This window comes from Conger conger, chromosome 8 (assembly GCF_963514075.1).
Source record: "Conger conger chromosome 8, fConCon1.1, whole genome shotgun sequence".
NCBI lineage: Eukaryota > Metazoa > Chordata > Actinopteri > Anguilliformes > Congridae > Conger > Conger conger.
Genome location: NC_083767.1, coordinates 42,847,949 through 42,908,896, shown reverse-complemented (window position 1 = coordinate 42,908,896; position 60,948 = coordinate 42,847,949). Strand labels below are relative to the sequence as shown.

The window sequence follows — 60,948 nt, the reverse complement described above, 5'->3', positions numbered from 1 at the left end:
TTAGATATAAATATAATCCATTAATCAAATTAATCAAATAGGCCCTAGTCCTGACCTTTGTTGTACTGTTAGCACTTGAAATTGTAGGGTCTTTCAGTGCACTTATCCCTGGTTACGGGTATGCACTTTGCACTTTGTTGTATGTCGCTCTGGATAAGAGCATCTGCCAAATGCCAATAATGTAATGTAATGAGAAGTAATAACAATCAATCAGGTGCTGGTCTTGGTTCACGGGTGCTTGCTTCATTAATTTTTACACGCACCTCATTATCTGTCCACTGTCACTTAAGCAAATAACGTGCTTCAGCTTTTCATTGATTTTCAATATATCTTGCAATTACCTAGCTACTACATCTGGAAAAAAGATCTCTTCTACTCATGCTGAATAACTCTGCTTGATTACCAGAGAACACTGTACCAAATGCTTGAGTAATGTTGTAAACTCAAATCTCATTTCTTTCCTCTTCACTGAAAAATTGAATACTTCATTGGTCAAAGCTTTAACTAAAGTAGAGTAAAAATCCAGGGTTCTGCTTTTCTAGTGAACGGGCAAAGAATCTTCTTCACCTGCTCTGCTCTGGAAGGATGCACTAAAACAGGCTACTTCACGATAATACAGTTTGACATTTGAAGCCTTAGAGACATGGGCCTGCTGAATTATTTTCTTATCACCTGTAAATCACTGGAGTCTAACCTCTCGTCATGAACACATGAATGGCAGAGTGTAGGCACTTGGATCCTCAAGCCTATCTAACAAAACCCAAGTGTTGGAATTTAAGGGTTCATTGGCCATTAAATGCTGCTACCTGTGCCTTCTCGACTTGGATTGTTCATGTCAAATTGGGTTATGCTGTAGTGTGGCAATGTGGCACATTAGGCCATGACAGGCCTATAGGACTTTCAATACTGATTTCAGCCAATGGAGGGAGCCAGTGATCCCTCCCAGGTAAGTTGAATGAATGATTGCCGTTGCATTTGTGCCATACCTGTTGAGTCAGGACTTCCCCTTCACTTCTACTGAGCTGTATCATGATTGATGTTGTTTTTTTGGTCTGACAAACCTTATGATCATTGTTCAGTTTCAAATTAAATGTGCTGTGCCACTGTCCTACTTACAAATTGCAATGTATTTGCAATTTTAATATATTCTTGGGAAATGTTTATGTTATAAGTAACATTATCTCACAACCATTGGAATAAAACTGGAATGTTCTCCAATATTCCTTCAACATTCTGTCTTAGCTTTCCCACACTGGCATACCATAGACAGCTATAAATAAATGACTAAGAAATTAAAATTTTTGAGTTTAATAACCCAGGATCTGTGTGAGAGCAGGATGTGAGATGTTTGATTCTTTGGGAAACTGGGTGTTATACAACCGCTCCGGATGGACACGGGGCCTGAAACGGGGTCAGGCCTGTGAGGCGGGAGAAGACATTCCGGACATAGCGTGTTCCCATCCCACTCCGAGGAGCGCAGCGCTCTTCCCGTCCCTAACCTAGATAACGTTCCCGTCTTCCACCCTGGGGGGGGGCTGGAATTACACCCTGGGGTGGAAGATTGAGCGTGTTGGGGGGTTGCGATTGAGAGTGTATGTGTGTGTATGAGTGTGAGTGTGTGTATGTGTATATGAGTGTGTGTGTATGTGTGTGTGTGTGTGTATGAGTGTGTGTGTGTGTGTGTATGTGTGTGTGTGTATGAGTGTGTGTGTGTGTGTGTGTGTGCGTGTGCAGAAGAGCGGGTGGGTGGCAGGGGAACCCGACCCATCATACATACCCAGGTTATTTTTTGATTGAGCTAAATCAAGTCTCTGTGGCAGGCCAGAGAGAGACATGTCCACTTCCTCACCATGATACATCCTCCAGATGAACGCTCTTGTGGTTTGCAGATGATTTGTTGAATTTGGGACCTCTTTTCTCTTCTGTTAAACATGTTCCCTACTTTCCCAGGGACACATTCCTGTACAGATTCTTCACTAATAGCACCGTGAATTGCAGCGGCAAAGTAAAACATCTTTTGAAGGAGTGAATAATTTGAATAGCAGATAATTCCTGACATGCCTTTTACATTGTCTGAGGGCAGTTTCTGTTCTTCGTGATAGCAGGCTGCTTCACGTATTGACAGCAGGTATGGATGGAAATTACAGAGAAAATTACATATTTTCAAAACTATTTTCGAAGCAGGCCCTTCCTTCCATTCACATATTTCTCTTGTAAACCGTATCTCTTATCTGTTCACCCATTCACACCAGGAAACATCTAGAACAGGCCGTAGGGTTTCATTGTGCCCTAAACTAAAATGTTGTTGTGACCCCAAAGTGCTCCAACATAAATCACACAGTAGCCAGTGGCCAGCTCGGGCAACATCAATAACATACTCTGGGATTGTAGTCTGTCCGAAGGTTTGAACTTTAAACCGTTGCCTGGGTTACAGGGTGCAGTGGTTGTGATGTTTTGGGCTGTGAACGTGGCTCATGAAGGCAGGAGAGTGGCCTCTCTCCTCTGAGCAGTGCCCTGCCCTGGCTTCCCCACCAGTTTCTGTAGCCTTACCCACCAGATCTTTTTTATTTTTTGGGGGGTGCGTATTCCCACAGCACCCCACTGCTTCCCATCTGAGCCCCTCCGTCAGCCCCCCACTGTCCTGGGAATGCCATCCGCCCGCACCCCCTCCCCCCTCCCTCTCCCTGACAGCCTGAATAATACCCCGCCCCAAGACTAATGACAGCACTGCTCCATCAGGCCGAGAAGGAGACCGGTGTCCTCGTCCCTTTACGCATCACTCTTCTCTGGATCTGACTCTCTCTCTCTCTGTCTCTCTCTCTCAGTTCAGTTCAGCTGGCTTTATCCACATGAGAAGCATACATATACTGTATATTGCAAACAATAATTAACTTTGTATAGATTAATGCATGTATGAATGAATGAATAAATACATTAAATACAGCAAAAGGCCAAAGCTGTGACAGGCTAGCAGAGCCATTTTCCAAAGCGCAAACAGCCAAAAATGTTCTCACAATGTTGCTGCCATGTAGTGTGAATGTTGTAGAGTGTGAATGTTCCAGCAACATTGTGAGAGAATTTTGTGTTACCTGGGCAAAGCTCAGCAGCACTGCGTGTCATTGCACCGGACAACTGTCTGTACAGCGGCCGCAAACGGTGAACGCACCTGATCGATCAAAGTCGTAATGGAAAACACCCTACTGATTCAATCCACCTGGTGTCGATAACACGTTATGAAACACGATAATTACGAAACGCATCGGTATTCCCGGCACATTTCCTGTCTTATGTAATTCTGCTATGGGAGTAACATGTGAATCACTGCAGTCACGAAAGAATTTGGCTGCAGGCAAACACTGGTTTGGGAGCCATGTAAGTCCTATTGTCACATAATCACTGTAGCTCCTGTATACCACAGCATTTAGCATTGCGCTGTTTTATAGTGTTGTGTGTAATTTGACTGTTTACTGTCAATACGCACCGTAATAGCGATAATAGCTAACTGTTCAACTTAAACAGAGATGAATCCCCTCTATTTTGTTGTTAAATTGTTTTGATGGGATTGGATGCATTGTTTTCAATGCTAAGCTTTTCAGTGCTTTTCTGAGTTTTGAAGAGTTGATACATATTTGTGGTATCTGTGATTGTGAATGTGTGTACAGTATACAGTATAAACACATTACAGTACAGTATACGAGAGAGAGAGAGAGAGAGAGAGAGAGACAGAGAGAGAGATTTGCCTGAGTCTGAGGTAGGATTTGAAGCCCCGGCCTCTCACTTTTTGGTAGACAAACACGTTACCAATCGGCTAAAGACGAAATCGCCTCAAGCTTTCCCAGCCAAATAGCCAATCTAACCCTGCTACACATATTCCTGTTTTCTGTGAATGTGAAATGTGTGCATACTGTATTGTGAGGCAGAAAGTTATTAAGCAGCATAGAAAGAAGGTACATAGAAGGTGAATGAATGATAAGTTTTCTGTAGTCCCTTCACACACACACACACACATACACACAAACAGGCACACAAACACACACACACACTCACACACACACACACACACACACACAAATGTGCACACATACACACACACACACACACACACACACACACACACACCTCGTCTTGCTTGTTTGCTGATACATTTCCAGTGGCTGACCCCTGGGGTGTTGAGCCTTCAGCACTTTGTCAGTGCGCTGGGAGAGATCTGGGATGTGCTACATGCTGGCCGGGGGTCATGCCGAGGGCCAGGGGAAACTGACCCCGGCTCACGGGCAACAACGGCTGACCATCCATCAGCGCCCATCTGTCCGACCCCCAATCAATTACCCCCACACCCCCAAGGTGGGGCAGCTCACCCGGGCCTGCCCGCTAGGGCCAGCGGAAGAGAGGAACCGCTGAGACAAAAGGTGTTGTTTGTCACCGCCACACTGGATTCAGCGACACCCCGTTCCCCCGACACACAGCGAGGTCCTCCACCTCCTGCGCAAAACAGTGAGAGGAAAGACGAAGGCAGACTGGCGAAATGGCCAAGGAGAAAACATACGGATGAAGCTGAAACTACAGTTCTTGAATCGTGTCATGTGTTTTGAGTCAATATACTGTATGTGTATTTTATTTTCACTGCCTACGATGGAAATTCCTGAAAATTTTCATCACTTAAAATGAGTCACAAAAAGAGTTTGACTCAAACTAAATACGTGTAAAAATGTAACCCATCTGAGCCAGGTTCTACTCCAACGAAGCAGTATCAGAATAAAATAAAATATGTGAGCCTTTAATGAGACTTTATTACTTATTTTATTTTTAATTATGTTACATGTGTTGTTTTTAAACTTTTGGTGTTTTTCTATTTCCAAGCACGTTTTCACCTATTGTCATAGAAAAAGGCATTGATGCCTGTCACGTTCGTGAGCTTCATAAGGCATCATATAATAATGTTGCATCATGTATTATATGATGTGTTACATGATGACACTGATCCTTGTTGCCTACCTCCCTGGACTCTCTGGCGTGTTCTCAGGAATGGCGAAAGTGGGACAGATCACTGAGCCTGGCTTATGAACACATGGAAGTCCTTACAAAACCTCCCTGTCTCCAGTGCCCCTCCTCCTGATTTATACTGGGCTGAACTCGGCTAAACGTGTGTAAATCTCCGTGCGTAACGAGGGAAGACGTCACCGGGATGATACCGAGAGCCAACTTCTCCAGAAATACAGGGGTTGACGGGCAGAGGTGGAGGCTCCCTGTGAGAAAATTTAGGACAGATTCAGGTTCAGGTTCTAAATATGGCAGTTTCTCACGTAAACTGATTAGTTGTGCATTTTATTTATCACTTGGTTTCAGAGGTGAATTAGTCAGTTGAATGCCAAATCTCAATCATTATCCACCCTGCTGGAAAAATAGCTCAAGCTAGGTTTTTAAACAGCTGGTAGCTGGTTTACCAGTTCAGACTAGGTCCATACTCAACATGGTTTGACCAGCTCAAGCTATGTTTTGAAACAGCTGGTAGCTGGTCATTGCAAACTCGTCATAGCTGGGTTTTACACCAGGGCAGTAATCATCAGATCTTTAAGATACTTGTAATAGACATGAATTTAAAGAACTGAACTTGAAATCTGTGAGACCCATCTGTGCTGATATTTATTGGTAGCACCTTCACCTCTACTGGGTTATAGGGGAAAGGGGGAGGGGGGAGAGAGGAGGAGAAGAAGGGGGAGAACTTTCCATCCTGTCAGCTCTTGGTGACCACAAATAACTCTGGCCTTTACAACCTTCTTTTGAGCTTGCCTTTTTTTTCCTTCTGAGAAACGAGGCAGTCTTTCCAAGGACTTCTCCACTTCAATAAACATGAGGATCTAAGCCACGCTAATTACAAAAGGGTAGAGGGTTTCTTCACAGCAAGAGAGCAAAGTGTGCTGGTGGAGGTGCATGCCCTCCTTCTGTTGTTCAATTAACAGCAGCAGCCATTTTGCCTCACAGCGTGGCTGGAATAGAGAAAGGCTGGAATAGGAAAAGTCACCGGAAATGCATGGAAAATGGAAGCCATCTGTGACTAGAAAACCAGCTGAAAAATAATCTCCCTTGTGCTGGACATAGTGGGTTTGCACTGGTGGGAGGGTATTTATGTACAGTACCTCTGGGTGTGTCCCATGTTTCTGTTTTTGACATTGAAATGTCAGTCTCACCTATACATTAAACAGAGTGCATTTCTATGAGTGTTCCCAGTGTGCGCTACCGTCTCTTATTTCTGGCTAGTCACTGTGAAGTTGTATGGGTAAGGAGTTGCACGTTGTGGGTCTGCACCAGGTCATCATGGTTGAATTAGAGGCACAGAGGTCAGGATTTCTATGTAAGATGGAAGCTATGGGGCATTTTTCTCCACACCGCTCAGCCTGCTGGGACAGAACATGTGATCTTCCCTTGACCAATTCATCTTTTGTTCCTTGTTCCTTCAGCCAATCAGAGGTCAGTGCCCATTCACCTGTGCAGTGTGGCCACATAAAGCACATACCTTTCTGGCTTTCCACTTAATGGCTGTAGGCGATGCCTGCGTGTCTGTATCGTCTGTGTGCAATATGCTATACTGTACAGGGTTTTCCGTTGGCTGCGTAAAGTAGTTGACTGACACACCCTGCAAGATCTGTAATGATATACCAACCCCCCCCCCCCCCCCCCCCGCTTTTTTTAAATGAATGGTATCTCCAAGGCAATTGGGTCAAGAGATCGACGCCATCGAGCCTGTTCAGTTCATTTGAATGATAAATGGTAATTTATTGGCATTTATATACCGCCTTTATCCAAAACGCTGTCCAATTGATGCTTCTCATTGACCCATTCATACACACACTCACACACCAACGGCGATTGGCTGCCATGCAAGGCACCAACCAGCTCGTCAGGAGCATTTAGGTGTTAGGTGTCTTGCTCAGGGACACTTCGACACACCCTCCGACTACCAGACGACTGCTTTTACCGTCTGAGCCAATGTCGCCCCAAGTTCTGTCCCATTTGAATTTAACTAAAGGAAGCATTCCATCAAGCAGTGGCTATGTTTTATATGGCCAAGTAAAAAAGTCTTCTTTGTGTGTCTAGCTGCGGAGCTCAGTGGCCAGAGTTAATGTTTTACACCAGTGATGACTGATGCCTATAAAGACACATTAGAGGGTGTAGGCCTGGTGGAACAGGAGGGGGGTGGGGAGGGCTGTAGTTGGGGCAGGTGGTGAAGGCAGCTTGGCAGAGTAGGAGCCTCTCGTTCTAAAAAATACAGCTGCTAAACTGGTCATTCCACTGAGTTCTGAGCAGAGGATGCATTGGGGGAAAAAAATCCAACAATACATTATCCCTTTGAAGAGTAGGTTTAAAATTTTTTTTTTTTTTTGGTGTTTATTCCAAGTCCGTGTTGTAGAACTCCAGCACTTTCAGTTACCGGTGATGATTGTTACATCAGCATTAGAATGTTCAGTTAAGATGTTTTGAACATTCTAATCTTTTTACCTTGACAGGACTTATCATTATTTGTGTTTAGCCCTCATTTAAAAAATGTGTTATATTCCAGCTTAACAGTAAATCTCCTACATAAATCACCGCATCGTGTGACAGTAAACATGCTGATTACTATTGATGCTGAATTCTTGCTCGTGATCGCGGGGCATCAGTCATGGAGGTGGAATGTTATTGTGTAAGTTTTGGCTGTGCGCTCTTGCAGGTTAACAGCACAGTGGGATGATTTTAGTTCTTGTGAACTGTGGCCATACCTCTCAGGAGACTCAGCGACTCCCTCCGGCTTGCACAATACAGGACACATGGAAGAAAACGATAGCCTGGAGGCATTGTACATTATGTCTCAAGGCCTCTAAGGCTAGATCCCTACTGACCGTCACACGCATCAATTTCAGTGTCACCTCTCCATGTGGTTTGGAATAACATTTTGGGGGTTAGCAGTAGCAGACTGACACATTATGATTAAGATGAGTGAAAGTCATTGACTATATTGCAGAAGGTAGTGGGAGGTCCACTATCAAATACAGTACAAGAAGAAATACATCCCAGTCAAAACGTGCAACATTGCAACAGTACACAGATGATCTGTTTCCCTCAAGCGTTCTCTTAGCTGGTGTAGCTCATTGGGATCTGAAGCCATGACTGTGTAGGCCAGGTGCAGATGGAAGTTCAGCCATTTGCAATTTTGAGAGTTAAATATATCTGTGCATCTTTTCTACTGGACATATTTAAGAAAAACTCCCCTCCGTTTTCTTTCACATACCTCACACTGATTGAAATCTGAGATCTGCTACAAAAGCTTTTTAAAAGCGCGCTTTTTAAAAAAAAGAAAAGAAAACTGCTTCCACCTCACATGTTATTTATTAAAAATGAGCTGCAGTTGAATGAGAATGGACTTGACAAGGGAGATGGTGTTTCTGACATGCGTCTGGTGATCTAGCCCATCGCAGCCCCCTAGATCCAGGCATGTACACGCTATCTTTGATACTTATCCATTACCAGCATGGTGTTGAGTTAATCAGTCTGTTCAATCTGTTGAACATTATCATTTCTACAAACAAGTGTGTTAGATGTGTTGTTGCTACTTTGTGGGTAGGGCATCGCCACTCCTCGACACAATGCTAACCTACAGCGCTATCGCTTACACACGGTGAACAGTTAACGATGCCGGGATGTAAAGTGATATAGGGGTGACGTTGTGCTGGAGGGCGAGGAGCTCTGCTGTATTATAGATTAGAGGAGGGAGGGGTGTTGGCCATATCCAGCGCAGAGCAGAAGAAAGCGTTAAAGAGAATATGTATGACCTGCTCGGGGGCAAGAAGCCTGTTGGGGCCCATTGGATGCCTGTTGCCTGGTTACATACATTCTGCACATCCAAGATTCTATGAGCTGCATTCTAGAAGCAGCGGCCCTTTGTAAACCTTCTATTCTTCCCCCCCTGTCCTACCCAGGGAGCAGACAATGAACAGTAAAAAAAGAAGAAGAAAAAATTGGAAAACACACTTTACTGAAACATCAGAAGAGATTCATTCACTCAAGTGCCCAAGCTCACTCTTTCTTCTCGTAACCTACTTTAAGCTCTTTAGCTACTGGTAGATGTCCCATTATGCAGTGAAAGGAACTTCCTGCGCCAGGTAGTCATTATACTTTGAAGAGGATGGGGGTGGTGGGGTGTGGGGGGTATGGGCATTTACATCTTATAATTCTGTGTTTGTGTATTTTTGCTAAGGGGGGAAAACACAAAGGTAATTTGGCATAACGAGCAAGGCATGCACCTGTGCAGCTGCAGTTGGTAACTGTAAAGCCAGCAGAAATGGCAACAGTAAGTCCAAATACTGCAATGTGTAAAGCGTATAGGAATTACATCAGAAGAGGTGGGGGTGACATTAGCTCAGGAGCGGACATCTGGCAGTCAGAAAGGTGCCAGTTCAATTCCCTGCCCTGGGTGTGTTGAGGTGTCCTGAGCAAGACACCTGAACCCCCAATAGCTCCTGACGAGCTGATTGGCACCTTTGCCTGCCGATTGCCAATTGCCGTCGATGTGTGCATCTGTGTGCGAATGGGTGAATGAGAGGCATCAATTGTAAAGCACTTTGGATAAAAAGCACTACAGAAATGTAATCCATTTACCAAGAGGTAATGAGCAGGGCCTACAGAAATAACAGTCAAAGTCCAGTTACATGCACAAATAACATTTGCCCCTTCATCCTTATCTGTCCATTTCAGTGCAAACCCCCTCAAGACCATTTAAAAGGCATAATTTAGATGACCGCCTCTGATAGACTATATCTACACAGAGCTGTAACGGGAAGACGATGATTAAAACTGCAAAAACAAAAAACACGAACCCAGAGAGACATGCTCAGAGCTGGCTTCTTGGGTAAGTCTTGTGAGGACACTCTCCAACCCAGGTTCAGGGGGTTCGCAGCGTCCGAGGAATGTGGCGTTCCTGTCTGTCAGGCGTCTCCCTCCGTCGCAGCAGAGGGGAGGAATGCCGGTAACACTTTCAGACAAGTCACGTCAGCTACGGAGAGAACGGTAGCGGACTCCACGAGGGGGGGATTAAAATGAGGGATGGGGGGGAGTGGAATGGTCACTGAGGTCACACCTGACCATCATGTCTTATTTACAGGGCAGTCTGGAAGTATTTGGACATATTTTGTTGTTTTTGCTCTGTACACCAGCAAACAAACAGAAAACGTACTATGTGGTTGAAGTGCAGACGTTCAGCTTTAATTTGAGGATTTTTACATCCATATTGGGTGAACCGAGTAGGAATTACAGCTCTTTTTATACATACCCCCCCCCCCCCCATTTTCTGATTTTTTATATTCTCTTTGACTTTGATATTTCTTTTCCTCTCAGGATGGTTTAGGATGCAGCTGATGTGTGATGAGAATTCTGGTGCAAAATGGCTGCCATGCCTCACCCAGGTGGGTGCTACACTAGGACGACTTTCCCCCTCATCACTGTAAAGCGATTTGAATGTGAGAAGAGCACTATATAAATGCAAGGAATTATTATTATGAATTATTCATTATGTATTATTATTATTATTATTATTATTATTATTATTATTATTATTATCACCAGAGACAAAGTAGTTAGAAAAGGAATATTGAGAAAGATAATCGTAGAAAAGCTCAACAGTGTGCGGGACATAAGACATACCATTTTTACATAAGAATGTCTTTCTCTTGGTTTCTCCTGTCCTCTTCGGGGTGATGTCATTGCAGTGCAGCTAAGGTTAACTGCTGCCACCCCGAAGACTACTCACCAGGTTCAAAGGTCACATGCCCCAGGTAAGCCGTAGTGCAATCAGGACCGCCTCCCTGGCAAGAACCAATGAGATGGCTTGAAAGTGACAGTGACTAATAACTTATGATGTGGCCCCCTATCACCACCAATGACAAGAATGTGCATGATCTATATGCATGTCAAAAAATGAACACTGTGCATATCAAGGAGCACTGAAGCTAGACAATCTCACTGTCTGATGTGTACTTCTGCTCCGCCTCTGTCTGATGGTATTTGTGTTAAAGATGAAATTATTAATTCAGTCTGGAGGAGAAGGAAGTGAAAGGATGTGCTTTAATGCGACAGGAAACTTTGCTATGTTTGGGTTTATTATGAAAATATGGTTTGGGTTATTCATCGTGAGTTGAAAGATCTGATGTTGCAGTAACTGAACTCAACACTAGGAGGCGCCACGTGGAGAGCTGAATTCTACATCCTACCCGTCTCCGATCACTGAGATAACTTGGAGGAGATCACGCAGTCTCACGGGTTCTCGTTCAGTATTCAAATTAATAATTTGTTCTGAAACCCCCTAAAAATGCAAAATACAAATAATAATTTTAATTGTTGCAGATGTTGCAGTGTTAAATATAGTCCATAGGCTATTTACAGAAGCGATCATTAGCCAATACATAAATAGTAACCGTTACTATATAAATAAACTGCACTATATTTATAAATATTAAGGCTGTGTGCAGACATATAATCGCAGTATTATATGTCTGCACACTGCTATGGTCCTATAAACCAGCGTGGTATTAACTGATATGACAAAAAAAAAAGTAAATCTATGGGATACAGATTAGTTAGAAACCGTCGCATTTTTTAATATGATGCATTCCAGGCATAAACTTAAAAAAGATTATGTAAGGATATGGAGCTGGTGGTAATATTTTAATCAACACAAATGTTTAAATAGGCTAACAACATCTTACTTCTTGCTCCATTGTTGGGATCAACATAATTTAAAGTGCGTCATTACCCACTAGTTGTGAGGGCTTCGACAAGGAGATGCTTTACCCCCACCTCTGTCAAATACCCCGCACTTTGCGCTTCGTTCGTGTCTAGCCTACTTCGCACAGCACACGAACGTTAATATTAAGGGCTAAGAACACACACTCTATAGAAAGTCAGTTAACTGTGTTGCGTTTATGATGGCGTGCATCAGAACACGGGCACCAAATTAACTTTTCATCAGTTTTCGTGTTTGTGTGCTTGGTCTTGTAAACACTGGCGTGCCAGCGCTGATCTGACGTCCTGTGACTCATGATTAGCAGGAATGTTCCTTTAAGTCGGACAAAAATGCAAAGAGACTGGGAGGAGCCGAAACCCCCTGTCACTCTCTCAATATTCTTAAGATATATATCTGGAGGCAAAGGAAAGCGATTCAGCAGCGTGGTAGCAGGTTGCGACGGAGACGCACGGACTATTTACACATATGCACTAGCAAAGTCGTTGCATCCAATGAACGGGATTCGGTACCTCCCACTCGCCTGAATATCTGGACCGTCGGGCTGTCAAACGGGGAATTCTTTTTAAATTACAGCTCCTGGTTGTTACTATTGGGACGAAATCAGCTTGGCTGGAACTAACTATCTACTCGCTGGTGAAAACTTGCCTCCACTTGTCACAATAAAAACACCAGAGAGACATTTCCCCAGCGACTCTCAAAAACTCACCGAAGTCTTTTTGGGATCTTTTAGGATCACGGTCGACTTTGTTTGGCGTGTTTAACCAGGCTTCTCAGAAAGAAAGAGATAATGAGGTGGTGGACTTTGCTTGCTGCGGTAGCTCTCTGTGGACTACCTCGTTTATGCGCAGGTAAAGATTTGTTTTGTTTAAGATCCTTTTCATCACTACTTCTGTCTATGCTACTGCGATGGAGTATGAGACAATGTAGCACGCTCCCTCGCCGAAATGGAGCGCCCAGGCGACAAGTGCAACAACGCTACACCGTACACCAAAAATGAACTGGCCTTTTGGAGACAATAGCGAATTGGATGCATATGTAACTCGCTAGTGTTGCTGTTCGTGACAAGAATTTTAGACAGCCTCATCCCATGAACGTCCTTACAGTCTCCAATATTTGTATTTCAGATACCAGGCTACTACACTAACTAATACAACTAGTGAAAGTACTTTGCCGAAGAGCGTTGTTGCCACTTTCCTGAGGCTTTTTTTTTTGTGAATAGAGCCTTTCATTAACATAAAATCATTCGCGTAAACTAAATTGAACTTCCCTTTTTGTGTTTAGCGAGGGCAGAATTCACACATTAATGTAAGCTGTAAAACACGCTTATGGTGAACGAACGCAGCGGCGTCACGCCAGGCAGGCAGTTGAAACTGTAAAGATGTCATCATCGCCTCGAGGGTTCTTTTATTTACACACGCGGGCTGCGAGGAATGAGTTCTGTCTGTAACCTAGATTCTCCAACTGTGTATTACTGCCATCTCTGTGTAACACACACACACACACACACACACACACACACACACCGTTGACATATCCAACCATCTGTGCCGCAGTGGTTACAAATGAATGCATTTCTTTCTTTTCAGTGGTTTGTTAGCCGTTGTATATTTATTGTAAAATTACGTTTTCTATTGCATGTGTGGTGTTTAATAAGAAAATAAATAGGCTATTTATAGGCACGCAAACGTTAGCTGTTTGTCCCAGGACGAAGGCTTAGATAACTTATTTCATATATTAAAGTGAAATGATATGCTGTAGAGTCTAGGGTATGTTACGTGTTTATCCAAAGCCGTTGTTTGGTCTGAGACTGTGGGTGTGTCTTTGCGGGTGTTTGTTGATTTGGAAATGAATGGCGGTTTACTCTAAATTTTTCACTGCATGTGTCATAATCTCTTTCCCTGGGCTGTATTGTTGTACTGAAGTGTGCGTAATGTTTGACTTATTTCTTGATCCTGACTTTCACTGCAATGTTTAGACCCTGACTGTACCTTGCCACACACAATGTGGCTGAACTGTAGGGAATAATTTAGTCATTTTCTGAGGAGTACAACTAATAATAATAATAATAATAATAATAATAATACATTTTATTTATATAGCACTTTTCATCATACTGAGATGATCTCAAAGTGCTTTACATCAGGCAAAAGGCTTTACAACTGCAATAGCCACAAGATTGGAACCTTTAGCAGCTTATAAATCGCTAAATTGCATGACAGGAACCCTAGTGTAGCCACAATAAGATCTGTGCAAGGCCCTTAACCCCACATTTCTCCAGGGGGGATTGGCCCCTGCTTTGTCAAATCAACTGGAAGTTGCTTTGGCTAAAAGCGTCGGCTAAATGTAATGTAATATACTGTAATCTAATATTTTACTCAATATTGGCTCAATGGCTGAAAACAACTCCTCCTGCTCCTCTCTTTAACCATTTCTCCCCTACATTCCTCCTGCAGAGCTGGGGGTGATATCGGGGGTGGCGACCCGCTGCGATGGCCGGGCCTGTAACCCCCGCATGGGGAACCTGGCACTGGGGCGACGGGTGCTGACCCAGTCCGTGTGCGGCTACAACGGCACCGAGCCGTACTGCTCCTACTCCGACTACGCTGGGGCCTGCGGGACGCCCAAATGCGGCAAGTGCAACGCGGCCCACCCCCACCAGGCCCACCTGGCGGCCTCCATGGGCGACTCGTCCTTCCGCCACCCCGACACGTGGTGGCAGTCGGCGGAGGGCGCGCATGCCGAGACGGTGCAGCTGGACCTGGAGACGGAGTTCTACATGACGCACCTGATCCTGGTGTTCCGCTCACCGCGGCCAGCCGCCATGGCGCTGGAGCGCTCCCAGGACTTTGGCCGCACCTGGACGGCGCTCGCCTACTTCGCCCGAAACTGCAGCGAAGCCTTCGGCCTGCGTGAGGGGGCGGCCCATGCGGTGAACGGGGCTACCTGCACCTCCAAATATTCCGGAGCCTTCCCCTGCACGCGCGGAGAGGTCAGTGCGATGGCAGCATCCGGTTTGAAATGATGAACTTATTCTTTTGAATAATAATTGGTTATTTGGCTAACGCTTTTATCCAAAGCGACTTACAGTTGATTAGACTAAGCAGGGAACAATCCCCCCTGGAGCAAGGTGGGCCCAAAGGGCCCAGCAGCAGCTGTGTGGATCTTATTATGGCTACACTAGGGCTTGAATCACCACGCTTCCGGGTCCCAGTCAGGTACCTTAGCCACTAGGCTACAGGCTGCCCCTGTAGCAGGTTTCTCAGCAGGGTTTAACACTAAGAGTAGGGAGGCCATGTGACGCAGCTTTGGAGCCCAGGACGGAGGTGTTTTCTAGCGCTCGTGGCAGATCGCTGTGGACGGAGGAGGCCAAGACTGATCACGTGAATGAAATAATGCATCTTCCGGTTTTGTGCTCCAGTTGTGTCACAGAGCAAACTGTCATTTCATGCCTTGCTGGGTAAAGCTTTCAGGGTTCGCCTGATAGGGAAAAACATCAGGCGTTTTATTAAATAATGAAATATCTGTGTTAACATACAGTGTCAACAGCGAGTGTGAGCATGGTGCAGGCCAGGGTGCCTGAAATGATAGTGCTATGTAATAATAATAATAATGTTTGAACATGACAGAGATACGGTGTGTATGAATAGTATGTGTGAGATGGATGCTTCAGTGGGAGGAGGAACGGCACACTTGAGTCACGACAGGCTCGGTGTGATGATGGTGAAATATCTGGTGGTGAATGGGGAGATAAACGCTGGAGCTCAATCTTCAGTGAACCCCGGCCCTCTGGATTGGCGTGAGCTCCTAAAGCCTTTATCCAAACACCCGACGGTTTTGCACAATCGAAGGGAATGTTATCATTAACTACTGTTGTGGTTAGAAGCGGGCAGTTTAGGGGAGGGGGGCGTGGGGGGTGAGGGGGGGTGCAGAGCAGTGGCACGAGAAGTTTACAAGTGGCCCATTGAAGTTAATTGAAACAATCTGTCAAACATTCCCGGCATGGCCCAGACCTGATGCAGAACATTTGTTGTAACGGAACATTTGCTGTGACGAAACGTTAGCCCTGGCAGAGCAGCGTAGTATAGCTCCGACAATCCTAGAAATATTAAGCCGGCCATCGCTGCTTTTTAAAGTAATCGATTATTAACACAGCTGTGGGTTTCTGTAAAAACAACAACAACAACAAAAAAGTACAGTGTTTACGACACGGCGTCTTTCCTTTAAGCCCTCCTGAGTGTATTAATTTGCTCTGAATATTACTGTAATTTGATAACTGCTGCATTGTTGACCTTAAGTGGTCAGATCTGCTGTTTATTGTCCCAGGACTGCTTTGATCCGTTTCCAGCGTGCGCACTGTTTATTCGTAGCCCACAGAAATAGCTCCTAAAGTACGAATTCTTTTCATTTAATGGCCCCGCACGGCAAAGATGTGAATCTAAAGAGAATATTCAATTTAGAGAAAAATCCCTGTGAAGTGGTCCTGTGAATGCATGCACTGGCAAAGTCTTTGGTTATTCATGAGAGCTTAGCAGTATTATCCTGAGTTCAATGATTTTAGTTTTTTTTTTTTTTTGGTCAGCTATGCATGTTTGCTAATTGGTCGCACAAAAAAAGATGACTGGGTTTTCACTTTTGCATGTTGCTAAGCAACCTGAGGAGGAGTGTAACCAGTGAGTTTTGCACCCACCTGCATATGTGCTTCCACCTGCGTTTGGGGCCTTCCCCATGCCATGGGACAGGTGCTTGACTGGCGTAGTGGGGTTAACAGCGAAATCTCCTCTCATGCTCAAGTGAGCGTTTCTCCTTATCCCGTAAAGCATGCTTCTTCCCCCCCTTATCTCATTAGCTGTTTATTCAGCGCGCTTTCGCTTGGGAACCTGAGATGATAAAAGCCAGCTTGGTGTCAAGGAAACCTCCACGAGCGGTTTATGATGATCAACATGATACGGTGCACGATTCGGCTGCTGGAAAAGCCGTGGCTAATCTCTGATGTGTGTCAGGGAAGCATCCCCTCTCCCCGTGGTGTTTGCTTTCTCCCCGGTGCTCTTTTTGCTTTGTCCCTGAAGAATGACGTTTAAGCGCTTTTTAAATTTATGATTCACTTATAATCCTGACATATTTTACTACCCAGGGAGCTGTAAATCTCCTCGGACTCTTAAAATGCTCCCTCCCCTACTGAGTGGGGAAGTGTTTGTGTTTCTTTGCAATCACGAAAAGGAAATGCCCGCGATTCAGCTCCTTCTGTGGGAAGGATGGCCTTTAACATGGCAGTGCACCGGTCGGTCTCCGTGATGGAGAGCCACAGGTCTGACCCCCATTCTTCCTTTCATAAACAGTCCTACAAAGAAGGTTACTCACGGGGCCACATTTTAACACTGCGATTGCTTTCTGAAAAACAAATAAACGTCAGGCTTCCCCGTATTTCAAAGAATGCGATGGAAATGCAAAAATAAACTTTTACGGGGTGAGGATTGAGGAATGTTTTTTCCTTGAATTCACGCATTTATATACTGGCCAGAACACTGACACATGCCAAGACACACACACAACACACACACATGCAGGCATGCACACACCTGCAAACACAGAAATGTATAACTTAATGATGGATCTTTCCCCATATCATTACAAACTACCATTTTTCTGTGTACCATTTTTTGTATTGTAAAGACTCATAGTGACTGCATAGTCATTGCTGTCATTACATCACATAGACAATTTGCCCAAAGAAAGGTGGCAGTAGCATTAGGAGGGAAGATGAGGTGTACTGACATCATAGGGTATTGCTCTGTATTATGCAATCAGATGAACCCTGATGGATAGAAATGAGAAGGAGCAATGTTGCTTCAAGCGGTTATATGCGGCAGGTATTTGGAGTTTTTTTTTTTTTCCCCTTTTGCGAAACATTAAAACATGTCATCTCTTGCGCTAAAAGCTAAATGTGCTCCACAGAAACTTTCAGCACGAGAACGTTGACCAGACCCTAAAAGATTTTGTGGAGAAGTAGCAAGTAGCAAGGATGTGTAATACATGCAGTTTGGTTTAATGTGACAGCCTAATTTTCAGCCCTTTACCTCTTGGCTTAATTGGCACATGGCTATAGTATTCTAGCACGTTTTTTTTGGGTTTAAAAAAAAAATAAGAAAACTAACAAACCCTTTGTTTGTTTTGTCCCTCCATGCCCTCCTCCCACACTTCTCGGAGTGCTATTTTCAGCTGGCCCCCAGCTTATTGAATAATTTATGGGAAGTAATGGATTGGAAGAATGTGTGCGGAGAGGGTCAATGTGCTGTTCCACCGTCTGACCCCCTCAGAGATGGGCTAGACGTTTTCCCTGCACCTTCCCATCTGTCTGTCAGGGAGGAAATTCAATTTCACTGACGGGTTCAGCTCCTCTTGTGTGGAGGAGCCGCCCCATGACCTCCGAAATAAATCCACCATTTTATGAGATTACAAAGGGAATGCTGGGAACTGAATTGCTGTTTGTTTATTTGTGGCCTTTCCTTTTAAGAAATGCCTAAATGAGAAGCTAATAGAGAAGTTTTTGCGCCTGAGATATTTCAGTAGATGTAGTTTCTAGAGTATGTGATCAGAAAAAAATTAAGTTTTGATGAGATGAGATTTGATGCAGAATTGATGATGTGCGTCTTTAGATGTGTAATTGTGTGTGTGTTTGAATGTGTGTGTGTGAGAGTGTTTGTGTGTGTGTGTGTACGTTGACATGCTTCTCTGTCGCCATAGTCCCTACAATGCCATCATCAGGTGCAGTTTTTGTACTTTTCATTCCTGGATTTGTAACGGTGCGGAGACCCCCGCCCCCCTCCATACGTTGCCTCTTTTCCAGGCGCTTTTGTCCCCCTGCAGAGTTATGGAGGGCTGGATCTCTCGCCCGCTCTTTGTCTCTGCATTTTCTCAAGTGTCTCCGTGTTCCACGGTCTATTTGTTATGTACCCCTTAATTGCCGAACACAATGCAGCGACCCCGTGACCTCCTCTAACAGCTCGTGAATTCATAGTGCTGCTTCTTTCACGCCAGGCCGGGGCTGAGAGCAGGCAGGGGACATAAAGCTGCGTCTCCGTTCCAGTGCTTCTCTGAGCCGCGGTGAAGTTTTTCATGCTCCCAGCCCGCGAAAAAAAACAACACGGGGTCCGAGTCAGAGCGAGAAGCACTGTTGCGACGATGATGTAACGATGATGTAATGGTGATGTAATGATTGAGAGTCGATGCACATCACACTGCATTAAAAAAATTTGAATGAAAAGATGGAGTGCTCTTTATAGAAATATCATTCCTGAAAGTGAAAAAAACTTAGATAAAATATATATTAATGACTTCAGTATTAATATTAGCCAAACCTGTTTTAGTACCAATAGTAATAAAATCGGTAATGGTGATATTAGACGTAGTACCTCAGTTAGACCAGCAGCAGTAATAGTGATGGCAGTGGTAGTGTAGTCATATTACTTCACTATTGCTATGGCAACTCCATATGCTGATATAGAAGCAGTAATATAATTTTAGTAGTGTGAGTATTATTGGCAGTGTGATAATGACAGTAACAGCAGCAGGTGTAGCAGCAGAAACACTGCTAATAGCTGTAAAAGCAGTGGGAGTCGCCGGGGTAATTGCGCCAGTCATCTCCTTTCTCTCTCACCGTCTCCAGGTGCTGAAATAAGGGCGTGGTTTCCAGTTTCTTTTTCATGAAAGCTTGTAAACACAAAAGCCTCAGACCTGGTGGCTTGCCAGGAAACGTGACAACTACGAAGGGTGGGGTTGGGGGGGGTGAAAGAGAGAGAGAGAGAGAAAGAAAGAGCGAGAGAGAGAGTGATTGAGATGTCAACAAGCATATACGAAGTTGCTAAATATCTTTGTGAGTTAAACAGCCTGATTCATCAAGAAGTACACAAGAAGTTGCTAACTATCCTTGTGAGTTTTCATGCAAGCTGCATTCTCCCAGCTGAAGACGTGGAAGGGTGTGGTTGAGCTTGCTGGTCAATATGCTGTAAATGCTGTTATAGCTCTGCTGGGTTCAGCACAGATATAATAATGAACCAACGTAATGAGAGTTGGTAGCAGGGTATGGAATTTAAACATATGTTATCAGCACAAAAACCCTCTATTGATGCTGAATAGAAGAGTATGTATGCATAAGAATTGAAGCAATCGGAAAGGCTATATCCCCTGTAATACTGCTGCACAGGGCTAAGTGCTGTCTGGTTCTTACCCTGTGAATACTTTTAGCATCTGCCGAAGAGCCTCAGCTGTGAGAAACCTTAAACCAAGTCGAATCGTTTCACTGAAAATTTAATGTGCACTATGGGAATCTATAGCAGGAGAGATACCTGATGTAGCCCACTGAGAGCTTTCTTGGTTCCTCTTGCTATCAATCCATCCAGATGGTTTCGCTGGGATTTGATGAGTTTTCCAGATAACCAGTGCAGCTGACCCTTATACAACAGATCTCAAGGGACCCATATTTTTGTGGCTCTCGATGCGCCTAAGATTTACATGAAAAACTCGACATCAACGTCTCTTTATAAATAGACGTTATAAATGTGAGATATAAATATAAATATAATGTACATCCAGAGAGTTAAGCTCTTTGTTCTTCTACGAAAGCGCATCTACCGAAGCATGTTCATTTTTGGTAAACTGCCCCTTTAAGGGATATTTTACCCCGTTTCCTTTCTTATCTTTAGAGTAACTTGATATGACAATGTCAGCTTTCCAAAGTCTTTGATCCAATTTTTAGGTCAGTGCCCAAATGAGTGGAAGTCATGTGCAATCAGTGCAGCTGTAAGCTCAAGTAGTCCAGCTTAGGTGATGCTGGTGATAGTGTAGGGAGATTGACTTCCATTAATTTACATATTTGCCTGAAATCTCTGAGATTGATATCTGGGACCAGACGCTTTGGAGAGCTGGCATTGTCGGGACTAATGAAATGGAGCAGGGAAGTTTGTTTTGGGGTGAAGTAGAAGTGCCCCTTTTTGGAATCAATGCTCAGGAATAGGTCAGTAAGTAAGGAGAACCTCACTGTGGTACTATAGTACATGCCACACATTTACTGACACAGCCTTTGCTTACGTACCATGTAAACTAAACTTGATGTTCCTGTGTACTGTAGCCTTCGGTACAACCTATTGTATCTGCCAAATGAATGTAATGTAAGGTACTGTGGTAGTGCATTAATGTTGGTCAACGGTAGTTCAGAGCAGATATTTCATTAGACTGTTATTTGTTATCCAAAATGATTTACAGTTGATTAGACTAAGCAGGGGACAATCCCCCCTGGAGCAATGCAGGGTTAAGGGCCTTGCTCAAGGGCCCAACAGTTGTGCGGATCTTATCGTGGCTACACTGGGGTTTGGACCACCAACCTTCCAGGTCCCAGGTATGTACCTTAGCCACTTGGCTACAGGCTGCCCTGCAGAATGTTGATGGGCTCTTGTCGGCTCTCCCCTCTACAGGTGATCTACCGTGCCCTCTCCCCCTGGCGCTCCCTGGACCCTTACAGCTCAGCCGCCCAGCAGCAGCTGCGGGTCACAAACCTGCGGGTTCGCCTGCTCCAGCGCCAGTCCTGCCCCTGCCAGGCCAAGGACCCCGCCGCCCAGGGCCTGCCCACCCAGCACTACGCCATCTACGACTTCATCGTCAAGGGCAGCTGCTTCTGCAACGGGCACGCCGAGCACTGCATGCCCGCCCATGGGTACCAGCCAATGAGAGAGAGGACCAATCACGTGGTGAGTGAAGGGAACTACATTTCCCACAATTCTGTGCATCCCCACAAAAGGGTTGTCACTAGAAAGCCACCCTAGAAAGGGCTAAAAACCATGGGCATAGGAATCCAATTGGCCTTAACGTTCTCTTGAGTCATTAGCATGGTAGGATAAACATGACCTGTGTTTTTAATAGGGCAGGACTGTCCAGGACAGGCCATCAAGTGACAACCCTACAAATGTTTCTAAATTTGTGTGTACTGTACTGTATGTGAATTTTTGTTTCTCACACCATTATTTTTCGTACCATCTATTGTGTTATCCCAACCTCCAAAACAAATTGGCAGAAGCCACGATATGCAGAGGATCTCCACCCACACACACACACACACACACACAATAGTACATCCCATGCCAGTAGCCAAAAGCCTGTGTGCCCAGCTGCAGCTGATAATGGATGCACCTGCTTTTTGGGTAAACAGTCCTCACAGACTGTCTCCCGACGGTAAAGAGCACTCTGACTCATAGAGAGTCACACCGATGAATAGGATGAACCAGTGAACCGTTTTGTGTTGAAAAGTCAGCAAAAAGTCAGTGAAACACTGTCTAGGCAGCTGAAAACCTGGCTACATTTCATTTTCTAGCCGACTACTCTAGCCTGAGCAATACTGGGGTTTAATCTTGTTTATATATGTCAAAATATATGTCTACCTCTCTAGATGTCCAGAGTCTGGCTTTTGCTTACTAGGTTTATTCCTCTCATCCGGGGTCCTCTCATCTGTCCTGGCCTTCCTGGCCTTCCTGGCCTTTCTGGCCTTTCGTGCTTCTGCGATAACCTGCATCGATCGCGGCTCCTCCCTGCTCGAGGGGCCAATTCATCCCTGCAGCCTGGCTCTGTGACTCGGCAGCATGTCACACAGCTGAGCTTATAATGACCTAACCGGTGTCAAGTGCACTTCCTCAGAGGGCAGCAGTGTTTGTATGAGTGGGTGTGTGTGTGTGTGTTTTGTAATGGGATCACACAGTGCTTTGTATTCATTGGCTTTGATGCCATTATGTAGTACTGGAACCTTCCTAGGTGCGGCTTTTCAAGTTTAGTTTCTTAAAAATGGCATTCCCTGGAAAATGAAATCAAATTTTTTAAAAATGAAGTACAATATAGGCTGTGTATGCACATGTTAGTTCATTATGATTCACTACCCGTTCAATTTAAATTCCAGATCTGACCCTAGATTATGAAAAATTTTAAATAAATGAGTGTTCAGTATTGTAACGTGTTATTGTCTTAGAGATGTCTATATAGAATATCGATTTACAATTTTTAGGAGCTACCTCCAAATAAATTAAATTCGCGACATTTCATATAGAAATGGAAGTCTATGGGGAGAGGTAAAGCTAAGTGTTTGGCAGAATTTGGAAGGCTTGTGCCCTATGTTCATGCAGCGAAGACAACATTCCCTAAAGAATTTAGAGCTGAGCTTAGTTGGGGAAAATGCATAACTTCACCTTTATCTGGCGGCTTCCCCAAAGTGATTTAGGGGCTTCTGTCTGGTATTTTGTTCCTTGGAGGTCCTATTCATCAAGAGCACACTGAAGGGCGACAAACGATTGTAGCACCTAACCTGTCCTCAGGTCGACTTCTCTAGGTCCATGTCTCTGTTTGTGTTGACCATTGTTAGGTCACAGGTCGCAGGTCAAAGGAGCAAATTCACCTAAGGTAATAAATAGCATTTTTGAACTCAGTGTACTGAAACCCGCCCCCTGTCCTCTCAGGTTAATTTTTCAATCAGTGTCTGAGTGGCTTGAGCAACAATATCCATAGAATGACCCGGCTGCGTTTTACTCAAGCACATTGTAATCAATCAATTTTGTATTGCACAATTGTACAACCCTGTCTCCTGGCCTGCTTGTAACAAGACCAGCACCAGGCAGATTATCAGGGCTGGGTTTTACAGTTGGTTTCTTCAAAACAGGACATCAGTGCTCTTTTGAATCGTGCCAGCAATGTAGAATGGCATTCAAATCTCTGTTTGTGTAAACTTTGTTGTTGTAGATAAGGCAGTTGCTGTTTTTGGATCAGATATAAAACGCTCATTTGGAGGAGTGTGTTCGGAGGGGAAAGGGATGAGGTGGGGGCAGTGAATGAATATGTTACATATCTTTAGGATGACATGCTTTGGGCATTCTTCGCTCTTGGGTTTAGCACCTATCAGCACGATCAGAACAAACGGTAACACTGGGGCCTTTGAGCAGGAGCTCTGCGTCACCGGGGTGAAAAGAATGGAAAGTGATTCTTCTGCCTCTTCTCCAGACATCTGCTGATTGCATTACATTTTCGCACTTCCCGTATGTGATCCCAGAACCCAAGCCCATAAATGCCCCCTTGTTTACAGTCAATACCCTTTAATCTCGGCCAGGCATGCAGAGAAGTGTGAGACAGGAGGAAACAGGATCTGGAAACAGGGCAGCCCTGCTCCGAGTCCTGGAAAAGGCTGAATTATTCAGTGCGAGTTCCAGACCAGAGTGAAGAGAATTAGATTTTAGTTCAATGTTTTGACAATTAAGCCATTGTCCTTTAGTAATTACATTTTTAATTACTGTTGTTTATTTTGCAGTTTGACTGACAGTAAATGTCTTTTAATAACAAGTTTATATGAGTCCACTCTCCCCATTGTCAACTCATAAAAACTCTTTCAGAGTTTATGTGTCCTGCCTTTGTCGACTTCCGCCTTTATCCCCCACGTGTACATGTGTGTTTTCGCACACAAAAAAATGGACAAGTGGAAAGTTTTTTCTTAAATTATGGCCCACTTAAGTAAGTGCTCACTCAAGGAGGCACCCCACACTACTGGCGCAGTGACTCACCCCAAGTGGCCAGTGATTGCCTAATAACGTGCTACTGCACACAGGGGGCTGGGTAAAGATGCAGTGGCACAGTCTGACACTGAGGGGTAATTCACAGTAGCAGACTGTCTACTTTTTCACACTAAATATTATAGCCACTCCACTTGTGCATATCCAGGATAATGCGTTGTATGCCAGGCAGTCAAACTGTCTTGATGCACTGTAATTAGCCCTGTCGTGTCTCAATATAAAGTGGTGGCATATGTTTAAATAACACACCTGCTCATTACAATCACGTGGAGGTTTATAATTAACAGGCATTAAAATGAGATGTACAAAAACAGTTATTACCTGGAGATGCAACAAGTTATATAGGCAGTTTCCTTGGTAAGACCAGAGTGTGTTTTTCTTGTTTTTGTTTTGTTTTCTACCCAAGACAGAGATATCGCTCTCTCAAAACCCAAACAAAGGCCGCACAACAGAGATGTGTAGAGAGATTTCAGTTTTCTACTACAGACCTGGGGGATGGGGGATGTTGTTTGCGGTTTACAGTTGACTGTTGACTGTAGCAAAAATGAGATTTTCTAAATAAATAAATACCAATGTATTAAACACTAATCTGCTCAGAAAACCCTCTTGTTTTTTAAATCTCGTTAGGTTAGTCCTTGCTTTATTTGTAATGAGCTATTGCTAATCAGAGGCAACTGTTTTTCTTTTACGATCACTTCAGAATTTCATATTTACACCAATTGCTGTTACATAACCGTAATGTTATTACAATAACATTGTAATAGCCACTGTGTTGAATAGTGCAGTTTTATTTGTCATATTATTCCTGCAGTACTCTTGTTGTTTTCTCAGGTCACTTGTCTTGGATGTTTTCTCTCGACACGAGAGCCTATTTTGCAGCGTTGACAAGGAGGGTGGAGATATTCACAGCCGCATACACTGGTTTCCTAACGACCTGAACCTGACCTTTGGTTTAAAGGCCGAAAAATACCGTTTACATTCTGTTAATGACAGCAACAGTCAGCACCTCTTGAGAAGGTTCTAGAGAACTCTGTGTGAATCGACTGCGTAGACACGCCCCTACCAGCACCACCACCAGCCCTGCCACTGTGCACCCATTCACTGGAGCATTACCAGAATTTGGAAAATGAGACGTGAAAATTCATTTTCCAGTGACGCGTCGTGTGGATATGTGCTGGTTGTTTACAGTTGTACATCATGAAGCGGCGCGAGTCTGTGTATTATTCATGTGCTCGCACACATACGCACGCCGTCGGTTATTTGCTTGTTTTGAAGCTCGCCTCACTGCCGTGTTTGTCAGGGAAGCTGGTGGGAGAGACGCCCATCCTCCTGATGCTAGGACCTTCCTGCCCCCCCCCAACCCCCAAATTCTCCCCCACCCCCCAGTCCCTTGCCACCAGCCCCCGGCCTCTCTGCCCCTGTTTGTCAGCCTGGGGCCCAGCCTGTTTGATCTGAGAGGTCCCGTCAAAACATTGCTGTGTTGTAATCTGCACCCCCCCCCCCCCCCCCGCTGCATACTCAGACACACTCCGTACAGACACTTCCGGACTTGTAAGAATGCCCATATATCAGCAGTGCTCTCTCCGGACCTTGCAGAGGGCAGCAGGGACAGGAAGGCGGGGGGTGGGGGCTGGTGGGAGGGGAGGGGGGTCGATCAGCGAAGCATGCCCCCGTCCTCCCGTGTCTCGCTGGTAAACACGTGAAGTCGTTTTGGGACGGCACCGGTCCGGCATCCCCATGCGACGGTCTGCCAGGTGCCTGTACCGCTCTCCCCGGCCTCTCCACGGATCGCTCTGCTTACTTACGGCCGTTCACTGCCGATGCTGTTATCCGCCCAGGGCACCGTGTTTATACTCCATAGCCCCCAGCTTCAGCCTTCAGCTTCAGCTGTTTTGTCTGAAGCTGTTTAATCTGAGAAGGTTTTCCTTGAGCGTAAGGTTGTCTGAGTTCCTGTGTCCTGCTGCGTGACAAATTGAGACCGTAATAAATGAATGTGAATGGTCAGTGGTAAGATACTACAGTGCTATCACATACATACACACTGCTTTGTTCAGTAATTTGACTTACTATTTACTCCATTCCTCTTATCCACACCTTGAGCTAAAACTAACTCTGCACCTGTGGTCCTATTGCACCTGAAACCAGGCTCATTATTACACAAGTGGGCCCAACTGGTCATTGGAGCTGCTTTGACTAGGGCTTTGGATTCTCAACAATATATTGAGTCACTTTGGACGAACCTCTCCGTATGTGTTTTGTAACCGTTTTCTTGTGGTTGCTAAGGTAGCCTTGAGAGTGTTGGTGTCATACCACTGCTCTGAAGAAGCATGCTTCCAGGCCCGATGACCCCTGGTCTCTCTATAGGTCTGGAGCAGGTCTGGAGCAGGGCTTTGAAACCCTGGTCCTGGAGAGCCACAAGCTCTGCAGGTTTTTTATTTTCACCTTAAAATCACCAGTTCAGACCAGAGCAAGCAGGTGAAGTGAGTGAATGTAATCACCTGCTCTAAACGATCAGTTAAGCGCACCGTAAGAGCGAAAACCAGCACCAGCGCAGACCCCTGGGCTGGTTAGTTGGCAGCCCCAGGCCTGTTTCAGCTCCTGTATGTGTGTGTGAGGTAAAGACCATGCGGTTCAGCTATGCAGAGCTCTGAGGTGGTCTGAGGCCCACGCTGGTGTAGACACGGGAGGAAACAGACCCCATCTGTCTGTCTGTTTTCAGTGGTGGTGGGGGGGGGGTCCGATTAGCCTCCCTGCCACGGCCTCCCCTCCCTGACGCGTGGAGCGAGGGGGGCCCTGCTTTATCTGCTTCCAAATTTAGAAGGGTTTTCCCTCCCTTTTTTCTGTGTAACCGCGCTCGGTCTCACCTCGCTGCTCAGGCCTAACTAGGCTTGAGAGGCAGAGTCTGTGGGGGTCGTACGCTGGACAGAGACCCCCCCCCCCCCACTCCCCACCGCCCCCCACCATGGGTCTCGTACACGTTCCAGCGCTGGATTTGAGGAATGTTCTCTCGACCGTGACCCCCGGTCCCTCAGGAGTGTCCTTCACAGCTGAGGGCTGACTCACAGTAGCACACGTACTGTGTTACAGACAAGCGTCGCCACCAGAGGCATCACAGTGAACGGTGGCTTTTCCAGAACCGCAGCGTACAAATCAGGTGGCGAGGAATTAGAGCCCATTCTTACCTACCCTGAGAGGTATTACTGGGTGAAGACTATAATTGCAGTCTGGGATGCAAGGGAAGAAAACCTATGCAGTTGTCTGCCTGTGTATTTGTGCAGTCCCATCCACCCACAACATGGAAAACCATACGCTGAATATTACCACAGTGAAATGGTATGCTGTAAGTCATGCATTAAAACATTGTGGTCTGTGTTCAGTCAACATTGTCCTCGCCTTAACAGTAAATGTAAGCATTACAAGTTTTTCTTCACAAACTCAGTTTGTTTGAGAGTTGCTTTTTGTGACCGTTAAACTCAACAATATGTCAAACGTTATTTATGAGGAAAGAATTCTTGCCTTTGATTGTTAGTCAAAGTTGAGGACAACTCTGAGCTAGCATGTCCTTTTTCGGAATTTTCTGTTATATAAATATCTCATAACTCAGCAACTTAAACAATTTCATCAAATCCCAATGGATTAGACCTAACTGTCATGTTAGTAAATACAAAAATAGACAGGTTTTACACTGTTTCCATATGTGGAACATTTTTCTGTGACGCTGATGATACGTGAAGTACGGCCTACCACCCAACCCCCCCCCCCCCACTGCCCCTCCCCCAAGAATATATAATTAAACTAAAGTCGAAAAACTGTTTTTGAGAGCATGGTATTACATAATTGTGTGTGCGAAAGTGGCATTTGTTCCCTAATTATGCGTTTACACTTCATAAGATTGCTGCTGTTTGTTTCTGTTTTTCATAGACACTTACACACCCTGCTCAGCGCGTCTGTGTGCTGTCACTGTGTGTGTCTTTGTTTTTGCTTGTGAAGGTATTTATCCGGAAATCAGGTGAGGTCAGCCGTGATCCTAAGGACAGGCCGCAACGCCGCATATTTCTCCCGGCCTGATTTGAAAGGCAGCCATTATGAAAACTCATGCTCGTTTCCAGTAATTAAGCCAAACAATCGATCCGATTAAGTAATTAACAGATCTGAATTGGGCAACAAGCAGGGGACCCCACCGCCCTCTGGTACCGGTGTGTCTCCGTTGGGTCCCGTAAGCATTGTCCGCAGTGGCGACAGAAATGCGGGGCCATGCCGTCTCCACGGGGACGAGGGAGCAGGGCCCCCCGCGTTCCCCTCTGTCCCAGGGGTCCGCAGGTCGAAGGGTTATTGTGTTCCAGGCTGATGTGAATTTGGCCGAAGCGCTGGCTGTCGTTTGCGGCTGTTTGACACACTCTCTCTCTCTCTCGCTCCCTCTCTCGCTCTCTCTCTCCGGCAGGTCCATGGGAAGTGTGTGTGCAGGCACAATACAGCGGGGGACCACTGCGAGCGATGCGCCCCCCTCTACAACGAGCAGCCCTGGCAGGCTGCCAACGGCCTCACGGGGGCTGCTAACGAGTGCAGGAGTAAGTACACACTCACACACACACACACACACACACACATGCATACATACACACACATACACACATGCATACATACATACACACACACACTCACACACACACACATACACACATGCATACATACACACTTATACACACATACACATACAGTCAGGTCCATAAATATTGGGACATCAACACAATTCTCCTCTTTTTGGCTCTATACACCACCACAATGGATTTGAAATGAAACGAACGAGATATGCTTTAACTGCAGACTTTAATTTGAGGGTATTTACATCCAAATCAGGTGAACGGTGTAGGAATTACAACAGTTTGTATATGTGCCTCCCACTTTTTAAGGGACCAAAAGTAATGGGACAAACTAACAATCATAAATCAAACTTTCACTTTTTAATACTTGGTTGCAAATCCTTTGCAGTCAATTACAGCCTGAAGTCTGGAACGCATAGACATCACCAGGCGCTGGGTTTCATCCCTGGTGATGCTCTGCCAGGCCTCTACTGCAACTGTCTTCAGTTCCTGCTTGTTCTTGGGGCATTTTCCCTTCAGTTTTGTCTTCAGCAAGTGAAATGCATGTTCAATCGGATTCAGGTCAGGTGATTGGCTTGGCCATTGCATGTCATTCCACTTCTTTGCCTTAAAAAACTCTTTGGTTGCTTTCGCAGTATGCTTCGGGTGATTGTCCATCTGCACTGTGAAACGCCGTCCAAAGCATTTGGCTGAATATGAGCAGATAATATTGCCCGAAACACTTCAGAATTCATCCTGCTGCTTTTGTCTGCAGTCACATCATCAATAAATACAAGGGAACCAGTTCCATTGGCAGCCATACATGCCCACGCCATGACACTACCACCACCATGCTTCACTGATGAGGTGGTATGTTTTGGATCATGAGCAGTTCCTTTCCTTCTCCATACTCTTCTCTTCCCATCATTCTAGTACAAGTTGATCTTTGTCTCATGTGTCCATAGGATGTTGTTCCAGAACTGTAAAGGCTTTTTTAGATGTTGTTTGGCAAACTCTAATCTGGTCTTCCTGTTTTTGAGGCTCACCAATGGTTTACATCTTGTGGTGAACCCTCTGTATTCACTCTGGTGAAGTCTTCTCTTGATTGTTGACTTTGACACACATACACCTACCTCCTGGAGAGTGTTCTTGACCTGGCCAACTGTTGTGAAGGGGTTTTTCTTCACCAGGGAAAGAATTCTTCTGTCATCCACCACAGTTGTTTTCCGTGGTCTTCCGGGTCTTTTGGTGTTGCTGAGCTCACCGGTGCGTTCTTTCTTTTTAAGAATGTTCCAAACAGTTGATTTGGCTACACCTAATGTTTTTGCTATCTCTCTGATGGGTTTGTTTAGATTTTTCAGCCTAATGATGGCTTGCTTCACTGATAGTGACAGCTCTTTGGATCTCGTATTGAGAGTTGACAGCAACAGATTCCAAATGCAAATAGCACACTTGAAATGAACTCTAGACCTTTTATCTGCTCCTTGTAAATGAGATAATGAGGGAATAACACACACCTGGCCATGGAACAGCTGAGCAGCCAATTGTCCCATTACTTTTGGTCCCTTAAAAAGTGGGAGGCACATATAGAAATTGTTGTAATTCCTACACCGTTCACCTGATTTGGATATAAATACCCTCAAATTAAAGTCTGCAGTTAAAGCATATCTTGTTCGTTTCATTTCAAATCCATTGTGGTGGTGTATAGAGCCAAAAAGAGGAGAATTGTGTCGATGTCCCAATATTTATGGACCTGACTGTACATACACACACACATACACACATACACATACACATACATACACAATACCTATAATATCACATACATGTGTTTACTCTGATTTTGTAGGCCTTCACTGACTGTGTGTGTGTGTGTGTATGTGTGTGTGTGTGTGTGTGTGCACTCACTGGGTTATCACTGTGCTTCCATGACAGAGTGCAAGTGTAATGGCCATGCCGAGAGCTGTCACTTCGACTGGGAGGCGTGGCTGGGGTCGGGGCGCCGCAGCGGGGGCGTGTGTGACGACTGCCAGCACAACACGGAGGGGCGGCACTGCGAGAGCTGCAAGAGTGGATTCTACCGCGACCCGCAGCGACCCGCCTCCGCCCCCGACTCCTGCAAACGTAAGACACGGACGCCATCTTGGTTTCAGCTACCTTTATTTAATGCCAAGCACACCCACATGTACTTGCGATTTGGGGGTTTGGGCCTAGTGTTTGCCCTTCTATTACTCCTGTAAAAACGTCTAAACAAATAATATTGAATTGAATAGAATATTGAATACAATTGAATTGCAATTATAGGTAGGTTGACTGAGCACGCCTGCGCTTTTACAGCAACTCCCTGTTAATGCCCTCCCCAGTAGGCTAACCTGCATGTCATTGTATTGTGGGAGGAAACCAGAGTACCTGGAGGAAACCCATACAGGCACAGGGAGAACATTCAAACTCCACACTGAGAGCCGGGATACGAAACCGAGACCTTGCTGTGAGGCGACAGTGCTATCCAGTGCACCACTGTGCTGCCATCTCCACTTTGCACCTGCCTAGTGCGTTCGCTCAGTGCTGTAACCGATCTGTGTACATTTAGTGTGGCTGAGCTGCACTGCTTTGTACAGGATCTACTGTGAAATCCTTATATTGACATAATTCGAGCAGGTGAGGCCCCACCCAGATGCTCTTACCCCACAGCCTGGCGTGAATGCCTCTGAGTGCATGGATCCTGGACCACACCTAACTCAGGCCACACTAAACAGGCCTTTGGAGGTGCACTTGCTGGTGGACTACATGAATAGATTATCTTAGAATGACCAAGTTCTATTCCCCGAGGTCTGTCACCAACCCAGGGGGAATGGGATTGTGACCCCTGACCATGTAACTTGCCCCATTCAACTTGTTTATTTTATTTATTTTAAGAAAAAACGCTGTTAGGTTTTTCTTTAACTCGTCACTTTTAGTCCTGGCAGGATACAGCTGATTTGTACTGTGGGTCTTATGGTTAGAAAGGCTATGATCACGAGCTCAAGTGTATCACAGGGAGAATATTAATGCTTTCTTCAAAGGGAATGAAAATCCCTCAAAGCGAAGGGGCCTGGAAACAATCTGTATTTACTTTACAGAAACATTTTTTTCTTTGAGGAAATATTAATCCTAGATTTCCTCTTTGAAAGGAGATTAAACACATTTTTGCATAAATATTTCAGCTTGGTTTTAGCCACTATTCACCTGAATGCCTGGGCTGTAGTACTTACAGCTCTGAAAGCTAACATTTTACTTATTTTACTTAATTTGTTAATGGACCACTTAATACAAAAAATAATATAAAGCAATGTGCTTTGATTGGGGGATGCAGTGCGCCTTGCTGAAGAAAGCTCAAGGTTTTCAAACAGCTGGTAGCTGGTTGAGCAGTTCAGACCAGCTCCCAGCTCGACATGGTTTAGCTGGTTGATCAGTTCAGACCAGGTCCCAGCTCTACATGGTTTAGCTGGTTGAGCAGTTCAGACCAGCTCCCAGCTTGACATGGATTGACCAGCTCAAGCTTGTTTTGAAACAGCTGGTCAACCAGACAAGCTACCAGCTACACCAGCTTATGACCAGCTTGACCAGCTCAATTCTCAAGCTGGTCAAGCTGGCATAGCTGGATTTTACAGCAGGGCACTGTAATTATTCAGCAGCTGGGCTTGTAGCACAGTTTGTGGGTTCAGTTCCAAGCTGGGACACTGTCTTTGTGGCCTTGAGCAAGAAGCCTGAATTTGCTTCAGTAAAATATCCACCTGTGTAATCAGATTGCATGTAAAAATGCAATCTTTCGAGGTTGCGGTGGACAAAAGCCTTTGTTCAATGCAAAGAAAATAATGTGAGTAATGCGAGTTATTGAATTTCCTACTTTCCACAGCCTGCCATGACATAATTCTGTCAGGTTTGATAAAATGCTTCAGCCAGGAAGTGGTGGTGTAGAATGGCAGCAGATTTTCTCAGGCTTCTCGCTGTCTCACTGGCAGAGAACCGGGGTTTGACCTCTGGGAGGAAAAAAAATGTTTATTTTCCTCGTGACCAACACAACACGACATATCTGAGTGGGACCTGCTGGTTATTGTTTTACATTCTCAGGAGAAAACAGAGCCAGAAAGGGTTCGAAACGAGGAGCGTGGCAAGATGAGTCACCTCGTTGGTGGAATTCCGATCTTTGGGAATGGCAAGCCGGAGCTTGCCTTTCCTGATGGGCACCTGGCCTCCAGAGCGGCTGAGAAATGCCAGGGCGAAGAGGAGGAACAAAAACAGGAAGAGGGGGTCGCGGCAGAACCGGCGGCTGATTCGCCGTCGTCACGCAGACCCCCTCCCCTTGTCTCCGGGTGTCCTTGCGGTCTGAGAATAGCCAGCCGATTAATCATCAGACGGAGAGCGAAGCGAGAATGTTTTAGGCCTGAGTCAACAACAGCCCGCCGCGCCCAACGCCCCACACCACCCACTCAACATATCAAACTAATCCGAAACGTCTTATCTCCTTATCCTCTGTCTCTGTGGCCAGCGACGTGCCTCAGCACCAGTGCCAGGCATCTGGTCTGAATTTTAAATACAGTAAATATCATCAGCGTGTTTACCCGGGGGAATCTGTTTACCAGGGACTGTCGTTTTTGCTGCTCCCATGAAAGGGGAAAAATGGCTGTTTTTGTTGTTGTTGCCAGGGAAGTGGCTGCCAGCTGGAAAGCGGTAAGGGAGGGTGATTCGGTGGCTGATTGGTCCGCATACATAAAGAATTCTTCTCCAAGTGCACTGTGTAGGATTGATGAGTTCTGAGTGCAGAGGGCTGCGTGGTCATTGTGGGTCATATGAAACTTCTGGTTGCGACAGTTCTAGGACCCTGGAATTATATACCAGGGGCTGTATAGGCTCTATAGGCTGTGTGAACAGGTTCATAGGGCATAGGGCCTATTGGCCTTACACTTTAGTCAGTACTTAAGGGTCCATTATCCTAAATATACTATATAAATAGTAACGGTATATTAGATTCAGTCTGATATGTGACTGAGTAAGACGCCTCAATAACATTCTTGATCAGGTGACCTTGTGCCTGCATTGTAGACCATATGGAATTTCATACTCAAGATGGTTTGTAGACCAGTCCTACTAGCGATCTGCTGCTTTTCATGATAATTGTCTCGTCACAGCTCTTCAAAAGCATGCCAGCTCAGACAAGAAACTTGGACGGGGTTACCGATTCCCATTCCCTGCGTCGGCCTCTGCCAGCTCTCGCTGAATTTGCCGCGGTGCGTCTCATTTAGCCGCTCGGCGCGGTAACTCAGAACCGCTTATCTCCCCGAGCTCTACGCGCTCGCGGCCGGGCACCGAGCCACGGGTTCGAGACGGAAAACCATAACAAACGCGGCATGCAATTGTCACTGCCCTCATTGTCTGAGATGAGTATGCAGTCCTTTTTGCAGTACTGGACGATTTTTGAATGGAGCTTGCCTGTTTAACGGTCCTATGTACACTTAAGCACTGTGATATAAACATGGTGCAACTGTGGTAGACTTTGCATAAACATGTAAGAAGGCCATTTGTTCAAAGCTCGGTTTTGTTTCAGGAAAAAGATTAAGGAGGTTGAGAAACGTCTTCTACTCTGTCTTGTGTGATTTCTGAGACTAGACATTCACACCATTCGGCCTTAACCATGAAGTCTTCTTCACCTCAAGATGGCAGCTAGATTTGTTTGGGCTTGTAAATATCTCCAGAAATGTATCTGATATGTTAAAAAATGTGTGCTGGTGTAACTGTGGTAGACTTTGCATACCACAACCATACCACCCAGATAAAGGGGCTGAAAGGTCTTATCCCGGCCAAGGAACAAAGTGTAGAGCGTGTAGCTTAAAAATGGAGAGCGCCTTGTGTCCAGGGTTCTGACACTATTTTTCTAAGAGCAAAGGTTTATTTATCCTTAAACTAGCTTAACAACGCTGATTACACAAGACCCGAGATATGCTCAGAGCCTCAGCTCATTATGTAATGTTCTGCTTTCCCATTGCGGTATTGAAGGAATATAACAACAGAAATATATTTTAGATGGGAGCAGTAATTTTCCTGTGTGAACGGATGGAAAAAAACAAACCAGGCTGGTGATTAATATTCCACACAGAGTTAGCCCTGCTTTTTTCCGCTCTTACAAAACTCAAAAAGGTCTTACAAATCACCACTAGTAAAAATGCTTGTGAATGATTGGGGTCTCCTCCTCTAAGCAGGCACTGCGAAATTTGCTGGAGGGTCTTTTTCTCTTTTGGAGATGTGTATCAGGCTGAAAAAGTGTGCGGTTGAAAAAGTGATTACCTTTACCGAGCATACCAAATAGAAGTCACGTTATGTATTGCTAAACTGATGTGCCAATTACTCCTGTAAGTATTGGGGCGAGGAAAAGAGGTGCATTCTTGAAGGATCACAGTTTTGAAATCTGGACATAATTGCTTTCAATGGAGGAATTTCCCGTAGTGGCTCTAAGTACATTTTTACCATTCCTGGTTGTTTTTCTCCAGGCATCTCAACGCTTCTGAAGGAACACACGCATAAACTGTTATGGGGAAAATAAAAAGGCAGAGAAAGACATTACTCAATGCCTGAACCTATCAAACGGTTAAAGTGAGTGAAAATGACAGTGCTGGGTGGATTGAATTACTATTTGTTTTTTCGGCGGGTGTGTTCTGCGGTTAGGCGCATGCTGTGATGCTGTCCCACATCAGGAGACGTCCATAAAGCTGTCATTGTGTGTGGAGCCATGGGCTTCCAACAGACACACAAACAGACCGCTGTCTTGTCACTTTACATCTCTGATACAAGGATGCGAGAGACTGATGCCGGGAGAGAGTGAGAGTGAGTTGTCACTGTCTGCCGGCTCCCCCGGCACAACCCTGATCATCTATCAGTCCTCAGATAGCCAGGGCAGGACAGGACTTTTGCCGGCTGGAGTTCCTTGGAAATGTTAAGATGGAGAGAGATACTGTTTGTTGATGATGATGATGTCACAATGGCAGCCAGGTCCCAAGAGAATTCTGACTAGAGATCATTTATCACTAAGGAGATTGTTCATTCTGCATTCCTTCTGGACCCAAATAGGAAGTTCCACCGACTTCGGTATTTGAGAGGACATCCATTTTAAGAGTTTTTGCCATCATGGTTTCATACAACTTATTTATTTTGTTTGTGTCAGAGAGAGTAGCGGAGGCCAGTGCATGATGGATGACATGTTTTCCTCTGGTGATGGATGGTGGTATTGCTTTGGTTTTAAGATAAACCTACAGTAGGGATGGCTGAAAACACAATAACAACTGTACAAAAATCTGGACCTCTAGGAATGCATTTCTCTGATATTCCAACTCTGCATTTGCAGAGTCTCTATAGCTGTATTATAGCTTTTGCTTAACTCGACCCCGTGGTAAATTACGATTGTATCTTTCCCCTGTGCATATTGTATCAGGTGCAGTGCAACCCAAAGGTTGCATAGAATAAGTGAGAAAAAGGGTAATTTTCCCCACGTGTACAATATCACTAGTGCAGTACAGGTGCTGAATGATTGACCAAACACGTGTCAAGTAGCTGAACCACAAGATCTCCAGAGTGTTGTTATTGCTATAGACGCCTGTTGATTTTGTCAGTATAAATAAGAATTCAAGACCTTTTTATGAAGTGTCAGAATGCACAGTGTTTGTGTATGGTGTTGATATAGTAACCGAAGCCAGCAGAAGACCCTTAATGTGTCTCCAAATTGAGATCTCCTCAGGGAAACTACTGTTTACCCGCCTTTAAAGTCTCCAAAATCACAGCTCTCTCTTTAACTTCAAGCACTTATGTGTATTATGGTGGAGGGGTAAAGAGATCAATTAGTCTTCAGAGAAAGCCCATCTTTAATGTCAGCACTGATTATGAAAAGGTATATCACCGTAGAGGCAGCGCTTATCTAACACTTTCTTGATAAGTTACTGGACTGCTTTAAAGAGCCAGACAGTGAACCATAATTTGGCCTCTAATAAGCAGTAACAAATCAGCCTGATATCTCCTCTTGACATCTCAAAGGGAGATAAAGGCAAGAACCGAATGTCACAGGGATAAGTTCACAGCAGCTAAGGTCTGCTCGAGCTGTAATTTACAGTGCTAAGGAAAGCCTGCGAGCAGCATTAAATGACACAGAAATATGCGGCCTCTGTGTCCTCTGCAGATAAGGCCAGGACGCCTGCTCGTTTCACAAACAATAACCAACTCTACGACTGCATGTTATTGAGAGAGCGAATAGGGGGGCGTGATCCGTAGATACCGAGTTTCCGTGAGCCATTTCTGTGAGTTGTGTGAACGTGTGCATTTACTGCAGACAGCATCCCTTCTGTGGCCTGGGTTTATTAGTACAATGTCAAACAGTGGCTCTGAGCTATTGGCTTGGGATACTCTCTCTGGAAAGCTTGCACTGCAAACAAACAAACCAACTAAACAAAAGTCGATCTCAACCTGTATTTAACGTTTACTTATATTTAGACAAAAAATTTCCATGACTTCTTTGCTAAATAAAACAAAAATGTTGCCATTGAGGTGAGACAGTTTGGGGTAAGAACATTCACTTGTCAAGCAAACAGTAACTTCAATCAAGCTACTATTTGTTTAAATTAGAGAAAAATATTAGAATTTTTGTTTCACTACAAGACTAAAACACTTGTTAAGACAGACAGACTGTTTTGCAGTCTGCTATCAGCAGGTAGGCAAACTCGGGAAAGGGATCTGCGTGGGTGATCCCGATGCTCTAGCCAGATAAAGAAAGGAGCCTATTGTATTCCCCTGAGGGAAAAACCATAAAAACGTAAAGCCAAAACGTACCCTACTGTAACAGGCAAAGTCCTTCAAGTTTCTCTTTTTGCTGCTGTTATCTCTTAATTAGTTTCTCTTTGAGGGCTGAGTGAAGACTCCACAAGACTGCCGGGGGGTGGGGGTGGGGGTGGGGGGGCAGTCTCCGAGAGTGATGTTGATGGGTACAGTCATGTGGTCTCTTTCTTACCCCCCCCTCCTCAAAGTGTGCCTGCGAATGAGTCACATGACCCAAGCTATTTGAAGTCATATGCAGTTGTAAAACTCTGTGATTGCTGCTGTTTAAGTGTGGTTTAAGTGTGGTTCTCTGGTGCCGGAATGAAATTCTGTACCTGGGTTTTCTGGTATACATAGAGCTTGATTTAAAAAGTCACTTACACTTAATTCTCTGTGAGGTAATTGTGCTCTTCCAGTGAGTGTGGATCCTGGTTGAATTTGAGGAGTGGAGGAAAGGAGTCTCGCTGGTGTGTAACATGCCCCCCCTTCCTTTTGCCCCGCCCCCCTTAGCCTGTGCCTGCCACCCTGTGGGCTCTGTGCCCTTCCACCTGAGCGGGGGCGCCCTCTGTGACCCCAGCAACGGGGACTGTGTCTGCAAGCCGGGCGTGGGCGGTCCGCACTGCGACAGGTGCATGGTGGGGTACTGGGGGTTCCAGGACTACGGCTGCAGACCCTGCGACTGCGCAGGCGACTGTGACCCCTTCACTGGAGACTGCATGTCTGGGTGAGTGACACACACACACTCACACACACACACACACACTCACACACTCATACACACACACACACATACACATACACACACACACACACACACACACATAGACTCACACTCACACACACATACACACTCACACACACACACACACACACACACTCACACACACATACACACACACAGTCTCCCTCAATAAATTCCAATGTATTTGCTGAAGCACATTTTTTGATAATAGCATGACCGCAAATATGGTAGAGAGTAGAACCAGGAAATAAACTGCCAAATGAAACACGAATGAAACACAATACATTCATGCATTAATTAGTTACTTGCACACATTGGTGGTCAGGATGTTATTGGTGGAACATGGTGGCTATGGGCGCGGCCTTCTTTTTTATTGATGCCAAATCAAACAACATTTTGCTCTGAGAAAGGCCTTCCAGGACGAAAGGTTGTTTGGTTTGGCACGAATTAAACGAATTTCAGCTTATTTCTGTGTGTGGAGCCTTTTTGAGATTCTGATGCTACGGGCCTTTTTTCTCCACCCCCAGACATGAAGACAGATGTGCATGTTACTATCTTTTGAACCAGTTCTGGCTAGCTGTGGCTAGCCTCTAGTTATAATGGCTGAGGAAGGGAGGTGTAGGCCTTGCTATCTGCTCGTTTGGGGTGGTCCAATATTGTAGTGTGAAGCCAGCTGGTGACGTCCTGACTACAGGAGGCAAAGGTGCAGGTACAGCTGTTGGTTAGCACAGCCACACTGCACATAGAAACTTTAGTGTGGCTCCAAAGTGGTTCTGGACCAATGGGCTGAGGGCTTTGGGTACACATAGAGGGATAATGCAACTGTACTCTTGATATAAGGCACTTGTAGACCCACACTGCATGAAGAGTGTGCTTGATTGTTCATTCGTAATGTTACTTTGTGCAGCTCTGACCTGGAGCTCTACTACAGAGGAGACCACCCCTTGGGGCACAATGACAGCGAGCACGGGTCCATCTTCAGAGCAGACGAGCTCTTCTCTGCCCTGCATTACTCAGGTGAGTCCTCACCTTGCCAGGTCACGCCAGGGTCAGTAGGGGTCATTACAAACGTGCCGCAGGTGCATCAACCACAGTGGGTTGACTGGGTGGACTGGTTCCTCTTTAACAGGACCCGATGTCACGCTCGGACACACCGCCTAGAGGGAATCGCTGACTGTGGGGTTATCCTTCAAGGAAGTGTACATGACTGTGGACACACACACACACACACACACACACACACACACACAGCAAAATGCAGGCCACCATAGAGCAGTCGTGCTGTGTGGCTTGGTACATTTGCAGCCCTCCCACTGACCGGCCTCAAGGATGATTTAGTAACATGCAGCCAAAACCCTAGTGGGGGTGCAACTCGGGCCGACGCAAACTTGCTTTTCTTTCTGCCTTGCAAAGCATTCTGGGAAGACGGGAGCAGAAAAAAGTCAGCCCCCCTGCAGCGGCGTTATGCTCTCCTGGGCGGTTATGGATCACAGCGATTAATCTTTAACCTTTCGGAAGCCGCAGTCACACAGCCAGGCTGGTTATCCTTCCACTGTTGTCTGCGGGGGGTGCCTGGAGGAACTCATTCCTGCTGTGCTCTGATGTTCGTGAAATGGACGCCGGAGGCTCGGTTTGTGTTTCTGAGGAGGGGGGAGGGGGGAGGGGGGGGGGGGGGGGGGGCGTACACCCGCTGACTTCTGGAAGCGTCCGTGCGATGCTGCTCTGAACTTCAGAGCCATGACGCCCGCTCGCACCGCTGTGGTGTACTCCAGCACACATTAATCATTAATGTCTTTTTTTTTTAAGAATATCCCTTTTGTAATTTCAGATTAAAGTCAACAAGGCTTTAGTAGACCCAGCAGTTGCTTGTTACTCTTGGAAGCAGCACGTTTGATTTCAGAACATTAAATCAAACATTAAAAGCTCACGTTTAGCCTATTGTTTGCCAAGGATAATCCATGCCATATTGAACTGTGAGTCATGGACGGACTTGCCAGTTGGGACCCTCCCTCCTCGGGGGATGTTATGGCCAACTATGCAGCACCCTACAGGGCTATAGGCTCTGACAGCATCAGAAGCTGATGACTGGAGGGTGTGTAACTACTCCGAAAACTGTTTTTTTAGTCGTCAGAATGACAGAAGGGGTGAACTCCGGAGACCTCTTGCAGCATGCAGTGTGTTCAGTCTGAGATCCACATTCTGTTTTCTTTGCAGAGAAATGTGAATGCAAGGAGCAGATCCTGGGAAGCCCCAAAATCTTCTGTAGCATGAAATACGCTTATGGTGAGTACTATGCACCGAACTGACAAGCACAATGATATAAGCAACAGCAACGTCCATTTATTCTGGGAGCCATTTTAAGTTACATGTGCGACACAGAAGGATGACAAGATTAAGCATCCGATTCACAATTCCACAGCTTCAACAGTCGAGTGAAATAAACAGATGAAAAGAAATCTATGGATGAATTGAGTCTGTGGATCTCCATAAGGTCCAGCAATGTTTGTGTGAAGTTTGTGTGAGAGTCGCAACCTCGCAAGGAAGCCAAGCTTTGTCTGTATCGAAGTCTAATCTCCCAGTAACAAGTCAGGAACTGTTATTCAGCAGATAAGGGCTCGGCGAACGCAAAACATTCTCATACCGTTGACTCAAGGTAATAGCGCCATGGCAACACTGGCAGAACACCACGCTCTTCGAGTTGGGGATATGCATGAAGCACTCAGGCTACAAGTAAACCTTTACACCCACCCCATAATTGCATAAATCTTCTCCTTCTAAACTTTCCCTTTGTGTTCGACTAATTGTTTGCTTGTTCACTCGACTGCGACGTTGGGAAAACAAATAACAGCAGAATTGTATTGGGATTCATTTCTAGCGGTGCTCATCCTTTAGCATTTTTTTTCCTAAAGCGATTTAATGCAGATTTAAGGAATTGTCAGACCCAGAAAGGATTTTAGGCTTTAAGTATATAAAAAAAGGCTGTTGGCATCTTAAGGGGCTCGTTTAACCGCTTGCTTTTGCAAACCAGCAGCCATAAGCAAGCAGCTTAGGGATTTATCTGCGCAAGTATTTCTAATCCATGATTTGGGAAAGGAAGAATGTTTTTTTGGCAGGAAACAGATGCAGGCACGGATTTAGGAAACAGCGAAGCGCATGCAAATGCAAGTTGCTTATGCGATGGTTATCTCCTCAAGCTCGCAAGACACATCCCACAGGTGTTTGTGTAGATAAGTAGAAATCCCAGAAATGTGATATCAGCTAAGTTTATCTTGGTGATCGAGCTGTGAGGGGCCTGTTAAATAAGTGACCCATAATGCCTTTCTGCCCTGTGTGTATACCTTTGTCCCCACATGATATTCCTCCTGTCTGAAAGTAGAATACCTTATCTAATTGAATGTAGTTTTATGGGAATCTGACCATGGGTTGTCAAAGTTAGCTTTGAAGAAAGTATCATTGTGGATATAAAGGCCTCAATACATTCCATAAAGTATGACTAAATCAAGCTGTTAGTTCTAGTTTAGTTTAGTCATCTCATTATGTGGATGGGCTGAAAGGAAACCAGGGCTTGATTTGGATTCCTGGGCCAGAATTGAGGATCCCTGGCATACATTTTAGAGGAAAATAAAGTAATTAAGCCCAGACTGATATGGCCCTTGTTACCCGCCTCTGAGCGGGACCTTCAGGTTGAAGTCCTGTCTCTCTAACACCTCTTTGTTGCTGCAGTCCTGAAGGTGAAGGTCCTCTCGGCCCATGATAAGGGCTCCCACGCGGAGGTGGACGTGAAGGTGAGGAAGGTGCTCAGCCAGAACACCAAGGTGAAGATCCAGCGGGGACGAGTCATCCTGTACCCCGAGTCCTGGACCGCCCGGGGCTGCACCTGCCCCATCCTCAACCCAGGTAAAGGCAGCCAATCAAATCACCCCATCCTCAATCCAGATATGGGCAGCCAATCATATTGTCCCACCCACAGACATGTCAGGTCAAGAGAGAATTTGCTCCAGGTTTGCATGAATCGTTCATTTGCATGTTGGATCAATTATGGATCATTACCTGCTTTTCATGATTTCCATTGCCACGGAGTTGAGCTCACTTGAGCTAAAGTGCAGATCAGAGACCTGTTTCACAAAGCAGGATTACTGAGTTAGCTGGATAACTGCTCTGAGTAAAACCTGGAACCCTCCAAAATCTGTGAAAAGACCTGTTCCGAGTTTTACTCAGAACAGTTATCCAGCTAACACAGTGATCCTGCTTTGTGAAACAGGACTCAGGAGCTCTGTGGGGAAGTCCATGTATCCTGTAATACCATTCTTCGTGAATGTTGCAGTGTCTCTTAAATTGAAGCAGTTCTTTTTTTCTTTTTTTTTTTAGATATTTTTTAGGCCTTTTTCAGCTTTATTGGACAGTATATAGTATAGAGAGACAGGAAGAATGGGAGCGAGAGAGAGGGGAAGACATGCGACAAATGTCGGACGGTCGGATTCAAAACGTTTTTGTTCTTCCTGCCCTCAGGAGTGGAGTACCTGGTGGCCGGGCATGAGGACCGCAGGAAGGGCCGCTTGGTGGTCAACATGAAGAGCTTCGTCAAGCCCTGGAGGGCCAGCCTGGGACGCAAGGCCCTACAGTTCCTCAAGACGGACTGCAAGTGGTAGAGCTGGCGGGGCGAGGCTGGGGCTGAGAGAGAGAGAGTGAGAGAGGGAGAGAGAGGCGAGAATGAAGAGACTGCCATCATTTTTGTTTCTGTGCACTGAGGAGGAGAGCAGGGGAGAGACAGAGGAGGATGTTGCTGAAAGGTACCGAGGAGTACCCGTGCGCAGCCAGCTCCTCAGAGACCGAACTGAAAAAAGAGCAGGAAAACAGGAAACGCTGGGCAAGGTTAGCGTTAGCGTTAGCACTCAGCGAGCTCTGGATTCAGTGCGCTTTGGTCTCAGACCCCTCAGTGCTAGCCATAACCTCCTCAAAGACCATGCCACGTTCTCTACTGCTGGACTCTGTTAGCTTTGGTCTGGTCTTCAATGCTGGCCACAGATGCGGCTACCATTTCTGAAGCACTTTATACATAAGCGGACAGGCGGGGGTGCAGCGTTTTGACCCTGAACCTGGGTGGGGGATGGACGGATGGATGGATGAGCAGATGGCAGATTTTCTTACCTGCCTGTGAGGAAGATGACAGGCTCCCTCCACAAGATCGTCCGGGAAGATTAGACCGCTTCAGCCCCGAAACAGTACGTCATTGGTGGTTTAGCCACTCGGGTGACCTTTGCCCTCGACATGTAACATGTGACTGCGCTGGGGGTTTCACATGTCGCTGACGAACACAGATGGATGCGAAAGTTAAACGTTGTGTTTCTTTGCGAGTTCTTTCGTTGGAAAGGTGAACTGTCTGTCTACACATTACTGCTCCGCCTTCTACTGGGCTTCATGGCTGAACAGACAGGGAGACAGACACACACACACACACACACACACACACACACACACACACACACACACATACTTTCTCTCTCATACACACACACACACACACACACACATACACACACACTGCACGTAGAAGATATCAGAGTCCAGAATGGTGGATTGAGACTTATATTGATGTTTTTCAGGTTACAAAGCCATAAATGCCATGGGTTTTCAATCGTGATACTAGTTATGATGTGTATAACAATGCAAAAAGACAGAAAAGGCAAGCCCCGGCATTATAAAAATGCAATATAATATAATATCCCAAATGTCTAGTGTTGTGTGCACTTATTGGAGGTCTGGGAAAGACCAGACTCTGGTGTCTTTAACTTTTTTGTTTTTTGTTCTGTACAGTATATATTAATGATGATAATAAAGGCATAAGATTGATTTCATTTTCCATGTAGGTTTCTGCAGTTGAAGATCTGGACTCAGTAAATGCACATTATCGCCACAACAGTCTGATTCAATTCAAACTTTGGTTTATGTTTTGAATGGCTTCAAGTATTGTTCTCTGAAAAAAAAGAAAGAGTTGTTGGTTTTACATACCAAGCATTTGCCAGACAGCGTAAGGCAAAATTCCTTGGTATGTTCAACCAAACACTTAACCTGTATTTAACCTGTATTTAATTTTCAGATATTCAGTTCCTCAGAGAAATAAAATCTATATCAAACTACAGTTAGATGTGTCAGAATATAATATATGATAAAGATATTGCTCCTTTTTTCAGTGAACAATTATAATTGATGGCCGTAAAGCTGTAAGCATTTAGATACAGTATATTCACATATTAAAGACTCTAACCCTCACTGTACCCGTGTCTGTGTATCTTTTTACACCTTTTATTGACATGCTCTTGTCACACTCACAAATCACAATAAAGCGGAAAGATTTTGCTTCGACCATTAAGAAAATATTTTTGAACTTGGGACATTAGAGCCGGGGGGATAACTAACTATGGGAGATCACAGTCATGTGAAAGCACGACACAAGGAACAGTTTAGGGGGAAAGTTCCCCAGTCGATATAGAAAGAATGTCAACACCAGATAGCTGCTGATGGAATTGGCCAAACTGTTGATGGAAAGTCAAAAATAAAACTGTCTGAAGACACTGGGGAATTCCACACAGCAGCCACACAGTGAATAAAAGCACTGTACATTCCTTTCTACTCAATAGAAGAAGAGAAGAACCGTTAAATAGGGATATTTGTGGGTCTCAGAAGGATATAAGTAGCACTACTGAAAGACTGAACAAATGGAAATAAAAATGAAAATTAAGGGCAGCCTGTAGCCTAGTGGCTAAGGGACATGCCTGGGACCCAGAAGGTTGGTGGCTCAAGCCCCAGATTAGCCACCACAGCTTGCATTGCTCCAGGGAGAATTGTCCCCTGCTTAGTCTGATCAACTGTTGCTTTGGATAAAATTAAACTAAATAACAAATGATTATTATATTGCTAAATGTCTCACAGTGTGTTATTTTACAAGCATAGAAATGGTTCTGAAAGTTTTGTTTTCCAAGAGTCAGAATTACTCTAAATATTACTAAATAATGTTACAGAAGCTCAAACGCAGTGAAAGTGGAAGCTTTTGTTCTCACTGAAAAGATTTTCCGTTTTTGACTGGTTACAGATTATTGTAGCTGTGGCTGGTGTGCTTAGAAACACAATTGTGCCAAGTCACAACACTGGACAAATCCCCTTTCAGATTTTAGGACAATATCAAAAATGACCATTCTGCTGTCTAGGCAGTTTTCCAAAAAGGACATTTGGAGACTCCAAAAGGACACATGGAAAATAAATGATAGCAACAGGTGGAGAAGACCATAAATAATAGGTACAATTATCACAATAATACCATCTTCTATACTAATATATTCATTGAGGTCCATTGATGAAGGACCTGAATGAATTTAAAGTTTTTGTCAAACAGCCATCCCCCAGCAACAAGCACATTCCATAATTTCACATGCTATTTATTATTCAAAAGCAGTCGGCCTCCTTATTTATAAGCATACTGAATAATAATAAAATATTTCCAGAATGTATTTAGATGTTCACCGATATGGTTGGCATTTATATAGCGCCTTTATCCAAAGCGCTGTTCAATTGATGCTTCTCATTGACCCATTTACACTCACACTCAATGATTGGCTGCCATGCAAGGCACCAACCAGCTCGTCAGGAGCATTTGGGGTTAGGTGTCTTGCTCAGGGACACTTTGACACACCCAGGGTGGGATTGAACCGGCAACCCTCCGACTGCTCTAACTGCCTGAGCCAATGTCTCCCCTATATAAAATGGGGTCATGTCACTGAAAATGCCCTCTGTTGTTTTGTCAATGGTGTTTTCACTCTTTTCCTCACAAAGATTCCCTGGAGCCCTGGGCTGGAGAGACTTTAGGGGTTAAAGCATTTTTTGGATTGTTTCAAAATTTATTTTCATAGATTCTACTGACATACAAGTTACACTCACCACAATACAGTTAGAGGGGCTCCCTTGCTATCTTTCAACAGTAGTCATTCCATTCTTCGCAGTGACTGTGCTGCTACATCATTACAGCATTGTAGTGAGGGTGTTATGTGTGAACTGGGTCAGCGATGAACTCTTTGTGCATTGTGAAGCACGCATATGCTCGGACTGGACGTGTATTGGGGTATTGGAGAGAGAGACTTATCTGACTTTCTCATCTATCCCTATTCCAGCGGATTTATAGTGTCTTATGTTTCAATGTAAACATACACCTGGATGTATATGCATGCATGTTTACACTATACATGTAATCATCAGAGAATTCTGTGAAAGCGCACATCAAGAATGCTTTATTTCTGTATAGACACATACATATTTGAGTCTAGTCGTGTATTTTGTCTGCAAAGGATCCATTACATATGAAATTCCCAGCTGTCTGTGTTTACCGTACAGTTCTTCTGTACTTCCCAGAATCGGGTCCTGGTTTGTAAAACATTCATATATCTGAATGAACAGTTACCCCCTCATATCAAGGGTGCTCAAATGTCCTTCACACAGCATAAACAGAGGCACCACCGTCTTGTTTTAAACAATAACAAGACGATCCTGGAATGTTATTAGATTTGATATGAGAACAACATTATAATCTTGAGTCTTTTTTTTTTTTCCTCAGTCTTAAGGTTATACTTAATAAGAAGAAGAATTTTATTTATATACATAGCATATTTCAAGGAAAACAGCAGACATTATAGTGCATTAGATATCATTAAAAGGGCTGTGGGGTCAGGTTTACACGGATCCTTACAAGGACACACGTGAACCAAAAAGAACAAAAAAGACTAAGGAACATAGAAGGCAGAGGAAAAGTGTTTAAACCCGGCGGAATGTTTGGCTTTCGGGAGAATTTGTTTTTCCAGAAAGGACCGGTGCTTGGACGGATTCCACGGCTATGACGTGGTCACTCGGAGGTGACACGGTCTGGTATTTGAGGAATGCGAGGTATCGCTGATCTCGGCAGAGCTCTGTTCCTCGTCCGCGGGTCAGCGGGGGTGCTCGCCCCTGTTTACTCTGCATACCTGAGTCCGGAGCGTGACCTGGAGGTGAGGTCAAGGCTAGCGAGCGCTCCCGTTCCCATGGTTCCCAGGAGCAGGGGGGGGGGGGGGGTGCAGTGTGCTGGGACCTGTCCCAAGACAATTTGGAGCAAAGGCTCACAAGTGAAAGAAGAGCCAATTGTACAAAAATGGTGTCCAGTTAGCGGGATATTCGCTAAATCATTACACAAAAGGGCGACCCAGCACCTAGAGTCTGCATCCGTCTGGTAGTGGGCTTGTTAATTTTTTTTAATAAATGGCAGTGTTTTCATCCTCTTAAACGTGCTGATAATTTAGAATATCCTTTGAATATTAGCTGGAGATGGAAGTGATTTACAGAGCACTTGTCCTTGATGTCAAACCTCAAATGGCAGATACTGTGGAAAACCACTACCCTTCACTGAACATTCCAGGGTGAAAAAATAGATGGGATCATTTCATTTCTGAACTGCAGTTAATAATAGTCCCTCAACAATTATATTCAGGTTCTATATAAGTTCTATGTCTGACTGAATGTTTGAATGGAAAATTTAGGAAGCTAGCCTACATTTACAATACTGTACATAAAATGTAAAGGGAAATAACACAGCAACTTTATTAAATGATACTCTTCCTTTTTATCAAGCTTATGGTTTTTACAGTTCCACCCCACCCTTCTGAGTAAATTCCTCAGGATCTCCTCCTAATATTTCCTTCAAAAGGAACTTACTTGTCTCCTTCAAATTTCCTCAGGGCCCAAACTCACTAACAAAGAACGGGGCAAGCATGACTCATTCATTATATTAGCACATTAATCACATTAATTGTTAAGGAGACAATAACAATATACTGCAGGGTTTGAATTATTGGGTGGAGGGGGTGTTCTGGTATTCTTTTCTACAGTCAATGACACCTGATCACAACACCCCCCCCCCACACACACACACACATATTGTCTGTGATATCAGAGAACCCCCCCACCCCCCAAAAGCCTGAGTGTAATTGGAACCATGTCAACAAAGTTTCAATTTCTCCAAAGAGAAGCAAATTGATCCACACAGGGACATCAATTTCAAGGCAAGAGGAAATTATCCCAGTCACCGAATGCCAGTATTCTAATATTATCACTTTAGACAGAACTGTAGTAGGTGAAAAACATTTCTCTTTGTTTTTTGCCAGTCCAATGGAAAGGGCATCTTTGGGGTCATCTTATTCCGTCTTGGCACGATTAATTGCACTGTCTGCCAGGCCCTGAATTGTAAATGCACCTGGTTTAAATTAAAGGAGAATGAATGGGCATTCTCACATATGGAAGAACTGTTGGAGCAACTTATCTCCCTTAGGCCTGTTTCCGTTTTCTGCCAGTGCTGTTTGTGTCTTGTGGGAAGCTTTCAAAACGTTTCTGGCATAATGTTGTTTTAATTTGACTTTTTTTAATCAACTCTTAAAATGTGGTAAAGGTTACAGGCTTTTGGTTCGGTTGGTTTATTATTGGTGTTTGTATAAAAACAATATGACGTGTACTAGCAAGGACGGAAAGTTTTCATTTTTCAGTAATTGAATCCTGTTGGAAGCCAGGGGGTTTTCATATATGGGCAAAGAAGACACCGGAAGCTGCTCTATTTCTGGACTTTATAAGCATCTTCCCAGAGTACGAGTGCACATACCATAGCTGTTACCAGTCGTTTCCTTCATCTTTAACATGAATATTAGGCATACTTGGACTCACAAGGTCTGACGTCATAGATTGCATCGTGGCCTAGGCACTTGAACTATTCAAAGCTGTTGACTAGGCATCCTAATTTGGAAAGCCTTAATACCATTTTTTTTGGGAGTAGCCTATCCGCATTAGGAAATGGTTGAATAAGCAAGATATGTTTGGGGGTAGGTTGTGTCTGGAAGAAATGGTTTAGTATCTGGAGTTTACTCCTATTATTTGTAATAGTGTGATAAGAGATTTAATAGAGATTTAATAGAGAGATGTTGAGGACAGCCAGCCATGGCTGAGGTGTCAGTAGGGAGATGGAGAGGCAGGAGTGCAGTGCAGCTTGAAAATTGCTCAAGTTGGTTATAAAGCTCGTCTAGCTCGTAGATGGTCAACCCGCTAGTACTGGTAGCCTGTCTGAGCTGGTAGGTGGTCAACCAGCTACCAGCTGTTTCAAAACATAGCTTGAGCTGGTCAAACCATGTCAAGATAGGAGCTGGCCTGATTTGGTCAACCAGCTACCTGCTGTTTCAAAACCTAGCTTGAGCTGTTTTTTCAGCAGGGATGTACAGGTTCAGTTATGCTGATTAAAGGCTGTGATGGAAAACCAGTGTTGTTAAATATACCTGTGATAAATCTGGTGGTGGGGTGTAAGGGTTTGTCATCTTGTGGCTGGTTGAAGGGGCATTGATTGACACTTGACCACATTGCACATCCACCAGTCAGAGCCATTGATTAGAATTTTATATGCAGGTTTCACAGGGCAGGATTAATTCCTTTTCCAGGTTTTGCCATCCAATATATGTATGTTCTGCTCTGCTTAACAGTTTACACAAATATATATACAGTATTAACCAAAACTGAGAGAGCTAACTTGGATCTCCTAGACCTAGTGTATTTCAAACATCAGACCTGGTAAACTCTGATTGGTTGATACTGTGAGTCAGCGATGACCATGTGAGAGAGGGCGGGCCCTTACCATGGCGACAGGAGTAGCGGCAGTTTGGACGCCCTGTGGGATCCCGTCGCTCGTTGTTCAGGAGGAAATGCCGTTCTGTGAATACACCCTGAGACAATACTCCACTTGTGCGCGCTGTAATTAAGTTATTGCTTTTGTTCAGGGTTGCATTCCTGTGTTTTTATTGCTTTTCAGCGCGTCGCTGGTTTGGGGAGCGCAGAGACAATGCCCCCCTTGAGAGGGTTTTGACCGCAGAAAGAATCCCAGTGCCTCTGAAAAGCAGAGTCCTCACAGAGTCACTTACGGGACCATACCGAAAAACCCACCGCCTTTATCCAAACCCCAGTCCGCCTTCCAACAATGTCAAAAAACACAACAGAAGAGCTTTTGTGTGGAAATTGGCAGAAGCCTAGAATGCAGATGAATGCGGTTTGCAGAGGTACAATAGTCTTTTCCTGTATGTGTCAATTTGTCCAAATATTGAATTGCGTTTCATAAATCACTCTGATTACTGATGGTCATGTGCAATAAGAGTGGTGTGGGAATCTGTGGTGCTCTATAGGGTGGATGTAGGTCATGTAGCTGCAATGCTCATAAACTCAATCTGTGGTTATGAATTAACAAACATCATTTAATTTATTGTTATGTGGCTATGCACATTTGTAGTCAGCTGTCCTCATTGGATGGCAGTGGATGGCTTAAAAAAGGTGTAGAAGTTTTTTTTAATTATTTTACAGTGCTGATATTAGATCAAATGTATTCCTGTGTTTTGCAGTCACACCGATGAATGCCAAAAAAAGAAAAATGGGTCATAGCCTTGATGCAGTTATTGCATCTAAGGGTTATGTAACCAAATACTTTATTGCTTTGATTTTATTTTCAAGTTCATCTGTTAACTTAATTTTGTACAATTGAAAATGGGGGGACTCAAGACAAAAACATCTGTTTCTGTAAAATTGTAAAAATATAGGATATGCATGCAAATACAATAAAATAAAATAGTTTTTGTTAAAATTCTGGCCCTAGGCACTCTTATGTCTAGGATATATGCAGAATTGTGACCCATTCCATAATAACAGAAAACACCCGGAGTTTAAGGTTAGAGCAATGGCATCACAATAAAATAGACAATGTAAATAGACAAGCCTCACCATTCATAATTATGTGTAAGTCTCTCTTTCTTTCTCTCTCTCTCAAAAACACATATTCATGTACATATGCACGCACATACACACAGGCACACACACACACACATGCACGCACATACACACGGGCACACACACACACACAAACACACACACATATACATGCACATATGCACACACATACATACAGGCATACACACACACATGCACACACATATACACACACATGGGCACACACACACTCAAACACACACAATCACACACATGCACACATACACACACACACATACACATATACGTACACACATGCAAATACACACAGGCACGCACACACACATATACGCACACACGCAAGCACCTACACAAGGGCACAAACACACACACACACCCTCAAACACACACATAAGCACACACACACCTATAAGCACACACGCACGCACATACACACGGGCACAAACACACACACAGACACACACACTCAAACACACACACGCACTTGAATACACACAAATACACACACACTCACACACTCAAACACACACACACACACACACTCTCTCACACTATAGCATTCAGAAACCTCTGTTGATCAGAAGCAGAGTGTTTTAGAACATGTCCAAACATGGCACCCAGCACACTGATACACCAGCACTCTTGAAAGACAACAGGATGCATCTGGTGATTAGCACAAAGCCACGAAATGATGCTCTAATGTCGTCGTCCTATTAGAAAATTGCGTGTAAGTACTGACTCACGGGAGGGGGAGAGGCGAGGACAGAGATATGAGAGACAGCAGAGTTTGTCTTGGCTTGTGATGGGTTGCGATATGTGCCAATCGGAGGAGTTTTTTTTTCATGAGAATAAAGCATCTTTCAACTCGCCTCACATAAATCTATCTGTGCTCAGGAACTTTGTTTTTCTTGGTTCAGATTCTGGGTAGTAGTAGTGTGGCATCTGTGTGATTCAGTGTGTACAGTATGTCAATGTGTATGTGCACATATCATTATAAAATGAATATAGGCTTCATTCAAAGGTCACACCAGTGACTCACGGGTTCTAAGCACTTGAAAGACACCTCACAAATATCCACTCAAAAGATTCATCATTGGAGTAACTTACAGTAAAACAATTATGGATAATGTTGCAAGCAGTATCATTAAACATATATGACTTCAACAGATTGTATTTAAATACTTAAGTTCCATATACTTAATAATACTGTCTGCAACCACTGTTTGTGTGTAACCCAGCTTTGGGTCAAAAGCCCAGTCCTCTGACTGTTTTGGCATGGTCACTTGCAGATATCTAATTATGAAACACAACAATGAATGGATTTATACATGGCCTCAGTCCACACCTCCCTTTTCATGTTCAGAGTAATTCTGTCATTCTGTACAAGCTCTGAAGGCGAAAAGCGAGTCTATTTAAAGCTCAGCATTGTTCTTGAGTGTAAGGAGTTTAGACAAAAATGTCTAAAAAGAAGATACATTTAACATCCAGATAACACTGCAGCACCCAGAGAGTAGCAGGGGCATTGGGCAGAGAAACGGATGTGCCAGCTGGAACTGAGTCTGGGGCCTGGGCTCCACTCCAGTGGTTGTTCCCTTGGGGAAGGTTATCTATCTCAATGTGGCCAGTAAAAAGTCTGGGGCTTAAATTGGTAGCTTACTTTGTAAAAATGTAACAAATCACTTTCGGTCCACTTTAAGCCAAACAAATACATTTCTGACTCCCTTTGGGAAACGTTGTGTCCCTCGCTCTGACCTTATGAATAAAACATGGTTGTTCCCTGATGACAGAATGCTAATGTTAGCGATGTGATCAATCACCGGGCGATCTCTAAGCAAACAGGGCAGCTTTTGGCAGATGCCTGCTGACTTGGCCAGTGTCAGCAGAGGTCAACCAGGACGAGAGGCCGATTGATGTCAACGCCCCCTGCAGCCAGCTGATCAATCACCCGCACCCAGCAGCACCATGGCAATGGGCAGGGGGTGAGGCGGCCATTTTAAGGTCCATCTTCCCCATACACTCAGCAAAGTCACTGTTCTCTCTGTGTTTGCATGGCCATGTTTACAATCTGCATCCTTTGTTGGTATTCAAAAAGGACTGAGTTCATTTTCTGAATGTGACATTTTCAGGAGGGTCATTTAGGTTTTCTCTCTCTCTCTCCCTCTTTCTCTCTCCCTCTCCCCCTCTCTCTTTATCTCCCCCTCACACTCTTTCACAAAGAACTGGGGGCACCTGCAGAACTTGCAACCCTTCAGAACCAGGACTGAGCATCACACTAAAGTCTGGTGTCAGCCATTTTTACTGTTCATCCTCACAGGGGCAACCTTTAAGACAATGTCACAGACAGTATCATAACATTCAGACCATGACCATATAGATTCTTTGTGTAGTAATTCTGAGGTACCACTTATTCAGATGTTAATACTCTCGATCATGTTATAATACAAATGAATTGGACTGTTAAGCATTAAATGTCTATCTTCCCCATCTATCTTCTATACAGACTGTTGAAAAGTCATGCTTGAAGAAGCTTGAACTTGATTTTCACAAAACCAAAACCACTTAAGCATTTTTAACAATTGCATCCAAACAATGTCTCTGCTCTCTCATAACCAGTCACAGACTGCAATGGTAAACTAAATATGTTAAAAAATAAATAAATCTTTTCAATTATAAAATGTCTAAAAGCTGATTAACCAAGGCCGTGTTAGCAGTGTTAATTAATTTTAAAGATTAATCCAACCTACATACAGCAAAAATAAAACAGAAATATATTTTAGACAGTTTATACAAACTTACCACAATTTTGCATTAAGCCCTTGAACACAGTCTAAGCTTCATTGTATTTTATTATCAAATAACACATTGAATAATATGATGCCAATAAACCCTGAACCACAGCTAAGTGCTGAAAAGCCAGTTTGTTTATTTTATATGAAACCACATCCTTCCCACGAATGGCACCTAATGGGGGCATTGTGTTCATGCTACCGCTAAATGTTTTCTTAACTTTTCACTTCAAACGTGAAATGGGTGTAAAAATGTGTGAGTGAGAAGCAGTGTGGTTGTGTGTCTGTGTGTGTGTGTGTGTGTGTAATGTTCATTCTGCTGAATAGATGTACAAGTCTGTATGTGTGTATGTCTATGTGTCTATAGTAAAGTATGAGTGAGAGAGAAGTGCATTTGTGCATATGTGAGAGTGTGTTTGTATGTGCATGCATGTGTTCATGTGTGGGTGTGTGTATAATGTACATTTTATTTAATTGAGTCTGTATGTGTGTATGTCTGTATATGCATGTCTACGTGTCTATACGTGTGTACGAGCATGTGTGTATGTGTGAGGAAGAGTCAGTGTGTTTGTGTGTGTGTGTGTGTGTGTGTGTGTGCATGCATGTGTACGTTTGTGTGTGTGCACATGTCTGCGTACTTGTCGACACTGGGTGAAAGATTCTGCCACTGAACAAGCTCTGACAAGAATCCTCAGTTATACCCCTCCTCACCCCCCAGGGCAGAAATACAGAAAAACATTAAAAGCGATTTAACAGGAATAGGGTGGATGATCTATAAAGCACACACATACCTGTCCCTCACAGGTATGCACTGGACCTGTGTATACATATGATAATAACTATTAGGAAGGAAAGCACAAGCCCAGGAGAACAACTCAAGGCTTTCTGCTGACCTTGATATGGTTAGCACAAGGTTATCAACTTAATTGTCAACAGGTCATTACAGTCTGAAGTTAATTACAAATTTGATGAAAGCTTAGAAAAGCATAGAAAATGTACAAACAGGTAAATTGTTTGTTTGGATGCACCAAGTAGAACATTTTCCATCAAAAACACTGACTAGTAAATTATTTATTTGTCCAAACAAATGCCAAAATAACCTCATATACTCTTTGCAGACTTTGAATTATGACTTTGATGAATAGGCAGACTTAGGCAGTACTTAGATACAATGGGTTTACCAGACTTTCTTGTCTACTCGGGCCGAAGTGAACAATGAAATCAGTGTCTTCATTATCAGAACAGGAACAAATAAAGACATTAAAAATATCTGTGTCTGGCCTCTCCAGGACATCAGGGCCGCTGATAAGGGCACGCAAGGCTAAATGTTTGGAATACAACACTTCACTCCATTTAACATAGGCCTTTTGTGAGGTCTGATTTTACATTGGACTTTCTTATTAAATGTTGTAATATACATAAGCATTTTAATCCTACCATTAAAACCATGGCACGTTCATTGGAAGAAGTATATATACAGTACCCAAATCTATCCAAAAATGATTTTCACTGAAAATGTGAATATACGGTATACCGGATGAACTGACTTGTGATAACTCCAAACTGTCAAACAGACCTGAAATCGAGGAGAAAATATTTTAATGGTTTATTTATTCATTTTTAATATACATTCTGCGGGAGGAGATGACCAGCATTTATCTTTGACAACAGAATCATTAGACTTGGCTTATAATGATTTCACTTTGGCGTACATGGGTTTTTCTTGGAAACCTGTGAGTGACAGCCCTTATGAAAAACAGATTATATATATATTATATATATATTCTTTACAATCAGCCTGAGTTATGAAAGAGTGTCACCCCAGGTAACACTCACATGGTGACAATAGGTCTCCTCATAGAGCTGCCAGTCCCAGTTTATCTCTCTCCAGAGCTGGCAGTAAACTGAATGGTCCCAGCTCGTTTCTCATAGAACTGATACTAAGCCACGTGATCACATTGCCACAGAATTGGCTACAGAACTATGTGATTGTCTTGCTTATCCCTCTAGGCATGGGCAGTAAACCACGTGGTTACCGTTCTATCTCTCAGAACTGGTCACATTGCAGTCTCTGGCAGAAACCCCAGTAAACCACACGGTCAGACTGCTGTCTCACACAGAAGTGGCAGAAACTACACGGGCTGCTTCAGTCACTTGGCAGTCATCTTACCTCTTATAGGTATGGTCATTTTCTCTGGGCGAAGAGCAGCAAAATGCATAGCCATCTTTTTGTTTCTGACTGAACTGGTGTATATTATGAATTTACATTACTTGCATCTCACAGAACGAGTACAAATGATCTGCCTCTCCACCAGTCCAAAGACACCTGATCGATCTGCACGCACCGGAAACTTGACCTGTCATTCGCTTTATTGGCCAGTACCTTGCTTCTGACGCAGCTGTGCCCACGGTCTCCCTAGCACAGCTGGATGGGAGAGTAACATGGACTGATGATTAATTAAATTCATATTCACAGTTCATTTTCCCAACAGTTACAGCCTGGGTAGGTCTACCGTAAAACTGTAATTCGAATTTCGAAATTGAAGGAAATTGGAGGAGGGGATGAGTGAGGGAGACTCACCCACACTTTCATATTCTATGCTCACATTATGTGCCGCAGGGCTCTGTTGCATAAGTCAAGCAGGAGAGTGACTGACTGTTCATAGACTGTTCTCAAAACAGAAATACCCAGTATTTTGAAGCTGTACATTATGGCACTTGCTCAGTTGTAGTGCAGAAGTAAAATTAGTTGCATAACTTTTACTTTTTTCTTATTTAATTGCATGGCCTAAGCTATATCTTTTTCAATGTGCAAGAAGTATTGACATTAGTAACTGAGTCCTTAAGAGCCAGGCACAAACTTTTTTGGGGGTATACACTCAAAACAATGAAGGGCACCTGTGGTAAACTAGATTGTATATCTGTAATTCAGTTTCTCCTATCAATGCATGGATACAAGCTTAAATGTGGTGTTCCAAAGTGCATGGCACGGAGAATAACTTTCACTGCATACAAATAATGCAATGATAGTTTATATACTGTACATTTAGGTGACCATTATTTTATTGAATGGTCTTTGCTGCGCAAATAAATAAGTGATAGACACAATTTAACCATTTATAATATCAAGTTAAGCACTCACATAAATGTTGACTGCCCAATGTGATTGCACTGTGCCTATGTCAAAGAACAATTACATTTTAACGTTAGCATTTAAACCTACAGTATATTAATTTTATTCATATATATTTAATGGAGTGAATTTTGCAGTGGTGGCACGGATGGTGCAGTGGTTAGCACTGCTGCCTCACAGCAAGGAGGGCCTGGGTTCGAATCCCCGTCAAGGCACTCTCTCTCTAAATACCTTATTTGGGAGACCAGTGAACAGTACGAATGATGGTTTGCTGGGCTGAAGGTAAACACAAAGGGAGGTGATATGAATGTTATCATTGCTGAGGGTCTGCCCACCAGTGGGACTTCAAACGTAGGCTACAGTACATCTTGTTGTGTGAACTGCCCTTCCACAGGATAAAGAACATTATTTGTGTACAGTCCCTGTCTCATACTTTGTACTCACATTAAATTGATGGCAATCAATACATTAATAATATCAATACAAACTCACCTGTGTTTGTCACTGTCCCTGCCTGGCATACCTGCAAATGTTCTGAAAGTGAGCTTTGTGAACTTGTTGAAGCCTAAAGCAGGGGTGGGGGAAGTCACGTGTAGGGCCATGTATTTTTCCTGCGATTTCTGATCTGATCTGAAGCGAGTTGTGCAAACTATGTATATTAAGGAAGCTGTCTGCCTGACCTTTTTTGCCTTCTTATTTTGGTTTATATATTTCTGAAGAAATTGCTGGGGCCAAAAGGGCACTTTTGCTGTCTTCAGGCCAGGGGTAGATGCTTCAGCATATCTTGGTGTGTATTTGCCTGGTCCTTGTGATTTCTTAGTGCAATGATGCCATTGCATGTCTCATGGTGGTGTGTTACATAAGATAAAAAGGAAAAATTGTATGATTATGTATTATGTATTATTATGTATGATTAAACCTCTTGCTCAAACATTACAGAAAGAAGGTGAAGATTATTCTTTCACCAGATGACAGAATCAGAAAGAATATCTCAGACGAGACCCAGTGAAGGGGAAAGTCTTGATGCTGACTGTGATAAGACCATCTTTTTGCGAGTGCCACTAGCCCGCATGGAGGCCCCAACCCGCACCATGTGCAGAAGATTTCTTTCATAGGTGCGACCAACTGGGAGCAAGGAGGGCCATGGCAATGGCAATTTGGCAATGCTATACAGTACAAAAGAAAGGTTTGCATTTTCACTTATTACACACTATCACACACATCTGCATGTGTACATGTGACCAACTGCTTAATAACACTGTGATGTAGAGAAGTGACCTCTGCCACCTGACAGTATCCCTCAAGCAGCGATAAACACATGGCTGTTTGTGCGTTTCATGTGGGAAGAGAGTCCGGATCCATACATAGTCAAGGGTCCATACACCGAGTAAAACTGGAATAAAACTCTTGCTTCTGTCTCACCATCTAAGACTGATAGCACAACTAAGAGTGCAGTAAGAAGTAAATTTCATCCGATGGATCTGCCAAAAGATGTAGCATCGGGGTGTACACTGGTTAAATAAAAAGCTGGATTTGTAACCCAAAAACACTCTTCCTCAGGTTACTTTAACTGGGACTGTCGCAGTAAATACCCACCCAGCTATATAAATAGATAATATGTTAAAAATGTGAACTATGCAAGTTGCCTTAGATAAAGGTATCTCCCAAACAACTAAACAATCATTTACACATTTGCCGATGTCAGCACCGTGAATTCCTGTTGTCCGACATTGCCATCCTGTGGACACACGACATATAGCAGCCAAATAAATGTCGGAATTTCTAGTGAAACTTTGTAATGGTAAATAAGACATGGGAAAACTAAATATTATTTGTGTGTATTAAACGGGCATTTATAAATGTGAAGCTTTCAACTCATATGAAGTATTTACTAAGTATGCAGTATGCTTAAAACTAAGCGGTTCAGCTCCTCCACTTATGAGCAACCGCTTCTCCATTTTACGTTAGCTATCAGGTCGTCCTTTCATGAATGTGAGGCGTTAAAACACATAGCGCAAGGGTTAAAGCTGAAAAAAGAAACAAAGAAGCGTAAAGGGATCTTTTTGATATTTCGCTAGCAGCACTAGCATTTATACTAACACTATCACTCTCAGGTGATATGATAATGGGCATGCCAAATAATCATCACAAAATCTAAATTGAAATGTTACTCAAACCAACTTTCGTAACTGGAACGACGGGTTGTTTCACGTTTTAAGAAATAATGAAAACGTGTTTCGCACAACCGCGTGGAAAGTAACTTCGGTAAAACGTCACACAGCACAGGCTCTGTGGTTTTTACGTCATTCCAGGACGCAGAGCAGCCGACTCCACGCGACAACAGTAGACAAGATGGCGACGGCAACAGTGCTAGCGGAGTAAGTGCCGTAGTGTGATATAGGTACGTACGTTTACATATTTATTTTCTTGCTAGTTCTTGAGAAGTGTGTAGCTAGATAGAGAGTAACGTTCTGTAGTATAACTAACTTCGTACATGTAAACTCAATACATACGCTGGCTTGTAAATCTGTGTCACTCCATTGCCTGCCAATAATGTTTTGACGTGCTTTACTGGCGGGTTTAACTAGCTAGCTTAGCTAGCTAACATTAGCTACAGGACATGCTGTGAAGTAGTAGATCTGTTGGGAACAAGTGGCTAGCTAGCAATAGCATCTCCGAGCGCGCACATAAAGACGTTCTTGTTCCACGATAAGTGTCGTGTATTTACCAATTTAGCTTGCCAAATGCATATAAAATCGTATGGAAACATCACCTAGATACTGAAGTGGGCTCAGTTTATCTTAATTAGATTGCATTGATGCTGTTAACGCACATTTATCTTGCTAGTTTACATATTGTTATATTAATATATGTTGGCTAGCTAGCTAAGCCGCTAGCTAATAAGATAATTCAAGTCTGTTCACACTGATTCGGTTAACGTTAAGTTAACCTTAGATGGCAACACCCCCCCCCACCCCCCCACCCCACACACACACACACACACACACACACACACACACACACACACACACACAAGCTCGTGGGCGCACATAAACGTGGGAATTCAGAAGTTTTGATACGCAGTTAACATTACGTTTGTAATTCTTGATTAAACAGAACTGTTGAATTTAGGACTTATGCGATTTTCCATTAATGCTATTTTATTTGGCTAGCTGTTGATGATATGCAATGTTGTTCGCCAACGTTGTTTTTCTCAGTCGAGTGAGCTAGCTAGGCAGCTAAGGAGCGAACATTAGCTAGTGGCTTCTGTTGGTACTAGCTCGCCAGCCAACTAGGTCCACGTTCTGGATTGCTATCGTGCTGACAATAGCTGAGTCCGAATTCGTACAACTCGAGTAGGTAAGTTCTCATTAAAGTTGCGGAGTACGCTCGCTACCTCGGTTTAACACACCAGTGTTTGCTGTTACGTTAGCTAGCTGCTCGGGTATGCGTGGGAGTGGAGTTCGAGTTTCTGTATTAATCCTAGCTAACGTACTTGCCCAATAGCTACATGTGTAAACAATAACTCGGAACACTACTGTGGCGCATGACAGGTAATTTCCCTAATCTGATTAGAGATCGGCGACATTTCATAAATCACAAATTGCCAAACCACGTCAATTTAGTTTTCAGAAAACACGCATACCAGTAAAGAAGCCCCTAACGTCATATGTCCCTGAGCCGCAATCTCCA

The 60,948-nt window shown here is 44.1% G+C and overlaps 2 protein-coding genes across 2 annotated transcripts in view; both read left to right on the top strand.

Moving 5' to 3' along the window:
* The first annotated feature begins 12,147 nt into the window (after window positions 1–12,147).
* On the top strand, window positions 12,148–44,787 carry ntn4 (netrin 4). The gene is made up of 10 exons (XM_061253123.1): window positions 12,148–12,621; window positions 14,227–14,762; window positions 21,241–21,513; window positions 28,805–28,931; window positions 30,879–31,067; window positions 38,286–38,499; window positions 39,425–39,534; window positions 40,732–40,800; window positions 42,241–42,414; window positions 43,027–44,787. The coding sequence occupies exons 1-10, from the start codon at window positions 12,561–12,563 to the stop codon at window positions 43,164–43,166; spliced, it is 1,893 nt and encodes a 630-aa protein (XP_061109107.1). The 5' UTR covers window positions 12,148–12,560; the 3' UTR covers window positions 43,167–44,787.
* A 14,729-nt stretch (window positions 44,788–59,516) lies between these two features.
* usp44 (ubiquitin specific peptidase 44) overlaps window positions 59,517–60,948 on the top strand; it is a 16,766-nt gene continuing 15,334 nt past the window's right edge. Inside the window, exon 1 of the mRNA XM_061252184.1 lies at window positions 59,517–59,656. The gene's annotated coding sequence lies outside the window, so the exon portion shown is untranslated. The remainder of the gene's footprint in view (window positions 59,657–60,948) is intronic.

What these genes read in the sequence shown, in the direction of transcription:
- ntn4 (XM_061253123.1), top strand. Translation starts at nt 12,561, where the DNA reads ATGAGGTGGTGGACTTTGCTTGCTGCGGTAGCTCTCTGTGGACTACCT. An exon ending in GAGAGAGGACCAATCACGTG is followed by an intron (nt 21,514 to 28,804) that starts GTGAGTGAAGGG and finishes TCTCTCCGGCAG; the next exon opens with GTCCATGGGAAGTGTGTGTG. An exon ending in ACTGGAGACTGCATGTCTGG is followed by an intron (nt 38,500 to 39,424) that starts GTGAGTGACACA and finishes TACTTTGTGCAG; the next exon opens with CTCTGACCTGGAGCTCTACT.